Source organism: Arachis hypogaea, chromosome 16 (assembly GCF_003086295.3).
Source record: "Arachis hypogaea cultivar Tifrunner chromosome 16, arahy.Tifrunner.gnm2.J5K5, whole genome shotgun sequence".
Classification (NCBI taxonomy): Eukaryota; Viridiplantae; Streptophyta; class Magnoliopsida; order Fabales; family Fabaceae; genus Arachis; species Arachis hypogaea.
The window spans coordinates 32,254,839-32,326,927 of NC_092051.1; the positions used below are offsets into that span (position 1 = coordinate 32,254,839).

The 72,089-nt window shown below is 31.8% G+C and overlaps 3 protein-coding genes and 1 long non-coding RNA gene across 6 annotated transcripts; 2 read left to right on the plus strand and 2 right to left on the minus strand.

The window, feature by feature from the left end:
- Positions 1-23,254: 23,254 nt before the first annotated feature.
- LOC112758920 (WAT1-related protein At2g37460) lies at positions 23,255-27,151 on the plus strand. 2 transcript variants are annotated; one of them, XM_025807712.3, is made up of 7 exons: positions 23,255-23,790; positions 24,099-24,161; positions 24,277-24,393; positions 25,465-25,699; positions 25,991-26,152; positions 26,258-26,409; positions 26,793-27,151. In XM_025807712.3, the coding sequence occupies exons 1-7, from the start codon at positions 23,594-23,596 to the stop codon at positions 26,965-26,967; spliced, it is 1,101 nt and encodes a 366-aa protein (XP_025663497.1). In that variant the 5' UTR covers positions 23,255-23,593; the 3' UTR covers positions 26,968-27,151. The 2 variants fall into 2 exon arrangements, with proteins under 2 accessions (XP_025663497.1, XP_072076292.1); XM_072220191.1 differs by lacking the exon at positions 24,099-24,161 and having other exon boundaries at positions 23,394-23,790.
- A 6,540-nt stretch (positions 27,152-33,691) lies between these two features.
- On the minus strand, positions 33,692-39,119 carry LOC112758919 (type I inositol polyphosphate 5-phosphatase 8). Of its 2 annotated transcripts, XM_025807710.3 has the most exons (11): positions 38,677-39,119; positions 37,732-37,789; positions 37,530-37,614; positions 37,374-37,439; positions 37,063-37,156; positions 36,791-36,901; positions 35,790-36,069; positions 35,524-35,702; positions 35,323-35,431; positions 35,082-35,230; positions 33,692-34,308 (listed from the first exon to the last, which is right to left on the minus strand). In XM_025807710.3, the coding sequence occupies exons 2-11, from the start codon at positions 37,759-37,761 to the stop codon at positions 34,005-34,007; spliced, it is 1,407 nt and encodes a 468-aa protein (XP_025663495.1). In that variant the 5' UTR covers positions 37,762-37,789; positions 38,677-39,119; the 3' UTR covers positions 33,692-34,004. The 2 variants fall into 2 exon arrangements, with proteins under 2 accessions (XP_025663495.1, XP_072076291.1); XM_072220190.1 differs by lacking the exon at positions 38,677-39,119 and having other exon boundaries at positions 37,732-38,475.
- A 13,181-nt stretch (positions 39,120-52,300) lies between these two features.
- On the minus strand, positions 52,301-53,353 carry LOC112756950 (uncharacterized). The gene is made up of 2 exons (XM_025805553.1): positions 53,349-53,353; positions 52,301-53,222 (listed from the first exon to the last, which is right to left on the minus strand). Exons 1-2 carry the CDS (start codon positions 53,351-53,353, stop codon positions 52,301-52,303), a joined length of 927 nt encoding a protein of 308 aa, XP_025661338.1.
- A 15,491-nt stretch (positions 53,354-68,844) lies between these two features.
- On the plus strand, positions 68,845-69,914 carry LOC112756477 (uncharacterized). The gene is made up of 3 exons (XR_003179360.3): positions 68,845-69,263; positions 69,342-69,478; positions 69,872-69,914. It is a non-coding gene; the product is annotated as an uncharacterized lncRNA (long non-coding RNA).
- The last annotated feature ends 2,175 nt before the right edge of the window (positions 69,915-72,089 follow it).

The following is a 72,089-nucleotide window of genomic DNA, read 5'->3' on the forward strand; positions in this document are numbered from 1 at the left end:
TCCTAACACGCGAGTCTTGAGGGTCTCCTTGTCATGTTCTATCATTTGGAAGCGGTCATCCATAGAGAATAGAACATTCTCCAACATAGAAAGTCTCACTTCTAAGAAATTAGAGTCCTTACCTCTAGGCTCACTCGAAGAACAGGCCTTCTTGCCTCCCCATTGAGAAGGAACAACATCCCTTCTCCTTTGAGACTCAACATGCTCCATGGTTACACTAGAAGTCATACCCAGAAACCACTTATGCTTCCTCTCGAACCAGGCTCTGATGCCAAATTGTCACGTTCTTTGACACACTCCAACGCTACCGTGTCGGCACTCGGACTTACTCAACCTCTTGAGTTAAGACCAAGTCAGCCTAACCCTCAGTATTTAACAAGAAAGCTAAGAACACAAGAGAAACAAAGTTTTGGTGGAAAAAATACTTTATTACTCAAGTGTTTGTTACAAATGACTCACACTCCCAAACTTTAACTCTCACTCTTATTTATAGCCATCCACCTCCTCAATAGATGGTTATGATTAAATCTAATCAATAGTCTAGATTGATCATCTGGAATATTCACTATAAATATCTATCCTATCACATTTCTTTAAATATTTCTAAATTATTCTATACTACTATTTATACTTGTATATACATCCACACTTTTTTATATTACTCTATGACTTTTTAGAATATTCTAAAATCTTTTAGGATATTCCAAGACTTTCTAAAATATTCTAGAATATTCTAAAACTATCTAAAATATTTTTAAACACTCCAAAAAATTATACAAATAACATTAAATGTAACTTTCTAAAAATTATCGTGACAAAATACGTGCACCCTAACTGACGTTGCCACGTTGACACTTTGCCTTGAACTTAGGTGGATATATGAAATAATGTATTTTTTCCTACGAGGAAGCACATGTTACGATGCCAGTATACATTGACCTCCATTGAACTTCTCTCCATACAATATTTCAAGCTTTAAGCATCTACTTTTGAATGTTGCACAATCGCTGCTGACACGTTTTCTATTCTCCTAATCTTTCATTCTCATCATCTTTATATCTAATGGCAATAATAATAGCTTTCTATTACACCAATTCCAGAACGTAACCATCATTGGGCGCTTAAAAGTATGGTGCAACAGATCAGACAATTTAATTTCTACCAATTGGATTCATACTATACTATCTACTATATATATATATATATATATATATATATATATATATATATATATATATCATCATGCACAAACCTTCACTTTAAAGCATATCGGATCCAAGACAAGGACATGTCAAATGATGGACATTGGTTTTGTATTGCCTACCGATAAGATTAAAATGAGTATACCCAAATTATTATTATTCAACAATTTTTTATTTCGAATAAATTAGTCTTTAACAAAACAATTACAAAGTTAGTCCTAAAAATTTTTCATCTTATTTTAAGGATTAATTTGTTAATTTTTTGAATCAATTTGTTAATTTCTTTTATCAAAAGCTAATTTATTCGAAACAAAAATGATCAATATCCATAAAAATGAAACATTATTATCAAAAGCGCGGATAAACCGTGTCAGGGCCATCCAAGTTGCGATCACGACATTATTGATACATTACATGCATGCATGAATATAATAATATATTCATGAGTGGGAATTTCACATTCACAGTTACGATACACAACAACAAACATCAATAAAGCTTTATTCCACTAAGTGGGTCAATTATATAAATCAAACAATATTATTACACTTTATTATGTATTATATTTAGAGGTAAATCGTTTATATATATATAGATCTTTTCTGATGATCTCATATATAATTTTCTAGAGTCTTTCATTAGTTATCTTCTATGTGATTTACCATTCTAATAAGATATTTTGTCGATCTTCTCGTATGTACAAATCACTGGAAATAAAATTCTCACATTTTTTTAATAATAGGATTACTCAAACTTTCTTTCCGATATTCATATTCTTTATTCTATCTATACTATTTGGTTCGCTCATCCATCTAAGGGAATTTCATTGTACGTAATACTAGTAAATTTTGTTTGTATTTGTATTTTTGTTTGACAATAGATTAATAAATCATGTGCTAAATTTAAAATTTTAATTATTTATTAGTAATGCAATAAATATTTATATATTGTTCTTCACTATTTAAAAATAGAATAAAATTCTACATCACACACTTCCTTCTCCTTCTTTTTCTTCTTTTTCATTTTTTTCTCTTTTTCCTTCTCTATTTCTTATTTCTTCTTCTTCTCCTCGTCTTCTTCTAAATTAGCGCACGTAGGTTATTCTTCTTCCCTTTTTCTCCTCCTCCTCTTCTTCCTCCTCCTCCTCCATCTTCTTCAGTATTGCGTCTTCTTTTTATTTTTTAAGTAATTTTTTAACTACTTATTCAAATTTGAATTAAATTCGGTTCATTTGTTAATTGAGTTAGGTTCACTTGATACTACTTTTAAGTATTCACCAAATATGTTATTTCTTAAGAAATTTGGTTCATCTCTTAGTTTAATTGAGTTCATTTGCATGCAAAAATGAATTGAAAAGTGTTTTTCTTGCTGATTGAATGTTTATCACTTTTTGTTCAAATTTGAACCGAATTCAGTTCATTTGTGAATTGAGTTAGGTTCACTTGATTCTACTTTTAAATATTCACCAAATCTGTTATTCCTTAAGAAATTTGGTTCATCTCTTAGTTTAATTGAGTTCATTTGCATGCAGAAATGAATTGAAATATGGTTTTATCGTTAATTGAATGTTTATCACTTTTTGTTCAAATCTGAACTGAACTCGGTTCATTTGTGAATTGAGTTAGGTTCACTTGGTACTACTGTTAAGTATTCACTAAATCTAAACCCAATTCAGTTCATTTTGGATCCAAATAAACCTTAATTAAAAGGAGAAAAAGAAAAAGCGCAGCAACAACAGCAACAATAAAAGAATGACGATTGAGAGAAAACACGCGAAGAAGAAGAAGGAACGCGAAAAAGAAGAAAGAGTAAGGCGAAGAAGAAGAAGGAAGAACGCGAGGAAAAAAAAGAAGGAATGCGAAGACGAGGAATGAGGAAAGCAAAGAAGAAGAAGGAAGAATACGAAGACAAAGACGAAAAAGCGATATTGAAACGCGCGTTTATACACGCTGGTGTAAGAAAGTGATTTTGTTGAGTTTGGGTCTACTTGGTTGGATTTTGACACAAAAATGCTTAGATGTGTAGCTGAGCTGTTAAAAATATAGCCCTATTAAATAACCATTAAGGAGTGCATCTAGCTGTAGTCAACTAGCAATTTATTTTTAATATTTTTTTGGAGAATACGTCAATTCAAATTATAATGAAAAACATACAAATCCTAACTAAAAAAATCCGAAATATAAAAAAATTTAAAATTAAATAATAACAAACATCTAAAATCATTTAAAAAAATATTTTAAATTTTCAAAATCATTTTAAAATTTCAAAATTCATTTAAAAATTCTAAAATTATTTGAAAATTTTCTAATAAAAAGAAATATCCAAAACGTAATAAGACCTAATAAAAAACGAGATATCTGAAAATCTTTTAAAAATTTTTTGGAGAGAACATCAATTCAAATTATTAGGGAAAACATCCAATACCTAATGAAAAAATATTTAAAACCAAATAATAAAAAACATCCAAAAATATTGTAAACTCATTTTAAAAACTCACTTTAAAAATTCTAAAAATTTATTTAAAAAATTATTTAAAAATTTTTTAATAAGAAGAAACATCTAAAACATAACAAAAAGAAACATTCAAAACCTAAAAAAAACGATATTCAAAATTATTTTAAAACTTTCAAAATCTAATAAAATGAACATCCAAAAAACATGAAAAAAGAACGTCAGAAAACAAAGCAACAAACATCTAAAACTATTAAAAAAATAGAAAGTATAGAAAAACAATAACAAATTTGAACAATGTAAATAATGAAATAAAAAAGAAAATAAATTTTAATTAAAAATCAGATTGTTAATTAATTTTGTAATTTTAGATTTTGAAATTTGAAAAATTAGGATTAACAATTAAATTCATTCGCAATATGGATGGTTACTCCTATTCTCATCATATCGTCCCAATCTCTGGTCCCTTCTCGCTGCCGCAGCCACACCCACGCCGTTGCAACCGCCCCCGGCCGACCGTGCCGACACCGCTGCGGGCTCCCGCATATGCCACCGAAAGCTCAACAACCTTTCCTTCCTCAAGCTCTGTCTTCACTCTCGTCACTTATTCTTAGTTTTTGATTCTCCAATAGTCTCCACCGTCTCTCCTCAAATTCCATCTTTCCTTCTTTCTCTTCCATCTCACGCACGATGATGGAAAATAACAACGGCGACTCACAGGATGCGGTGAAGTACAAGGCGGACATCCTAGGACACCCACTATACGAGCAGTTGCTGTCGGCGCATGTGTCGTGTCTGAGGATCGTGACACCCGTTGACCAGCTACCGAGAATCAACTCTTTGTCGCAGCAGTCACAGTGTGTGGTGGAGAAGTACTCTGTTATCCTTACTTTGCCTACCGAGACAACCTTACCTCTGTGAACCTTGACTATGCTCTTCTCGATAACGCTTCCAGTATTCACGATCCAAAAGGCTACGTCTACAGCAATATGATAGACGAGTAGATTGATGTTGTAAGAAGGTATGCACTGGAAGTTTTAGATACACATAAAGTTGTTTATTTTTCATGCAAATGAGATGTTTATTCTTAATGTAAATGGAATGTTTGTTCTTCGTATAAATGAGAGGTTTGTTCTTAATGCAAATTGAATGTTATTTTTCATGCAAATGATGAGATTTTTTTGTTCTTAATACGACACTCGAAGTTGGTGATGGTGGGAGATGGTGACACTAGGGAGGGGGTTTGTATTACAAGGGAGTGTAATTAGGGTTAAAAGGAATGGATGGTTAAAATTTTAACTAGTAGTATTAAAAGCGCTTTTTTTTAACTTGAGTTGGGGTGGTTTTTTTTTTTTTAATCCTCAGTGGGCTAAAAAATCAGTCCATTGTTCACATTGTTCAGATATCTCATTGTCTACCTAACAAAATTGTTAAAAAATCATCGAAAACTAAAAAAAAAAATTCAAAACATAAAAAAATTCCAAAACTTATAGAAAAAATATCCAAAAAGAAGATGGTGGTTGACGGCGGACGAGCAACGACTCTCCCTCATCTGTTCGTCAAGCAGCACAGGGCACTTCTGCTGTGGTGGAGGAGGGAGGGCTCTACACGTCGCGACGATGGGAGATGCAGGGTTCCGTGAGACTACGCGACGTGAGGAAGGAGCCACGGTGGTTAGTTGGGTTGCGCGACACAAGGGAGGGAGCCGCAATGGTTGGAGGCATTGCACGTCGCGACGGAAGGAGCTGCGGCATTTGGCGGGGCTGCACAACGCGAGGAGGGAGCCTTGGTGATCAGAGGCGCTGCATGTCGCGATTGGGGGAGGCGCGATGGCAGGAGATGTTACGTATCGTGACAGAGGAAGCAGACGTACATATTTTTCATTAATTTTAATATTTTTGACATAAAAATAACTTAATTACAAAATTAAAAGTAGTGTAGAGATTTAATTAAAATATATATATATATATATATATATATATATATATATATATAAACCTAATTATAAATTTGATAAAATTAGAGAGACCGATAAAATAATTATTAAACTTAATTTTTATTTTAATTAGGGGACAAACATCATTTTAAGAGGAGGCAAATATATATTCAAATGTATATTTTTTTGGTAAATATTAAAAATACTAATGGGGCCATTTTCCCCCACAATCTACATGCATCCGTCCCTGTGACGTGGTAGATAATTTATTAACAATATTAGATTAAATAGATTTTAATATTATATTAAAAATTGAGTGAGACTAAATCATTCCAAAAATTAAATTAAAAAATAAATTATTAACTTCAATTAATTCTAAGATGTATAAGAGCTTCTATAGCCAAGAAAGATTTTGATTCTTATGATTGATCCTAAAAAATTTTAGTATAAAATAAATAAAAAATATCTACACAAAAATTTAAACCGCCACAAAAAGAGACCGTTAGATAGAGCAATTAATAAATCTTTATCCAGTGGTTTAAGGTGATTTTATGACCTACTATAATTCGAAAGTATATAATAATACCACTTATTATATGCATGCATGATGCATATGGCAGCTTATATATAGAACGTACCACACTCGGAACAACTTACATAAGGTCGTCAGGGACGGATTTAGAAAGGGGTAAGTAGTGGTCTTGGTCTCCCCAAAAATTTTAGAAACTATATTTATATATGAGATATGTATTTAAAAAAATAAAAAATATTATATAATTTAATATTTTTATATGTATTATTTTTTATTATATGATAGATTTATATCTTAATTGTTTAATTCATTAATATTTTTTATTTAACTAATTTAATATCATACTCTTAGGTCTTTGTAATTTTTAAATTAGTTTTTATATAATAATTTCTATATTTATTTAAAAAAAATCATTTATTTATTTTATATTAACATATTTAAATTTTATATTATTATATTAATAATAACTTACGTAGTTATATTTTGGTAATCACATTATGTACTTTAGATATTTTTTTCTTATAAAAAATATTTATTTTTACTCTAAATTTATGTTGTTGAAAAAAAACTTTTATAAAAATATCTTATATCTTGTATTCTATAAAAGTATTGTGTCTTTTAAATAATTAATAATTTATCATTTATTTTTAAATTTTTTAAAATTTTTTAAAAAATTAATTTTAATTAATAAGATATGTGATAATTTTTAACTAAACACGCTATAAATTATTGATACTTTATAATTTTATAATGTACTATTGATATTGTTATATTTCTTTTATATAACTATCATATTAAAAATAAAATTATAAAAAAAATTTATAATTATATATATTGATAATTTTTTTGAAAAATTAACTCTAATAATTATATGTTAATTATTTTTATAGAACAAAAACAATTTATCTAAAATTCGGCCTTTCCATATTAAACTTTCTGGATCCGTCCCTGAAGGTCATGTTGCTTTATAATGGAGAAATATAATGAAGGAAATATTTAATTTTGAAAGAAAGGAAAAGGGAAAAAAAGGAAAGGAAAAGAAGAACCACATATATGCGTTTGAAAACCTTCGATACCAGGGATAATAAACATCTCATGTTATAAAAAGTTAATTTTGAATTCACTAAAGTTCGAACTCTTGACCTTCCGGATCTGCAATTCTAATACCATATCCTAAAACCACTCATCTCAAAAGCGTAACCTAACAAGATAATGTAACACTAATAATCATATCTCTAATACTTTCTAAACCTTCATCATTGTACGCTTAGGTCATTGGCTTCCTATACTTTCTCATATATAATATTCCAAGTTCCCACCTCCACCTGCTGATGCTTTCAAGTTGATGTTGTTTCCATTTGGTCTTAAATTCTGATTTTTTTGGTCTTTTACAGCAAAAGAAAACAATTAAATCTTTCGATTGAATCTCTAAATTTTTCATCGTTTTTATTTTTCAAAATAAGGCATATACGTCTCTTAATTATTAAAAAATATTAAAAAAAGAATTGCAGTGTTTTTATTTATTTCACTACTAACAAACAACTCATTAGTTACGGATTTTTCTGCAAATTTTAGTAAAAATTAGTAAATAATTTTGTCTGTTGTGAATTTTAATTCACAATATATAAACTCGTGAATAACTGTTATTGCAAATTTTATCACAAAAAACCTTTGATATTCACAGATAATTTCATAAAATGTCAGACAATTTTATTGTTTGTTGTAAATTTAGCTACGAATTTTTCACATGTATTAAATTTGCAGTAAAATTTACAGATATATGTGGCAACAAATTCTACAAGTAATATACTTCTAGCAAAATTTGTAGCTAATTTTTGTAGTAAACTCTGTAGGTAACAAAATACGCAATAAAAAATCACAACTCACTTTTGCAAGAAATTTTGCAAATAATAAATTTACAGTAAAATTTGTAACTAATTTTTGTAGCAAACTCCGCAAGTAACAAAATTCACAACTAACTTTTGCAATGAAATTTACAACTAATTTTTGTAACAAATTTCGCAAGTAACAAAACTCGCAAGAAAAATTATAGCTAACTTTCGTAGTAAAATTTGCAGATAATTAAGCTGCAATAAAATTTGCAGCTAATATTTGCAACAAATTTCATAAATAAAAAAATCTATAATAAAATTTACAACAAATTTTTTGCAACAAATTTTGAGAATAATTAGCAACAAAATTCGCAGCTATTCTTTGCAGCTACATAATGTGTGAATAGAGCAAACTAAAATCAATAACGGTGATAAATTGGCAATGTACGGAAATTGAAGAACAATATAAATAATGTACAAATATCATTTTTAGCACATCTTATTACAACAATAAAACTTTATCTAGTAAATGAAGTTAGCTACGTAGATTAAACGATGTCATTTCGCCTTATCATATTATATTTATAGTAAAATTATGGGATAAGTACTTTTTTCGTCCCTAAGGTTTGAGGTCAAAATCAAAATCGTCCGACCTTTTTTTTCTTATTAAAAATTTAAAATCATCCCCAACATTACAAAACGTTATAAAATCATCATTTTCTACTTCAATTATGTTTTTTTACCAAATTACCCTTCATTATTAATAAAAATAGTATTAAAAAAAAAAAAGCAAAACCCCACCCCACCCACTCCCCAGCATCTCTTCGGTCTCTCCCCCCACCCCTCCCCCAATCCCCTTCCTTTTACTCTTCACCATCACCCTCTTCTTCTCACCTTCGCCACGGCAATTACCACTGTCGGAGGACACCCACCCTTCCTCCCCTTCCTCTTCTCACTCTTCCCTAATCCCCTTCCAGCTTCTCACTCTTCCCTCCTCCCCTTTCGCTTCTCACTCTTCCCCAATCTCCTTCCATCTTCTCACTCTTCTTCATTTTACCAGGCAGACAAAGCATAGCAAAAGGTAGAAATAAGAAATTAAATTAACAGCAACATAGCCATCACCTCTTCCCCTTCGCACCTCCTCACTCTCCCTTTCCTTACCACCATCACCACTGCCACCATGGCCAAATCATCATCATGCAATTACTATAATCAGAAGCAATTACTAATTTACTATAATCAGAAGCAGTATCACCAATAATAAATTAACAACAACAATTGTGAAGGGTGAATCAACAATGGTGAAGGAACAACAAGAGCAAAAATATAAGCAGAAGTAGAAGCAGAAGGCAGAAAGCAAAAGCAAGAAAGCAGAAGCAACAACAGAACTCGATGGCGACGGGACCTCACTCCAGCGGCGGCGACGGGACAGGGCTCGGTTTCTTCCTTGGGAGGCGCCGAACTCGCGGACAACTGCCACTGATGACGATGTGAGGAGCAGAGCCGCCGTCGGTGATTTCGCGGCGCGAAAGGGAGAAGTGCGTGATTAATCCACCACCACTCCTGGTGGCGGTCTTCCCTTGGAATCAAGACAGAGGACAAAGCGGCGAGGGCTTCCAGGGGCAAGTGGCGGCTTCGGAAAGAGGTAGGGAGAACTCGAACAGCGAACAGCGGAGGGTCGGGAGCTGGACGGCAGCGGCGGTGCCTCCATGCAAGCTTGCGACGGCCGGTGGCTGCGGGTTGGACGCAGGGGCGGCGGCGGGTGCACCTTTGAGGCAGCCCAAACGACGGCATGACCTCCTCCCTTCCCCTTTCCCCTTCTTTTTCCCTGCCCCCCACCCTCTGCATGATTCCCCCTTCCCATTTCCCTTTGTTTTTTTTCTTTTTTTCTTTTTTTATTTTATAATTTTTTATAATTTGTTTTAATTTTTTAATTATTTTATTATTTAATAAGGGTAATTTGGTAAAAAAATAAAATTGAAGTAGAAAAGGACGATTTTATAACGTTTTGTAACGTTGAGGATGATTTTAATAACAAAAAAAGGTCGGAGACGATTTTGATTTTGACCTCAATCCTTAGGGACGAAAAAAGTACTTATCCCTAAAATTATTTATACGTAGATATCCCTTGATCACTTTATATATGGTCTTTTTGGGTCTTCTTTTACTAATTATCCCCTGTTTACTTTCTATCTCATCTACTCTTCTAACTAGATGTTCTGGTCTTTTTTTTTATATGTCAAAATCACTTGGGAGATTCCAATATCTTCTCTATAATAGGTGAATGATTACCATGTGTTCATAACACGCAGCGGAAGAAAAATAAGGTAATCCTAGAGATCTATTTTGTGCTTAAACTTTATTCCAATAATATATAGATTAGATCTAAATACCTTTAGACGCTTTAGTAAAAACTTTATTCTTCGATTGTACGAAGACTCTATGCGTATCCACACCGAGACCAACCTTTGCTGTCAACTCCTTGACCAATAGACATCTGATCTAAATTGAGAAATCTCTTACAACACTTTGCATACCATAAAATTCTTCTCCAAGAGTTAGGTTCACATACATTTATGTGCGCAGAGGTAAAGGAATAAAACCCTTATGTTTTATTCTCGTTTCATTCTTCTACTCTTGGCATACATATATTTAGTATGAGATTTGTTACTGATTTTAAATTTGAATCTCAATTCAAATTTAAATCATATCTTAAAATTCTAAATCTGAATCCTTCAAATTTATGAATCATATCATGACTCAATTTGAAAACAGAATCAGTTAGGATCTCATCCAAGTTTAGAAATAGAATAACTAGTTATTCTCAAATCTCATTTAATATTCTCAATTATCATACTATTATTATATTCTTGGTGCTAGCAAAGAATATAATAATATTCCATTTGAATCAATATAATTATTTATTTGATCAAATCAAAATAATAATTAAATAATTCTACAGCAAAGATTAGAACACTCGTTAGTGTGTGACCCCATAGGTTCAATACTAAGCAGGTAGTAAATTAGTCATACTAAATTTACTAATCAAGGTTGGCGTCTAGCAACACTCCTCAACGACCCGATAGTATGAAGTAATATATTTTTACTAAGAACCTTAGAAGAACAAAGTAATTCCTTCCATCTTTCCAACTCTTGGTTAACCCTTAGAGTATGGTTTAATTATCAAACTCTAACTTGTTACCATTATTATAATGAACTGTGAATGACCTAAGAAACTCATTTCTTCATTCATTCAATACCCTTGGCCAAGGTTTTATTCATCTCAGTCACTATAATCATAGAGCTCAAACTCTTTACCAAGAGTTGACGGATTCCTTATTGACTAATCATTAATTCTACAAGTATTTAAATCATACCCAATATCCATTCAACTAGCACCCTAGGGTATTAGGTGTCCGGAATCAAAGTATAATAAATACATTGTTAATTACTATGATAGTCGCAGGTCAAAGGAAACTCTATTACTATGTTCATCTTGAGAATATCCTATTGACAAATATGTGGTAATTATAACCATTAGGAATTCTCAAAGTGAGTCAGTTCAATGGTCATATCTCTATATGCACTATCTATATATATAATTTAATAAATGAGATCTATTAATCTTCATCTAATGAAGACCATTATATATATATATATTGATCTTTCCGGATTATTAATGTCCTTTTTAATAATCCTACGACCAAGAACAATTTAGATTAAATTATAAAAGATTTATCTCTCAATATTATGATCACTATCACAATGATATATCTCTAAACTTAATCAAGGACCTTATTATATTAACATTTTAATATAATAACAATAACAAATTATTTGACACGTGATTGATTGGATTGTGGTCATACTCCTTATTCCCAACAATAGGCGCTACGTACTCCAATTTTCTCTCTTATAATTTTGTTTTTTATTTTGTCCATACGTGTGTGGTAGCTTATCCCAGCATCTTTATTTCTGTCACACTTAAATTATGTTCATTGTTACTCTTTGCCACCTGTAACACCCTAGCACATAAAGCCTTAAGCTATAGTCGTAAATCAGAGGTAGTGAGGCATTACGTCGTCTAAAAATAAACTATACATACATATATTCAAAGAATATCATAACTAGGAGCCCGTGAAGAAAAGATAAACAAAAGAGATAACCGTCATCACACTCGCAACATATGAGATAAAAAAACATCGATATACAAAAACAAAAGAGATATATATAAGATCCAGAAATAATATACATAAAGTATTAGTCTCGACCCGGCTAATACGACCTAAAGTATACAAAATAGAATCTGTTTTTTCAAAATAAAAATCTCTAAGAGGATTATACAATACAATATTCAAAAGCGGAGAAATGATACTACATAAAGCAAAATAAACCCCAAAAGATATCTTCTTCGCTTCATTAAGAGTCCAACACACTCAGCGAGGTGCATCACGTCCTATATCTGAAAATCAACAAGTCCACAACTGGTGAAAATCTGAAGGTTTCCAGTAGGGTAATAATTCCAAATAGAAACCATATAAAACTACATGAACCTGCTAGGCAATTCTAATCTTCAATGCCACAGGAATACAAGCCTAGGATCTTAATCTAATCCGAAAAGGATAAATTCGTCTAAGTTAATTGTACTCTTTTTATTACTAGTTCAGTCAGCACTAAACAGCCATCCGTATCAATGTTTTCAGTCTCATAAGTCTTACTAATCTCAGTAAATCTCAATAGTTTCAATAGTCTCAAAGAATTATCTACAGCCTCATTAGTTTCAAATTCAGAACATGACAACAAGTCAATCACAACAGAGTACAATTAGTTCAAGTAGTACAAGTAGCAGATAAGTGAACAAGTAGGCAAACCAAACAAATATGCGCACCCAAACAATTGCAAACAAATGTACATGATGCATGCCTGTCCTACTGGCCATGAGCTCATTCGTCGGTTATAATGCAAAATCCGGCACACACCCAGTAGCTAACTCGAATATGGAACACCACAACACGGAGCAAGTGGGACCAAACCATAATCCTTGTATCTTACCGCTTGACCCGGAGTAAGTGAGACAAACCTCAACCCTTGCGTCTTACCCAAGCGGGTGTTTACAATTCTCAATCCGGAGCAAGTGGAACAAACCACAACCATTACATCTTACTCAGGTGTTTTAAGTCTCAACTTGGAGCAAGTGGGACAAACCACCACCCTTGCGTCTTACCCAGGCAGGTGTTTAACCGCTTAACCTGGAGCAAGTGGGATAAACCATAACCCTTGTATCTTACCCAGGTATCTCAAGTCTCAACCCGGAGCAAGTAGGACAAACCTCAACTCTTGCATCTTACTCAGGTGTTTCAAATCAATAATCATTAAATTTAATCAATTTCACGCCTTATTAGATTCATTAACCTTGTTCATTCATTACCAATCAACCTCATTATTTCATGAGCGGAATAAAACCACCATCCTCACCGCAGGCGGGACAAAACCACATCCCTGCAACAAGTTCCTCTAGTTAACTAAGTGTTTATCCAGGAATTAATCAATTTAATTCATTGGACTTAGCCACACTCTATCCAGAGTTTAAAAATAAGTTATCAAACATCATACGGGTTTACAAGCTTGCCAGAAAAGCCAAACAACCATAAAAATAGAATTTTTCCAGAAAACAGGGTGTGTGCGCACTCACACACCTGTGCCTATGCACAAATCAAACTGCCCTTCCCGACAGGTGCGTACGCACCACCTTATGCGTGCGCACAGGCTTGTAAACTCAGTCTGATGGGTGCGTATGCACAAGCTTGTGCCTACACACAGAACAATCAAATTTTCTTATTTTCTGCAAAATCTGAAATTTCAGTTTTCGACACCAGTTTTTAAACGTTGATAACTTTTGTTACAAAATTTCATTTTCCTTCATTCTTATACGGTTTTAAAGCTTCATCTCATCATGATCCTTAATTTAAAATAAATTTCATCGAATTCCAAATTCCGAGCGCCAAATTATGACCCTTCGATGTTGGACAAAATTAATTAATTTACCCAAAAATCTGCATAATACACTTTTACAATGTTTCAATTTATTTCATTCAATACTACCCCAAACCCATTTCTTGGAACCTCGTTTACACAATTATCAATATCAATCCATTCCCTAGCCAATTAAAGCCCGACAACCAATTCCATTCCATCAAGAACCTAATCAACCAATTTTAATCATACAACATAACTCATTACAATTTTCGGTTAATACTCAAAATCGTCCCCAAAAGATCATGCATTCTTCATTTTCGTCCCTGAATGATTTTTTTAATCAAATTAGTCCTTGAAAAATTTAAATTTGTCCTTCCGTCAATTAGTTAACCGTTTCTGTTAATGTTTTCTACGTAAATCGTTAAGTGACACAGTACATATCAAAACTACACCATTTCTCTCATCTCTCCCCATTTGAAGCTTTCACCATGCATTATCCAGACACTCTTTCTTCCTTCTTCACACGAAACACAAAATATCAAACACCCAGAGAGAGAAAAGATGACAGAGCTCTAATCAAAGAGAAGAACATGGTGCTTTGATCAAAGGGTATGATTTTACAATTCTACCTCTCCTTTGTGTTGCGGTTCTACACTTCGATTGCTTCTGTAAGCGTTCTGTCAAGTTTTGGGGGTTAGAGTAGATTCAGGGTGTGTCTATAATTTAACTTTAAGTGCATGACAGAGTTGATTCAGTGTGTGGGGGCATAATTGAACTTTTAAGTACATGACATATTCTGTTGTTGAATTCAATTTGGTATAGTATTAAAACCCACTTTCTCTAATACACACAACACACACACACAAGGCTCTATTCTTTCTCAAATCAAGGTGACATTCGAGTAATCAAAATTATGGCAACAGGTATATGATAGGGGTACCACATTTGGGCTTAAAACAGGAGGCAAAATAGAGAGTATTCTCATCGATTATGGCTTCTTTATCCCTTCTAATGATCCAAGCTCCGTCGCGTTCTCTCTAACTATTGTGATGTTTCATGCGTTTTGAGCGAGAGGAAAAGAGAAACGGCGCCGTTTTGACACAATATGCCCTAATACCAAAAGACGATGTCGTTTTATCATTGTTGATTTGTCATTTAACGATACATGTGGAAAACGTTAACGAAAACAGTTAACTAATTGACGGAAGGACAAACGCGATTGATTTTAAATCTTTCAAGAACTAATTTGATTAAAAAAATCATTCGGGGACGAAAATGAAGAATGCGTGATCTTTCAGGGACGATTTTGAGTATTAACCCTTACAATTTTTCATTCATTACCACAACCACAACACATCAAATGTCCAACAAATTCTCATTATTTCCACAATAAATCACAATATGGCACTTACACACTTACCCTAACTCATCAAGTAAGAGATATCTCACCCTATTACGGCCTTCGGTCCAATTTTCATATCAAACCTTAATAGGCAATCAAATCACAAATATATAGGGATATTTAACCTAGATTTTTACATAACTTTACATGATGCCTACCCGAATCCAAAATCCGTACCTTAATGACGGTAGTTTTTCAACTCTTTGATTTTCTCTCCGGACGGGTCCAAACCTCAATTTGCCAATCAACGCCTCCACTAAGCGTTCGACAAGCATTCAGTTCCGCAACAATCCCATGCCAAGCACTCAATCCACTCTAATAAATCCAATTTCACCAAAATCTTAACCTAGAGCTCGTATGAAATGGAGTTTTAGAGAAGAAAATGCTCACCTTACCTTATTCCATTCGAAACTTCGATGAAATCCAACTATAATCCATACTAGAGCTCCCCTATTGCATCAAAATCACAAAATCTCAACACACACATACTTAAAATCTGAATTGCGAGAAAAACTTAAAAATGGCTCAAAGTTCTAGGAAGTACTCACCTTTAAATGGTATAGAATCGAAGATCATGACGAGGTGGTCGTGTGGCCACAAACGAGTCTTCGATTGAAGCTACGATTTGAAAATTATGTGAATTTGAATGTGGTGATCGATGAATAGTAAAAGTTAGGACATCTCACTCTCCTTCTCTTCTCTCCACCGTGGCTCTCTCTCACAAATGAGGGTTGAGTGTGCTTAAATGTGGACTGTAAATGGCTTATATAAACTTTGGAATTGGCCTAACATATGTTCGTTTGTGATTTTTGGTTCGTTGGTCCTATCTTAAACCAAAATCTTTAGAATAAGTGTCCGATTTTTTTTTTATTCTAAATCCTTTTAATTTTTCATCATATATACTGTTTTAGTTTTTTCACATATAGTATCGGTCAAATTTAAACCGATATAGTTAAAGTTAACGCCGGTATACATTTTTTTATAATTAATTATTTACTATTTATTTGGGTTTTATCACCACCTAACACTCTATTTTCATATTCTTTAAGTTTCAAAAGTACTTTTTCAGCACATCTTATTAGTATAAAAATAAATTATCCTTTTCTTTACTATTTTTGTTTTCATTTTATCTATCCATCCACACTTAGTATTCAGAGACGGACCACATACAAAGTTGTGGGGCCATCTGCCCCCATTAAATTATAGAAAAAATAATAAAAAATATATCTAGAAGTATATAATGTCCATTGTATCATTGTATTTGTAGCATGCTTAAATTTTTTATTTATATATGATAAAAATTTATGTTCTTAAATATCAATACAATGAAAAAATTATATATAAATTTAATCTATTAAAACTAGAAAAATTAAATTTACTTAAATTAGAAAATAAATAATAATAATAATTTAATTAGTTAATTATACAAAACTAAACTTAAAATTTTAAATATAAATAATATTATTAGTATTTAGTATTTTTTTTTAAAAATTAATTGAGATAATATTATATATTATTTATTTATTTTTATTATTTTATTTAATTTATTTTTGGCTTTATATATAATAATTTTTTTTGTCATACAAACATCTACCATAAATATGATAGAGTTTTAACTTTATACGTAGCTATTAAATTTTTTTTTTTCTATTAATCTCTCTCACACAACTACAAAAAACTTAGAAAAAATTAAAGTTGGTCCATTCAAATTATATTTCTAATATTTTTTTTTTTTATATTATTATTATTTATTCTAATAATATTTGACAAGAAATTAGTATTAGTAATAACTATATTAAAATATTTTTAAATTAATATACTTTTAGTATGTTAATTAAATTATTGAAAATTTAATTAATATATTTTAAATTTTAAATATCTATTTTTAATTATTTTTTGTATTATTTTTCTCTCTATTACTAAATATTTCTGGTCCCTCACGGTTAGTATTTTAACCGGAAGATATATATAAAGTGTGATTGAAAATAATTCTTTTATAAATTATATATGAAAGATATAGAGTGTATTTGTCCATTTGACTACTTTTGACCGGTAAATGAGTGAATCTTCCACTTCCGTCAACGAGTAAACTTAGAAACATGCATAATCTTAAAGCAAAACCAAAGTTCAATTATTGACTATTTTTAAGAATTTCAAAGGATATATAATCATACAATTTAAAGTTAGATGAAGACTAAACAAGGTATAGTAAGATATATCTTTTTCTTCTAATAAAAATCGAGCTTTCTACGCATACAACATTAACAAACAAACACAATATATAATCGAGCTTTAATTCTGCTAGCTTTTGCTTTTGGCAATAAACTTCCTATTAGGTTAGGTTTCTTCCATCGTGAGATGGTGCGTGCTCCCTCTCCTTTATTTAAATCTTTAGTACTATAAAGAAAATAATACACTAATGTATGTATGTTGACCACTTTATTGAGGAGGGGTCACTTACACTTATTGTTTATTTTTTTAAAAGTAATAAGAGACAAACTAGGATTTGAAGCAGAATTTTATGCATGGAAAAAACATCACATGCATAGATTAGTTTCAGTACATGTAGGACAGATCCAAAATCAGCACCTCAAATCTCTTAGATACCATTGCCATTTGATGGTTAAAAACGATTATAAATATAATTATTTATGTGTCTTTTTTTATCAGTTTAAATTTAAAAAAAAAAATAACATTATAATATAATAAAATTTTAAGAGAAGTGATTTCGTAACCTAAAAAAAATAATATTTTCTTTTAAGTTAAGAGTGAGACTCAAATCAGCAATCTTTAGGTGAGTATAAAAAAAATTATGTCATTTAAATTATAATTTATTGACAATATTTTATTCTCTTACATACAAATAATTAATTATTCTTATATCACTATGTATTTCATTAAAAACAATGGTAAAAAGATAATATTCTAAAATTATATTTTTTAACTCAATATTTATAATTTTATGTTTATAATATTTAAAATTATATATTTATTACTTCTATCTAATATTATAGATTTACTTTAAAAATAATAAATAAATATAAAATAAAACAACTTTAGATTAATTTAAATTAATTTTTATTATCTCTCAAACATTTTTCCTTTCACTAATTACGTTAATGAGATGGATCTTTAGTTGTGCGTCTACCAAATAGATCGTTTAAAATAAACTAAAACCTGCGATAACAAAATCAAAAGGAATCGGAGAAATTGCATCAATTTGGATGAGTACTAATAATGCCTTAATAAGGTAGGGTCGATGATGAGTTAGATCATTCTTTTTATGTTATCCAAACTTGCTTCACACGTTCGATATGCCAAAGCAAGGCCAAACATGCATCCTTTATCGTTTTCTTGGTTTCTCCATTATTTGAATTGAGTCCACGTAATAATAATTGACCCTGGTGCTATATGTTTTATGATGACACTGGAGAGAAAATTAATCAAAATTATCTTATTCTATTTAACATTTATAATTTCATATGCGTATTTATTATATTTAATATTATCTAATTATTTTATCAATAATTAAATAATATAACTTTAATTATTTTAGATTAATTTTCTATTATTTTTCAAACATATATGAATTAATACTTAATTTAATCTCTACATTTATACGTAAATTTTAGATTAGTCCCTAAAATTTCAATTGTTTCTATTTAGTTTTTAAATTTTATAAACATTACTTACATTAGTCTCGCGAATAATTTTTGGTATACAAATATTAATAGAACGGTGATATAAATAACCAAACGCCACATTAAAACTTGTAAAACGACGTTGTTTTAGTTTTGGAGCTCAAATAGTCCAAAAACGACGTCGTATCACTTTCTTTGAGAGAAAAAGTTTAATAAATACCGATTACGATATTATTTTAGGATTATATAAGTGCAAAAACTAAAATGATATTGTTTTATAGAATCTAATGTAGTATTCAGTTATTCATATCAGCGTTTCATTAATATTTATACATTAAAAACAATTTTAAAGACTAACATAAATCATATTCATAAATTTTAAAGACTAAATACAGACAATTAAAATTTGAGATACTAAAATAAAACTCACCTACAAATTAAAAAACCAAATTAAAAGTTATCTCAATATTTTTTAATATTTTCTCATGGTGCTTCAGGATATTAGTAATAATATTTTCTGGCTACAACTTGCAATCATTTCTGTCTCTGAAATTTAAAGAGGCATTATCTATGATAACGATAATAAATATTATATTTTTATGTATATTATTTTATATTTTTTAATAAAATAATTAGTCATACTAAAATAATTAAATTTAATGTAGCTGAATAATCAATGTCTTTTTTACAATAGCATAATAAAAAAAATTAGGTTAAATTATTCTAATAATTTTTATAATTTTTTTAAATTTATAATTAAGTCTTTACAATTTAAAAGTTTTTATTTAGGTATTTAACCAATTTTAAATTTTAAGTATATTTTTTTTAACAGTAAATATTACAAAAACATTTTCATCCATCCCACACTACTAGCAAATATACTTTAGCATATTTGGATAAGTTAAATGTTTTTAGAACAACAAGAATGTGATTATAAATTTAAAACTAGTGTAGAGGAACCTAATTAAAAATTTTTAAAATATAGAGACTCTATTATAAATTTAACAAAATTATAAATACTAATAGAGTAATTTAATCAAATTTTTGTGACCACTAAATATATATTTCTATTATATAGTGAATGATTTATGACTAATTTTTAGTGTATATGTAATGTGATTGAATAATAATAATAATAATGATAATAATAATCTTAAATATTATTAAATATCAAATCTTTTGTTCAATTATCGGAAAGAAATAATGAAAAGGACCTTAATAATATTTTCCCCCTTGCTTTGGCTTTTAAAAAGCATTCATGATTTATTAGTATTTGTCTAACTATAACTGTCTTTTCCCTTTTCTCATTTTCTGGCATGCAATGCAGGGAACAAATATTAAAACCGGACCCTTTAATTTGTTGAGTAAGACTCCGTTGATGGCATTGACAAGCACATACACAAGACCATTTATTAATGCCTGAAATTGGAGGCAAATCAACACACACAAGACCAGAGCAGTATTTGTTTTTACACAATGAGTGGGGGCACAAACCCACTTACACTTAAAAAAAAATGCACAGCAAAAAAGGTTTGGTAGGTGAATGAATATATGAAAGTGGATTTGAAACTCATGAGTTTGGAAAAAAGATTTTATTATTTATTATGATGACAAATATTTAGTTGATTTATTGAGAATTAATTTTAATTTGTGATTTGATTGAATGTATTATAAAGTTTTAGGATCATTAATGATGTTAATTTGGTTATATTTAGAAAGAATCAATCAATAAGAATAAGATATGAAGAGAATATAGAAAGATTTATTGCTGTCAAATAGAAAAAGAAAAGTATCATGACATTTATGTGAATTAATGGACAACAACGGCTAGTGAATCATAGAGCTTTGGTTTTATTATAAGAAGAAGATGAGCCTTTAGGAAAATTCAAGGAGAAAATTTAGAAATGATAGACTATACATTGAGTGTCTTTCTTCTTTATTTTGATTTTTATTTGATTTATTCAGTTTTTGTTTTGAGTCTTCCTAGTGAATAGAAAAAGGTTTATGATTCTTAGAGATTATACGAAAAAGCCTATGAATGAAAATTTATAAACTAGAAAGAAAATCAACACTGTTTCAGATTTTGTCTTAGTTTTTATTTGGTTTGACAATTTAGTTTGGTCTTAGTGTTTGTTTGTGAAGCTTGAAATTACTACTTCATTTATCTTGGCATAGAATCGATTTGGTTCATTTATCTTTGTCTTTATTTTGATCTTGATATTAGTGATTGTAATCTTTAGAGTTATGAAATCAGTGTACGTTCCAAGCAAGCATCATATAGCAAACATTCTAACAAAAGCTCTTTGAGCTCTTCAGTTTCAATTTCTCATGACCAAATTAGAAACATATAATTTGAATGCTCTAATTTAAAGGAGGATGTTAGCCACCGCTATATTTTGTGATTAATTAGTTACTTTTCATTTAAGTTACTAAATTAATTAAATTAGATGTTAGTTAGTTACACTAGTTTGTTAGTTATTTTACTCACTTTTCACTAACGTAATTTGTATATAAAACCACTCACAGTGAGATTAATGAAATTAACAAATCATTTTTTTATTTTTGTTTTATTTAATATAATATCAGAATTTTTTTTTTTGAAAATTTTTTATTCTCTTTATTTCTTTCAACTCGTCTTTTTTTTTAATCTTTATTGTTTTTTTTTTTTTTCCTTCTCTCAACTCATATAATGGAGCTTGATGAGAACACGTTAACTTTATTATTTTTGACTGAAGTTACATTTCTAGTTAACAATTTTAAAGAGATGATTTTTTAAAATAAAAAATAAAAAATGCCGCAAATGGAAGGTGGAATATCCAATATATATGGCATGCTAGTGGCTGCTCACATTAAATTTTAAAGCACAAAGAAACAAGTGCTTGACAAGGCTTAAAGACACCGACTATAAAAGTGGACCTGAGTAGTGCTTACCATAATTTTGAGCCTTTGACCTGAGATCATTACCTTTGAAAAACATTATTGTGTCATGACAAAGAAAAAAAAAATGTCACTGTGAAGTGTGCAAAGCAAAATTAATTAAGAATCGCTTAAATAAAGACGTTTAAAACATTTTATTTTAAAAATATTTTTTAGTAATTAAAATTTAATATATATAATCAATTAAACTGTATTATTTTTGTCAAAATTAAGTAAAATAAATTAATTTAATTAAAAAAATAATAAATTAAATCTTAAATTGATCTAAATTAATATTATTTTTTATAAAAATTGACTATAATATTTTTATTATAGAAAATAATTAAAATATATATATAATAAAAATATTTTAGTCATTTTTTTATAATAAAAATATTATAGTTATTTTTTATAAAAAATAATATTAATTTAGACTGATTTAATATTTAATTTATTATTTTTTTTGTTAAATTAATTTATTTAATCTAATTTTAATAAAAATAACATAATTTAATCGATTATATATATTAAATTTTAATTATTAAAAAATATATTAAAAAATATTTTAAACGTTTTTATGCGAGTGGCTTCTCAACTAAATAACACAGGATATGATTACTACTATGCTTGTGCTAATCATCATCCTTCATATGTCGCCCTCAAATGATTGACTAATTAGTATTCATTCAATAATGCACCTGAATAATTCATAACCCTTTTTATCCGGATCTTTGGGATATAGTTTATCATCCTCCATTTTCTCCTAAAATAAATCAATAAAATATTATTTATCTTTGAGATTCGCCAAGATAACACTGGCTACTCCACCTTCGTTTTTATCTTACTATTGCATTCCACTTCGTTTAGGGAGCATATTTTTTTAACCCAACCATAGTTAATAATGAGCTACAACAAGATAGTTCACTACATTTAAACAACACACTTTAGTACACTTACTTTCAAATTTTAACCCGTAAATATTATTAAATTAACGACCAAAACTTAGACCAAAGAAATATTTTTAAATTAAAAATTAAAGCATAATTATATAAATGCGAAATAAGTTCATTCTAATAATTACTAAATAATTTCATCTATAATGATGTTTATGTACAAATATTTTTTATAACAAAATTTAACTAAAGTGTGACACAAGCTCAACAAAAAAATTAACTTGTACGTACATCTATTTTTCCTAAGATAAATCATGTGGCTGTGTTGACAACAAAGTCGACATATTAAAATTGATCATCTTTAATTTACATCCTATAATCAGATGCAAAAACAAATTTGTCCAAAATGAAACCTCAAAGTTGAAGTAATAATTAAATTAAAACAAATAACAAGATTCAAAACAAAAGACGATATATGATATGATATATAAAAGCTACTCCACGATGAGTAACACTCAACTATATACAAAAAAGATGGTAATAATTAAAAAGTAGACACTGACTTTTTAAAGAAATCAGAGGATATGGCCATATGGGTACGTTGATAACTGTGACTCTATCTCCAAACTCCAATTAGTTGCGTGAAATAATGTGGATCCTAATATCTACGTATAGTTATACTTATACATACACTAACATAGTATATATACGACAGCCAACTATATAAGAAGCATGAACCTTCATTGGTGAAGTGGTGTGTCATCTATTGTTTCTTGTGGCCCAAGTAATTTATCAATAGGTGGTATTGGAAGATGGATGGTCATACACAAAAATGGTTGGAAAAAGCGAAGCCATTCATAGGTGTGATTTTCTTGCAGTTTGGATTTGCCGGCATGGATGTTCTATCCAAGGCTGCACTCAACAAGGGAATGAGCAATTATGTTCTTGTTGTTTATCGCCATGTTGTTGCCTTCATTGTCATAACCCCCTTCGCATTAGTCATTGACAAGTATGTATTCTCTATTCTTTGTCAATTGAAAATGTTTAAACCACTCTTTCTTATTCTTATTTGTATACTCATCGTTTCTACGATGAGTATAGAAATAAGTATCAAAAGTGCGTTACTCCAATAAAAATATTTATATGTGAAGATAAAATCTTGAATTGTTAGATAACTTGATATATTTTACTAAGCATATTTAATTGAATCATCTAACGATCTACATGAAGATGTCTTCATAGAAATAGCCATTTTATTGACAAAACTAGTCCTGGTCGTATAACTTGAATTAATTTAGTATGTTGATGTTTTACCAGGAAAGTGAGGCCAAAGATGACATTTTCAATCTTTATGAAGATGGTGGCACTAAGCATACTAGAGTAATTTTCTGCATGGCTATCTATGATTTCTCTCATGGAAATTGAAACACTCACTTAATTAACTCTTGATATTTATTAATAATTACTATATTTTTTTTTAAATTATTATTGGCAGGCCAGTTATTGATCAGAATTTATACTTTTTGGGAATGAAATACACAACAGCAACCTTTGCCGCTGCCATGACCAATATGCTTCCTGCCATTACCTTTGTCTTGGCCTGCATTCTTAGGTAATTAATTAATGATTATTATTTCACTTCCTTTGGTGATGAAATGTTTCTTTGAAATTTGGTAAACACTTAACTACTTGTATTGGATTTGGATATATCATTCCAGAGTGAGGGGTATGGTGGTCCTTAAATTGGTCTCTATATGCAGCATCCGTAAAAAAGAAGCTTTCTCTAAAGAAAAACAACACGGAGAGAAAAAAATTTTGTTAACAAATATATTACTATAATCATAAGAATAAAATTCAATAATTAAAATAATAAAATTATGTAGTTTAATATCAAATTGGAGTAACCAATTATATAAATTTTATGTACAATAATTATTTTGGAATGTATAAATAATTAAAATAAAAATATTATAGAAATCGAGAGAAAATTATGTATGTCATAGTCAAGGTTATTATAAATGTTTTATTTTTTAAAAAAAGCATAAATATATTTGGTATAACTAGTGTCTTGGTATCGAATATTGTACTACTTTTCAAAACAATTTTGAAAAAAAAAAACTTTAATACCATTTCATGAACTATTTTTTTTTCTAAAAAAATAAGTGTTAGGTAAAAAAGCATACAAATAAATATATTTATATTGTATTAGATGCTATTTAATTTTGTATAGAGTGACATTTTTTTCCAGTAAAATGGCAGTATTTTGTTAGAATTTATTTGTTGTCAACAAATTTTAATTCATTTATTGATAGATAATTATAACTATTTTATGTATATACTGAAAATTAACTAACAAAGTAATTATTTATATAAAATATATATTAAAATATATAAAATAATATATATTTATACAAATTTATAATAATTAATATAGTGATTAAATTTTAGTATATATCTAATATTTTTGTATTATTTTTTGACTGAATCAATATGAATCCGTAGACCAAGCCCTCAGAATTTTTTAAAGGAAAGTTCTTTGGAGCCTATGATTTTTTGCCTAAATTGTCTAAACATATAAATAGAAAAAAATAAGACTCACTCTTTTATTTTTAAATTCTATGTCTAAAATTTAGGCAAAATAGAAAGCATCTTTTTTAAAAGCAAATTTGTGTACACTGTACAGGCTTGAGAAGGTGAAAATAAGAAGTGTACGGAGTCAAGCAAAGGTGGTTGGGACTCTAGCAACTGTTGCAGGTGCCATGGTTATGACACTGCTTAAAGGCCCAGAGCTCTTCGGGGCCCATGGAAGCAATACCCATAACCAGCATAATAATGGGGTAAACCTTCATGATGTCATTAAGGGTTCCATCATGATCACTGTTGGCTGCTTTAGTTGGGCTTGTTTCATGGTTCTTCAAGTGAGTCTTTCATTTCTTTATTTACAATATAAGAATTCTTTAAAATGAAAAATAAGATTTTTAACCATTAATTATAAGATTAAAAATAATATAAATTTAAGTTTTGAATTAACTAAGACATCAAATTCTTGCACACATTAATATAATGTACATTATATTATACAAAATTTTCATATAAATAATATAAATTATTATATTTGTTATTTTTTTACTGGAAAATGATTAAATGGTTAGCAGACTTGATAGTTACAGAATAATCCTTGGTCTAAAGTTATGATGTGTGGTGTGTAGTCTGTTACACTAGAAGCGTACCCTGCTGAGCTGTCACTTACATCATGGATATGCCTATTGGGAACAATTGAAGGTGGCTTAGTGGGCCTAATTATGGAAAGGGCTAATCCTTCTGCATGGACTCTACATTGGGATACAAAACTACTTGCTGCTGCCTACAGTGTGAGAGCTAATTCGTTAATTTAGTCAATTATTTAACAATTTTCATACCACATATAAATAATCAGCTTAGTTTTTGTAACACATATGCTCTTGGTTATTTTGCAGGGCATATTTTGCTCTGGACTAGCCTATTACATTCAAGGAGTAGTCATGAAAACTAGAGGTCCAGTCTTTGTAACAGCATTTAGTCCTCTCTGTATGGTCATTGTTGCTATCATGGGCTCCATTTTTCTCGCTGAGCAAATGTTCCTTGGAAGGTAAAATAATTCTATAAACACATGGAATTATTAGTGTTCTCAGAACCGGATTGGGAATCAAGAACGAGTCAAGCAATCGGTTCAATTTAGGATAAAAATTAATAGTAATAAATCAGTCAAAAAATTGGTTAACTGAGCAATTAATCGATTTAAAATAATAAAATATAAAAATTATTTATTCTAAAAAAAATATTTTATATATAAATATATAATTTTATTATATCTAATTCAATTTCGATTGAATTTCTGTTGAATTTTTAAACCTTTAAACTTCAAATTTTACCGATTTGATCACTGATTCGATTTTAAAATTTTGGGAATTATCTATTATCATGTTATTAACATTATATGAACTAAAAGAAAGAATATGAAAAATTTTACAGGGTGGTTGGTGCCATTGTGATTATTTTGGGGCTGTACATGGTGGTTTGGGGCAAAAGCAAAGACTATGACTCACCAAATCCAAGTATTGAAGATAACAGTAATGCCAAAAATCAGTATCTTACTCAAGAAGGCATGAATGGTAAGGAAAACATAGCTAGAGATGAACAAGTATGAGACAAGATACCAACTCTAACCACAACAACTTTATATAGTCTCATAGTTGTTTGGTCCTTCACACTATGATGTATGAGTTGAGGTTTAATTTTTACTGTAATAGTAAGGCTTCTTCATAAGCCAAGCGAAGTACCTACAACATGAACATGGTGCAACTTTCAATACAACATTATATTGATGCTGAGACTCCGTATTTTCTAGTATTAATTAATTCCACAATAGTAGAAAATTCGGTGTTCCCTTATTATGAGCATTGCTTCTCTTTATATTGGAAAACATGTGAGAAGGAAGAAACTGTGACTAGTCATAGGATTTTGCATTAACATGAAAAATGAACAAGTCAAACAAAGTTAATTAAATAAACCTCAATATAAGTAAATGTGGTTATTGGGGTTTTTAATCTTGCAACAAACATGTCCTTCAACTCCCATGCATTAATGATTGAACAACCATCATCAATATGTTATCTCTTGACATAGAATTTCCATCAGCCTTTCTCTAATCTTGAGCAATAGATATCAAATATTTGTGTAAAAAGACCTTATATATAATTTCTCTTGTTTCACCATATATAATTAAAACCTGATTGAGGGTCAACCCCATATAGGGTTTCATTTTATCCTTCCTTTCGACACAATTTATATATAGTTCTATACTAATTAACAGAGAGTTAATAGTCAATTTCATCCCCGAAAGTGTCCTCGATCTCCATTTTCGTCCCCAAAAGTCAAAATTAATCAAAAACGTCCTCGAAAAATACATGTGTTGATCACGTTCGTCCTTCCGTCTTCTCCGTTGATGAGATGGCAAACGGCCGCTTATGTGGCCCGTTAACTGCCAAGGTGGCAGTGAAGCAGGACGACGTCGTTTTGGTTGAGTGAGCCAATAACGTTGAAACGTCGCCGTTTTGTCTTCTGAAGAGGGATTCAAACGTTGCGATGCCTTACCCCTGTCTCCTATCAACCATCGCTCTGTCTTTCGCTCCAAAACGTGTCGTCTCCCACAAGGTATGCCCTAATCGTTTGACCGAAGCTCTGCACCACCCCGACAAGGATCGTTAGTGCTGCTAGACGATTACAGTGGAAAGGCTTTGACCGTTGAATGCAGAGTTGATGTTATACTGGAGCAGCATTGCTAGTAAAAGAAGGCATTGAGACGTTGAGAGGTAAGGATTGAACTCATAATATGATTTCTGACTTATTCTGTGATGCGGTGTATTGTTACTGTGGTGGTGTTAATGTTCGTCTGATTTAGGGTTTGGGGTGACGAAGGGTGTATTAGTGTTGTTTTAGCATTTTCATGTATGAGATTGTGTTACTTTGTATGGCTCTGTGACAGTAGTCAGTGATGTTTGAATTTAGTGATGGTTCTGTTGCATGTTTTTTTCGGGTTAAAGGTTGATTGGTACCAACTGGGTGTACTAGGTGGTGATTGATACAGAGTAGTTGTTGCTGGTCATGTTTGTTTATGATGTTTTTGTGTTTGTCATTGTAGATGGAGGGTCCTCCCATGACATTTGTTTTTCACCATGGTGAGTTGTTTAGGACGGGTGAGGATGGAGACATGGTTTATGAACCTGATAATACAGAGGTATTGATGGGTGTTGAGGGAGACACACTTGATGTGTTTTTTGTAAGGGGTTACTATAAGGAGGTGGGATACATTGAGGCTGGCAATTATTGGTGGAAAGTTCCTGGAGTTTCGATTGCATCTGGGTTGAAGAAGTTGGTGACAGATGCTGACTTGATTGCAATGTGCAAGGATTGTAGGAGGAACCAATATTTGATCAACCTATACTTTGAGGACTGCATCTCACAGCCCTGTGTAGTGAACAACATAGGGGAAGGTGTAGCTCTTCTGGAAGCAGGAAGTAGTAAGAAGAAGAAGTTCAGTTCCCAGGCCAACATGCACCACTCCCAACCTGTGAAGACTCCCACAGTGAAGCACCCTCAGCCCAAGAAACCAACCTCTGAGCCCACTAAGGCAGCCTCACAGCCCAGTAAGCCCAAAGCTCAGCCTAGTAAGCCCAATTTTCAGCCCACAAAGCCAGCCTCATAGCCCAGTAAGCCCAATAAGCCTTATTCTCAGCCCACCAAACCAACACATCAGGCCTCAAAGACCATCTCTCAGCCCATAAAGACTCCCTTGCAGTCAACAAAACTCCACCCTCAACAAACCAAAACCAACAATCAGGGGAAGATAGCCCCACATCATTCCAAAACATCCTCTCAACCAGCCAAGAACCCGAAAAGTAATAATAAGAAAGGAAATACCAGTGCATGCAGAGTAACAAGATCCGGAAGAACTGTAAGAGAAGGTCCCATCCAAGATGAAGATTCTGACTCTCATGACTCGTATGAGAGTACTGAAGATGAGTTGTACAAGCCTCCGAAAGTTCTAGGAGACAATTTATACAGCAGTGACAGTGATAGTGACAGTGAAAAAGGTTCACAAAGAAAGCAAAAGAAAGCTGAAGCGAAGGAGAAGCATAGGCCTCCTAAGTCTAGACTTGCGGATAAAGAAATTGACACTGATGACTCAAGTTATGAGGGTTTCGAAGATGAAGAAAGCTCTGAAACTGGTAAGCTCTGAATCTGGATTGCTACTATTTTAATATTTCATTTGGCCAAATTTTAATTCCATGTTATAATTTGGTAGATGCAGACGAAGATGATAATGATCTTGGAAGTTTCTCAGATTCTGACTCATGGCATTTAGAGGATTCTGGTAAGGAGTTAGACTCTGATGAGGAGACAGCTACTGTTTATCCCCAATATAATGAAAAAACCAAATTTGGAAACCTGAAGTTTGAGGTTAGTATGACATTCAAATCAAAAGCTGAATTTATACAAGCCACTAGGGATTACACTATCCAGTGGGGTAGAAATATATTATTTACCAAGAATGATAGAGTTAGGGTTAGAGCTGTTTGTAAGTCAGACGATTGTCCATGGGTGGTTTATTGTGCTTGTAACAGTAAAGACTTGTCTTGGCAAATTAAAACGCTAGTTGATAATCACACCTGCCCTAGAAAGAGGAAAAATAGGGCTGCAACCCAAACCTGGACACTTAGCAAGCTAGTACCCAAGCTTAGAAAGCACCCAACTATGAAGCATCGAGAGGTGTATGATTGGTTTGTCCGAAAGTGTAATGTGTACCTCAATAGCACATGCATCACCAGGGCACTAAAAGCTGCTAGGAAAATTGTAGAGGGTGATGAGATAGCCCAGTATGGTTTAGTGTGGGATTATGCAAACGAGTTACTTACTAGCAATCCAGGATCCAGAGTGCAAGTTGGTGTGATCCCTATGCCTGAGAGTCCTCCACTATTTGATCGGTTCTATGTGTGTCTTGATGCTTGCAAGCGGGGGGTTTAAGGCGGGTTGTAGACCTCTAATTGGACTAGATGGAGCGTTTCTAAAGACACTACACGGAGGACAAATTCTTACTGCTTGCGGACAAGATGCTAACAATCACATCTTTGTGATTGCCTATGCAATTGTCAGTGTGGAAAACAAGGATAATTGGCAATGGTTTCTTGAACTACTTCACAGTGATCTAGGTGACTACAGAGAGCACAAATGGTGCTTCATCTCAGATATGCAGAAGATAATGAATTCTGTAAGGACTAATTTGATTAACTAAATATTCTTTGAAGGACTAGTTTGATTTAATGATTTCTATGTTGAGGACTGAAATGATTTAATATCTTTTCATGTTTGGTCTTTTGGTGCAGGGTTTAATCCCTGCTGTTCAGGAAGTTTTTCCAAGAGTTCACCACTGCTTCTGCGTGTGGCATTTGTGGCGCAATTTCTCGAAACAGTGGGGTAGTTGTGAGTTAAAAGACCTTGTGTGGGAATGTGCAAGGTCAAGGACAACAGCTGAATTTGATAGAAATATGAGGAGAGTTAAGTTGATCAACGAGAAAGCTTGGCAGTATCTTGATAAATGGCCAAAAGAGGCATGGATGAAGGCGCATTTCAGTGAGGTTCCGAAAGTGGATAACATATGCAACAATGCCTGTGAGTCATTCAATGCAAAGATCAAACACGAAAGGAGTAAGCTTATCCTGACACTGGCTGAGGAAGTTAGGAGAATCATCATGAAGAGTATGGTTGATAACAGAAAGAAGTTGCAGAACTACCAAGGAATTCTCCCTCTTGTTCAGCAAAGTAGGTTGGAAGCTATGACAGTGATGTCCCACCATTGGGCTCCTCAGTGGTATGGTGATGAGAAAGAGGAGTTGTACAAAGTGCATGGCTGGCCGACCAATATGGTTGTTGACCTGGGCAAGCACACATGCACCTGCAGGTTTTGGCAACTTACAGGTAACAACTTTCTTCTCTTACTTAATTAACAATGTCTTCATTCATGATAGTATGTTTACTGTATCAATTTGTTTGGCTTGAAAGGAATGCCATGTATGCATGCAATATTGGCAATACAAGATAAGAATGACAAGAGACCTGAAGAATATTTCCATGAGTGGTTAAAGATGGAAGCATATAAGCGTACTTACTATTTTAATGTCAATCCGGTTAAGGGGCAGGATCTATGGGAAAAAATGCCACATCCAGCATCAGTCCCACCCACAGTGAAGCCTAAACCTAGGAGGCCAACAAAGAAGCGAAGAAGGGACAAAGAAGAACAACCGAGTGGGTCAAAGACAAAAATGAAAAGAAAATACAACCCAATCCGATGCATGTACTGTGGTGAGGTTGGACACAACAAAAGAGGGTGCGCAAAAAAAAAAGGCTGTGGATGCTGAGGAACATGTCAAGCAGATGCAGCTACAATTGGCAGTTGTTAGCCTTGCTCCAGAAGGTGCTGAACCCGAAGTAAATGCTGCCCCTACTGATACTGATATTGGTACAGAAGCTGAGGCACCTATGCCTTCACTTCCATCATCCACTCAGGCTGACTCAGAGAGTAACAGCAGTGACTCGGAATGCATCCCAGCAACCCAAGAGCCCCTACAGGTAGTATCATCACTCCTAACTCCTAAAAAAATTTGAATGTAGCCTAATCATGTAACAAACTCATTTGGTACTGGATCATACAGGATCAATTGATTGGTAGGCCACCTAAGTTGCAAGTGATCAAAAGAAAAGCAAGGTTAACGTACTCCCCTACGCATATTGCAACTGGATCTGTGGCTGTTTCTGCTGAGACCATTAAGGGGATAAGTTCTGGAACTGCTAAGTGGCTGGAAAAATTCATGACCTTTGTGCCTACTCCATGCTTCAAGGCTCCAAGGAAGACTGATGACAAAGTTTGATTTGTTAGGAATGTGTAGTTGTTGACTCATTTTGTGTATGACACAACATTCTGTTTGTTGCTTTTGTGTGTGGTAATTTAGTCTATGGACAATGTATTTGTCAGTTAAGAACCTTATGACTTTGTTCTACTATTTCTCTATTAAGACAATGTGACACTTAGCCGTCAATGACAAGTTACTATTAAGATTACTTACTATCTTCATTTTGTTTATGCCTCAACATAATTCATGCAAACACAGAATTAATTGCCAAATTTTATAAAATTATCCACATTTGACAGGGAGTTGCTTCCAACTTCAAATAACTACTCCCATTCAAATCAACAACTTCAATACATCATTACATGTTCATAGAGGATAACTGGTTTCATTTAGAAGTACATAAGAAACAACAAAGTATCACAACTACTACAAACAGCAAAATCATTAGTAGTTTCAAAGCTCTAACTTCAGCTTCCAAAGTGCCTAACTTCCATGCCACCTTCACCCTCCATTCATCATACTCACCTTCAACCTCCATATCAGCTCCTGCATCTTTCTTTGTACCACACACACCCACTGCTCCATTTTCATCATCATCAACTCACTTAAAATAATTGCAGTGACTGCCCTTCTGCAATTTTAGATGGGAGTAAACAAAAAAATCAGAGAACACCCAACAGCATATAATAACATGAAAAAGCTTTAACTTCCTTTACCATCACTCACCCGGTACCTTGGACATGCATGGAACAATCTATTCGGATTCTCTGCTGTCCCAGATTTCTTAATCACAGTCTTCAGCCCACAGAAACATGATCCATCATGAGCATTCACCCTCCTCCTTTGCATCGAAACACTGAATCCATGACTGTCGTGCGATGCATGTGACAAACCGCCACCACAACCACCATCTCCTCTCTCCATCCACGCAGCCAGCTAGGGATTACGCCTCCTACTTACCTCTACTGCCACCGAAAGTGATCACATCGATGTATTTATCGTTCGAATTAGGATTAGGGTTTGTAAACTCGAAGGACTAATTTGATGTCTTAAACAAAACTTATCTTGTCAGCAACAACATGCTACAGCCTGGTGTTGGCCACCTTGGCAGTTAACGGGCCACGTAAATGGCTGTTTGCCATCTCATCAACCGAGAAGACGGAAGGACGAACGTGATCAACACATGTATCTTTCGATGACGTTTTTGATTAATTTTGACTTTCGGAGACGAAAATGGAGATTAAGGACACTTTTGGGGACAAAATTGACTATTAACTTAATTAACAGAAGAACTGTTTCTGTTATCAAAATTTGTTGTACATCTTGAATCATTGGTTCAAATGATTGTTAAGTAAGAAAAAGACCAATGACATTTATATAGATGTTTCTATATAACGCTGCTAAACAAATTAAAGCAATTCCTAATCAATGAATTATGTTGATAAGAAAAAACAAAGGAACATCTATACAAAATGATATCAAATAAATATCATTCTTACTATATCACATTCCAGATTTACAAATATTTATCAACACATTTTCTCTTCCTCATCAAAATTAGCAAAGCAACACCATATCTCCTAATTTACAGAGGAGGTCGCGGTGTTTCAAGGCAGTTAAGATTCTATTCTTCCTCAACCCTCATCGAATCTAGTCTCCAAACTCGATGGCCAAAATTCCAATAAGAATCTCTTGCCATATAAAAAATTAAAAAAAGAAAAAAAAAAAAAAAAAGAATTCCATCCCTCCAAAATTCTTAGTGCCCTACATGGTGGACTCACAAACTTTGTACAGTGTCCATGCAACTCTGTGTCCTCGTTAGCATCAAGAGCTGCTCTTCTGCCTGCACTTTCGCGGCGCAAGACGATGGTAGCCCAGCGTTTACCAATGGTTTTGAGGAACATGATCGTGTAATGGTGACAGCATTAGAGGGAGGAGGAGGAGTAATGCCATTTTTGCCCCTCAAATCAACTTGAGCGAAGAACATCGAATACACTGGTCTGTGGTCAGAGAATTTGGATTCTCCACGAACATACCATAGCTGCTTCAACCTTTCCCCTTTCCACAGTATTCGATCGCACCTGTGAACAACAATTACTTGAGCCACAATAATTCAAAAATAACAGCTAGTGCATATAAATAATTATAACGTAATGTATATGTTATTCTTGCTCTAATGTGTAGCCAAAAAAATTGAATACAAGACACTGAATAAACTAAGAAGCAACTTGGCCTCGTTAACGTGAGCAAGAAGCTTATCATAAACCATGAAAGGTTGTTGGCTAGCGTGACGACTTAGTTTATTACTTATTATAATAAGCGAAAAAATAAAGGACCTTAAAAAAATTGTCATTGGTCAATAATAATACCCGTCACCTGTTTATTTATTTTTCTTCATAATTAATATATGGTTCCCTTGCCTCCATCATTAACTACATTGATTATTTATAACTAAACTAGCCATCTCTGATCGCAATAACATTCACATGATGATGATTATTTTCTGGCGGTTGACTAATTCAGGAAGCAAATAATTTATACATCACGTCACGACTTGGCCATTTTCAAATGGAATCGATTTCTAGTTACTAAACAAAAGGCAAATGGCATTTTATTAACTATGTGAATTTGTATAATAATGTTTGTTTCAAGTTGTAAACCGGGGAAAGTGTCATCTGACCAGTGGCATCACATAGCATATTATTTTTAACAAGTGGCAACAATAATGCATATGATGAGGACAAACAATTAATCATCATCTTGTTATGGTTTCATGCGACATGTATGTGCAAAACAGAAATGCTAAAAATTAGGTTAGATTAGATAAAGAAGCGAATTGAGATTGAAATGTTACCAAGCAGGAGTGCGTCTTTTTTCCTTGGACTTGGAAGTTTGGGCAACATAGTGGTCCGAATTGGCTAAGTATTTGTATGTAGGTGCAAAGTATATTCCCCCTTCATTCCAACCTTTAAATACTCTACCTGCTTTCTGCTCTATTCTTAGCTGCCAATCGCAATAAACAAAAACAAAATAAGATCATCATATGATAGTACTTAGTACATATATACTACACTTTAATTAATGAAATTAATTACCTGATCCATTTCTAGTAGTGCCTGCCAATCATTCTTCTTGAGAAGCTCATGTGTATCATCGTAGCCAGCTACAAGCCGATAATTCAAATCTCCAAGCCATATGATATTACTACAAATATAAATACATACATACATACATGGATTAAAAAGAATTCAAATATTAGGCAGTAGGACGTGGAAATATATAACATTAACACATACTGGTGTTGAAGTATGGTTTCAGGAGCCTCGAAGGAACTCGAAAACTTAGTTCGCTTCAAGATTTCCGAGACGTGCAAGTTTCTTCGCATTTCGTCGCCGTCTTTCTCTCCAGAGGCCAAGTGGGTGCAGACGAAGCAGAACGTGGTGTGGTACAGTCTCATGCTAATTGATATTGAGCCCTGTTAGTGTAACCATTTACCAAACGATAAGAAATGATAATTCATATTTCATAAGTTTGAGAGTGTGCGAAAGTGAAAGTGATGGACCTTATTGCCAAGGTAGCCCATAATGCCAGTGCCAACGCAAGAGGCCCTAATATTGGTGACGTGGCAGTAAAGATCTGCACGCACCCAAACGCACAAGAAGATTCCAACCATTTGCCTGCTTGCTGCAAGGTAATACCGTTGCTGCTGCTTAACGCCTCCTTTTTCTTCTTCAATGTTTGGGTTTAATGCGTTCCTCATAAGCCTTAGCCACTTCGCTGCTGGCCCACTGTCCTCTGGCCCAAGCACGTTCCCTGCGTTTAGCGGCACTATTTCTTGGAACCTATTCACATACACTTACACTTTTACTATTTTACCCCAAAGTAAGAAGCGCGAGGTTAAAAAGTAAAAGGTGAAAGTAACAGGTAGTTCTGAGTCTGACATGTGAGCTTTAGGGTTAAGCCGCTTATTTAAGAACAGACAGGGACTTCAAACCATCATTTCAAGGGTATTAAATTAAGTAAAAAAGTTTTTTCTTGCATTTTGAATTTCTTTTAACACTTATTTAAGAACGCTTTAAAAATATTCATAAATATTAGAACCTAATAATAATAATAATAAATTATAAATTTAAGGTTGTGAAAAATGGCCGTCAAGTTTATTTTCAATAGTTGAATTTTGAAATACAATTTATTTATTGAATTTATAAAAATAAGATAACTGAAAAAAGTTAATGAGTTATAATTTAAATGGTATAATTTCTTTATACTTATTGTAAATTTGAATTTTTCTATCTTTAATAAAAAAAATGATGACAAAAAAAAAAGCAAAGTTTTGCTAATTATTGCAACACAAATTAAGAAGATATAAATAGAAAATTTTAATCAGTCATCCAAAACATTTAATGCAAAAATTATTTTTTTTTAAAATATAATCTAAAATAAAATCTACATTTTTAAATACTCTTTAGCAAACTCCAAAAAAAAAAAAAAAAAAAAAACACTAGTAACAGAGGTAATGAAATTCAAACTATTAAGAGAAAAAAAAAAGAAAAGAAAAAATACCCAATTACATAGACATCGACATCAGCTGGTGAAGGAGACTTAAACCAATCCCTCAAGTTCAAAGCTTCATCGGGTGACTTCCCTCCAACATTCCACGTCCCCACGAACATCCTACACAAACAGCCACACCCCTCAAAAATCAAAATCACTCTTTCTTAAAAGTCAAAGAAAACGCCACAACTAATACAAATAATAATAAAAGAAAACAGCACCCCAATGAGTTTAGGTTAGCCACATAATGTTTCAACGAAAGCTATGATACAAGTGCTTACCTGAGGTCGAGAGCATCACTGAAAGGAACACAAGTTTCTTCCTTCCCAAGATCCCAACTTCTCATTCCATTTCTAGAATCCATCAACCACCCCTCTTTGAAAAAATAAATAGCCCAACATCAATCAATAAAATTCAATATTATTTCCATCACCAAAACAAACAAAAAAAAACTGCTAAATTTTGTAGGCAGGGCAGCCCCTGTTTCCCGGAAAATCCGGCCATCCACGTGGCAATCAAATTGGGATGGAATCAAATTGGGACCCAATCCAATTAATCTGAGGGCTACCAATAAACACTGTTCCTAATTTACCTGAGAAATTATCTGGGACGACGGCGTAACAATCTTTGTCCGAACAACTCTTCCTCCTTTCTGCTCCTGATTCCAAATTAATTAATCAATTTATGAAATTAAACCTAATTGACGAAAAACATGAAGAACGGATCGATCTAAGTTTTATTTACTTACCTGTGAAACAATAATCTGAGTGAAACTTATCAGCACTAGTCTTTATGTTAAGCCACTTTTTCACGGCTTGTTTTGGCCACGAAGACTACAATAATCACAAAATTAACCGAAAATTAATTAGAAGACTACAACAAGGAGAAATTAGTACTAAATTAAATTAAATACGAGAGATCAATTATGTGAGTGCATGCATATAATATACCTTGGATATTTTGTTGGACTCTGTTCTCATTGCTCTTCCACCTTCGAATCGCTCAAAACTGAAGCAAAAACAAGATATGAATTAGGATCTTTTGGCATGAGAACAAGTGCAGACGGCTAAGGTTTAATATATAGTGGCAATAATATATGGAGATGCAGATTATCCAAATCCGAAGCGAGGAATTTTTAATAACAAAATTCGAGAGGGAGATTGATTTTGTAGCATTAATTGGAGGAAGTCACACACATGGAAAAATTAAAGTAATTAAAAATAAAATAGTAATTAACAATGGTATAGATATTTGTTTTGTTTAATCTTATTGGTACGAAAATGATTAAAAATGTTAAACGGTTTTCAACGGCAAATATAAAAGAGACTAGTTGCAGGGAGAAGCGGAGACAGCACACATGAGTCTTAAACAAACGAAAAAAATGAAAAATGAAAATGAAAATGAGAATATAGTATAGTTGTGGCTTCTATTGTGAGGTAGATAAAGAAAAGGCCGGGTTCATCGTTTTCTTTGGAGGAATCTTTCTTTTGAAGCTCCCGTTTGGCGCTTTACAGATCAAAGAACCATGAAAAAAGCCTAAGCCTTTCTTTATTCGGACAAAACATTCAAAAGCAAAGATTGAGATCTCACTAGCATCCATTCAAAAGGTGAACCTTTTCCTTTTCTTTTTTCTTTTCTCTGTTGCCAGAGAGAACACCACCACCTTATTGAAATCCAAGCAGAAAAGAAACACCATATTGTAACTGAAAAGAGACACTATGTATCATCATCCTAGTAAGTTGTTTAATTGCACACGCAAAAGGAAACAGAGAAAGCAGACGTGAGTTATGATTGGAACGTGAGTCAACGGCATTGCTAAATCGAGAGCGATGCCTGATAATGGAGGAGCAATTATTACTCGTACTAAAACATAAATGGCAAAGAAGAAGAAGTACCAGATCAGATCAAGAAGAAGAACACTTTCAGCTTCAGCTTCAGCTTCAGCTTCAGAGAGAATGATCAGAATAAAAGAGTGAAGAAGACAAGACTGTTAACGATCTCAGCTTTCATTTTTTTTTTCTTTTTTATGCTTTATGGTGTTGTGTAATGTAAGAGGGAAGCACGGAAAAGAGAATATCTGAATATGGGTGTGTGACAGAGTCCTATAGTAGCAGCTTGTTCCCTTCTTTGTTTCTTTGTTTGGTTACCCTTTTCGGATGCACAGAGAGAAGAGAAGAAGGTTTGGGTTTCGGTGCTATTTTTTCGGGGGTCTCCTCGGTAAAGCAAAAAGGTTTCTCTGATTTATATCATATGAGACTTGAGTCTGAGGGAGGAAGAGAGAGAGAAATACTAAATAGAATTAGAAGGTACCAAAAAAGAAGCTCCAGATTTTTGAAACGGGGTTGCAGGGGTATATTCGTCTTTTCATTATATGTTTCGGTGGTTAAGGTCACTGAACTGCTAATCTTTGCCGTACACCTTTTAAGCCTGCCTTAATGTACCACTTCCAACGGCTGGCGAAATTTTTATCCTAAAATGCACATAATTATTTAAGATTTAATTTACATTTTCTAATAACATATATATTTTATTCGAAAATCCTATTTGAGTTTTGAACACTAATAAGTATTTTATTTCTTCTCTTTGATTCTCTTTTTCTTACAAAAATTAAAGTTGGAAACTTTAAAAGAATAAAAAGAAAAACAAGTTTCAAAATTGAAATGAAAAAGGTATGTTGAGAAATTTAATTTTGATTGGATGTTAACTTGAATTTTAAATTTAAGTGATTATATAGTAATAGAGGATTCCAATTTCATTAACCAAATCATATTAACACAAAAAATCAATCATTAGTTAGTTACTGTATAAAAATATATATTTATTATTCGTGAATAAACTTGATCATACTGCTATATATAAAGAAATTTGATTATTATGTTATAATATGTTTAATTATTCTATTATGAAATATTTAATCAATTCTAATGACTGATTAATTTGTTAAGAAATTATATAAAATAATATGTATAAATAAGTGGTTGATACTATTGTTTAATGTTTATAGATACCTTTTGAATTTATTTAATTTGTGTTACTAGCTATATCAATAAAATCATTTTACTTAATGATTATTATTATCTTAAGAATTATACAAATACAAACATCTAATTAAACAACAACATTAAATTTTTAGCCGATGAATTATACCTCAAATGACATAATCTCCTCATACCCACCTAAGAGGTCGCGAGTTCGAATCTCCCTTCTTTAGTGTAATAAAAAAAAATAACATTAAACTTTTGTGTAACTAAATCAATAGCTTAATAGTCTATATGTCTTATTTAAATTTGATATCTTATATTTAACTTTCATTTCCTTATTCAAATATACTCTTCAATTCTTAATTTATATTAATGTATAAAAATTAAGTTCAAATTCTTTAAATTAACAATAGCTCAATTATATTTTGAGAAAGTACGAGGAATTAATATAATTAGTATATAATATGTACTATGAGAATATTTTTTAAATTAATATTAAATGATAATTAAATTAATTAATTATAAAATTATTTATAATTTTAAATATAAAACAAACAACAATTTCAAATACAAAATAAATAAAGATTCCAAATAGTCACAAACACCACTAACCAGTCTTTCTCTCCCTCTTTCTCCCTTTCCATCTTCTCTCATTTCCGCCACAGAGGCCAGCCGTCGTAGCTCTCAACATCCACCGCCGCAGCGCGTGACCTGAAGCCTTTATTAGCGCCGATCAGAACTGCAGCACCCAACCTCCTTCATGCGCGTCTTTCCCGCTGGCAGCAGCTGCTTCGGTCGGCCCCAGTCCTGCACCGCTCACCCATTGCGTCGTCGTCTTCTCCTCATCTGTTCAAACTTTTTTCTTTTTTTTTTTCATTTTTTTATCTTATGTTATATCAAATTATAAGACTCATGTGTCAAATTATACATTTTTTTCTTTTTTTAATAAAAATTAAATTGTTGGATGATCATAGTTGCTTCTTCTGTTTATTCATCTACTTCTTTTATTTTAATGGTCAATTTAAGATAGTCATTTTAGTAGGTATGCGGATGGTTATTTTAAATTTTATGTAGATGATTATTTTGACTGGATTTGGTTTAGTTATATACAATTAAAATATGTTGGATGTTCAATTTATTAGGTAAGGAGATGATTATTTTTTTTTAAGTGGATGGTTATTTTTACTAAGAGTGAGTGACGTGTGACAAGTCAAGTAGCGAAGGTGAAGTGGGATGATTATTTATGAAGGTGGGAGTGGCCGTCAGTTGAAAAAGAAGAGAATATTAGAGTGAAATATTTTGGTAAATTAAAATTTTGGATAGTTATTTTTTTGAAATAATTAATTAAATTTTTTAAAAATTTGAAATTTAAAATTTGAAATTTGAAATGAAATAATTGAATGAGAGTTTTTAAATTTAGAATAGTGAAAAATTTTTTATTATTTATCTTTATTAGACTAAATAATTAGCTCATTATAGATATTGTGAGGATTTTTCATCGTGTCCTTTTTATTAAATAAGCGATTGTACAATATTCTAATAATCACATTAATTATACTGCATCGCACAACATGATTATTAATCAGCCGGCCATAATTAAATTATTAATTGCTAACCTTTTCAGGTCTTTCAGTTTTTTTTTGTTTAGATAAAAAAATTATATTTTTCAATTTAAGTAATAGTAGAAGTAATTATATTTTTGGACACTGTCAACGAAATTAAAATAGAGAATGTACATTTTTAGTTTCACTCACATTGTGCTTGTTTGGGCGCCATTATTCTGTTGAAAAAAGATCTTTTTTTATTTTTTAGCATGTTTGGTAAATTTCTAGTAGTAAAAGTAAAAACACTAGAAAAATAAAAGAAAATTTTTTTGAGAAGCTGTAATTTACATCTTTTTTTAAAAGATCTTTTTTCTTTAAAAAAAGATGTTTTTCATATAATAAATAAACAAAAAAGTACTTTTATATTGTTATACCCAAACATAATTGTTAGATAAAAAGATCTTTTTGTATGAGATATCCAAACATAAAATTACTTTTACTTTTCTATAAGATTTTTAAAAAAAATAACTAAAAAAATTTTTTTTTTAAAAAACTCACCCAAACAAAGTCATTGTCACCTTAAGATGTAATAAATACAAGCATAACTCTATCTATTATTATTATTTAAAACGAAAAATATAAAAATCTTTATTTAAAAAAAAAAAAAAAAGAAACAGTCTTTCAGAGGCTCTCATTTTCTTCTTGGTGCAAGTGTATTAACTTTTTCTTTCCCTGTTTTGCATTCTGCATCATTTATTGTATTGGTCTTTGATATAAAAAAATTGCATAAATATCGATAATCTGATAATTAGACATGGATTCATCTCTCTTATTTTGATAGTGTTACTTTTTTTTTTATAAAATCATACAAAATATAATACAAAAAACTTAAGTATGAAGTAATATTATCAAAAATAGAAATGATATTACCATTTTCCTTAGACAAGAAGTAGATTTACAAATCAATCATGTTAATTCGGAAAGTAATTAAAACGAACTTTGTTTAAAAAAAATGGATTTGACATATGTTTTTGAATAAATGATCGATACTTCTTTTCGATTAGGGGTGGCAATGGGTAGAGTAGGATAGGGTTTGAAGCCAATCCTAATCCTATTCGCAGGTTGAAATTTTTATATAAATTCAACCCTATCCGACTCGCGGGTTGAAAATATCCCAACTTTAACCCTACCCGTTCTCAACCCGCAGATACTCGATCCTATCCGCGGATTACAAAAAAAAAATGTAAAATTATTATATAACTTCGTGATAATTTAAAATAGAACTGACTTTTATGTAAAAAAAATATTAAATTATCAATTAATGATCTTCTTTTAGTGGCTAAGGATCTTTTACATTTAGCGAGAGGTCTTTGATTCAATATCCACTTAAAACAAATTTTTATATAAATATATAACATATACATATATAGAGTGCGTGTTGGTCGAATAGGGTCGAGACTCAACCTGTACCCTACTCGACCCGCATGAGAACTCAACCCGCACCCTACCCTATTTGCTGCGGATCGGATTGACAATTCTACTCGATCATGTGGGATCAAATTAAGTACCCACAGATAAAATACATATTGTCACCCCTACTTTCGATCTTATGTGAAATGTTTAAATACCACTTCATTCTTTTATATTTATAAGATTTGCATTTTGCTCCACTATAAAATTAAAATAATAATATACACGTCCATTTCATCAAAATGTACTTAATCAACAAATCATTAAATTATATATATAAAAGTTACACTCACCCTCCTTGCAAAATTAAAATAACATATTATTCTTTTGTTCACTTGATCCAAATATCCTTTAATAATCATTATAACTATAAATAAATCAATAATAATTGTTTGGTTGATAATAATAATAATAATAATAATAATAATAATAATAATAATAATAATAATAATAATATATATCATATATATTTATTATTAATGTAATACATTTTATCTACCTTTAATATTTTATCATTATCAATGAAATATATATAAAAACTTTATTGTTTTTAAATTAAATATGTTTGTAACAAGTTAACATATTTTTTTTATCATCTGATAAAATATTGTAAATAAATAAGCTTGTTGCAATTATAATAAATAGAATTTTATTTTGATATACTTATAAACAGGAACAAATCCAGGTAGTGAAACAGGGGGTATTTGCCCCCACTCTTATATATATATATATATATATATATATATATATATATATATCCATTTTAAATTTTAAATTTTAAATGATTCCATTATAAATAAATTTAGTCCAATTATTTAAAGTCTTAAATCCATTTTATCTTTCTATCATTTTGACTATTAGTTAACCTAATCAAATTTAGTCTTCTCTCATTTTTAAATCTCAGCCGTCATTACTCCTTTATTCTCTTAAATCCTTTTCTTAGTTTCAATCTTCTTTTTCTATTCCTTTTCTAGTGGTCATCTTTTTTTCATCAAAATGTAAATTTTAAGTTTTCTATTTTTTAATATAACTCTTTATGACTCTATGTATCTTTCAATTTCATTGTTTCTCTTTTTGATATTTTTAATTACAAATTATAATTCAAGCAATTATAATTTAGGTATTAATCTAATTTTTTATTCTCTTTATAAATTTATATATTTTATTTTATTCTCAATTTAGTGATCCTTATTATTTATTTGTTTATCTTTCGTTCTATTTTATTATATGTAATTATGTTGTATATAAATTTTTAAAGTCAATTGATCAATTTACTAATTTAGAATATATATTTTTTATTTATAGAAATAATAATGAAAAAATATTTTAAAAAATATCTTTCGTTCTATTTTATTATATGTAATTTTTATTTTTTTATTCGAATAATTGATGTGCACTTTTATTTTTTTGAATTTAGATTAATATATCTTTTGATAGTAATGTATATTATTTTTGTCCCCTCAAAATAAATTTTCTGGGTTCGTCATTGCTTATAAAGAATTTTATATAATAATCTAATCAAAATGATATATTTAGATGATTTTTTTTACGTAATAGGACTAAAAATGAGTTATTTTTGATAAACTAAAATCACAATTAAACGTCTAATATAAAATTCTTTTACATTATTAATGTATAAAAAATAAATTTTAATAAATATGTATTTTATATATTATTATTTAAATTAATCAAATAATTATTTCTAATTTATATATATAATTATAGTAACCATTACAAGATATTTTGATCAAATAAATTAAAAAATACGTTATCTTAATTTTATAAAAAAAAAGTATCATTTAAATATTTTATAAGAAATGAGGGTAAGTTTTCTCAAACGTATTTTTGTAAGCATTACTGCATTAGTCATAAAAAAAATTTAAACCAAAAAAATTATAAAATAATAAAATAAAATATTGATCATTATTAAATTTATAACTGTTGTCCTGTTTCCTGTATTAAACTCCAAAGTTTAGGAAGTATAGGCGTAGAGAGGTAAGGTGATATATTTGGGGATGGGTGTGGCTGCTACGTCAATTCTGTGTAGTGACTAGTAGCTAGTGTGGTACTGTTTAGTTGAATGTCAAATCAATGCATCAAAGAACGAGGCTCATCTCTCCTAAATAAACACCTATCTGCGCATTCATGCAACACACCAGAAAATGTATAATCTTGGCCTCTCACTTTTGTTTTTATTTGTTTATATTTTACAAAATTAATTAAAAATTAAGAAAATTGTTTTGCGATATAACGAAACCCCACCGAAGTCGGAACCAAACTAAAGCCTCATCCTCCACAATTGTATTAGGGTATCTATATATATATATGAAACCCAGTTGGCACTTGGCACTGTATCTGTACGTGTTGTTCCTCTTAGTCTTACGGGACCACGCATGCGTGCTCTCTGCTCACATCATTATAGGTACCAAAATGGCTTCCCTGCCTAATATGTGCCTCCCCCTACTATTTCATTCATTCTAATTACATTCATACATACATATATTCCCTTGCCTTCAATTTGTTTGTAAAAAAAAAAAATCATATGTGTCCTTATTTAAAAAATTAAATTATTAGAAAAAAGTACACGAGTAATTATTCTAATTCTGGTATAAAAATTCTAATACTATATCACAAAATTATTTATGTTAAAATTTAAATTATTAGTTTACGATAAAGAGACACACAAATAATTATATACAACAATTTATTAAAACATCTACCTAACTAACAATATTTATTTGATATTCAATAAAAATTAATAAAAAAGATAAAATATTAAATTATTATATTAGTCCTGTAATTTTACTATATAAATTTATAATTAAGTGTTTATAATTTAAAATCTTTCAATTAAGTTCATATATCGTTTTGAATTTTGTAATTAAATATTTACCATACTAAAAATGTTAGAATTAATAAGATATTTTTAAAATAAGAGGACGTGCAGATATAGAGATTTAGCTTTTACGTGTATCTTTAATTTAAAAAAAAAATATTCTATTAACTTCAAAACGGTGTTGTAATATAATTATTCAAAATTTTTTAAACTATAAAAATTTAATTATAATTAAATTTGATAAAATTATAGAGACTCGTAGAATAATTTAACTAAGACAAAAATCTAAAAATAATAATAGAATAGGTGTTTATATGGCATTTAAATTTTGTATGAATAATATTTTTCTATATGGTTAAATACTAAAATGAAACCTAAAAAATTTTAGTCCTAATAAAAATATCTCAAAATAAAAGACAAAAAGATTTACATTAAATATAGAATGTTTTGTTAAAATAATTCAATTATAAAAAAAGTTAAATTGGTTATTCAATAACAATTTATAATTTATCATAGTGAAACCATGCATTTTGATAAAAGGTAATATTAGGTGTTCCGAGGATTACCTAAAACGGAATTATTTTTGGGCCTGAATGTGAGCTCCATACTCTTTTTAGGGCAGCGTCCGACTTCTGCTGATGCCGAGGTGCCGTCGTCCGAGTTTCTCGTGAGCAGGTAGGGGTAGTACCTGCAAGAGATTTCGATGCTTAAGTTAGCAAGGGTTCAAAGTAGATTTTAAGTAGATTGGGGTCTAAATATATCTGAGGGTATTAGTGTATTTATAGTAGAATAAATAATCACCTTTTAGAGTAGTTCCACCTTTGATGGTAGATGGTCGTTCACTTTTCCTAGGAAAGTTGTTGACATCTCCCTTCTAGATGAGTAGGAGATATCTTAGGAGTCGGTTACTTATTTGGATAAGTAGGAGTACTGGGTAGACTTTTGTTGCTGTGTCCAACCTCTATGAGGTCGGGTAGGTGTAGTAGCTAGATCTCTTGAGTGAGTTTCTATTCATTTTAGGCCTGGCTATAATTTTGGGCCATGGTATAAACAGCGCCCCTACTTGAGTCTGAGCTTTTTAAGGTCGGACTCGAACATTTGTAGGTTAGACTTGATCTCTGGCGGATTAAAACATCAATCCGGGCGAACTGTCTTTCTTGAGACTAGGTCGGACACTCGACGTGTTTTAAAATTCGAGACATTACATCTTTTCGTAGCTTTGTGCACGTTACTCTACGGTCACCTTGGTAACCATGCGCAATAAATGGAGGGTTGCAAAATTACTCTTTTACCCTCGGTGTCTTATAAATACCAAATTCATTTCTCTTTCTTCTTTTTTGCTTTTCTTCTGAAACGTTTGCACTCAATATTTTTTTTCTCTTTTAGTCCACCATTCTTGTGTTCAAGATTTCTTTATCTTGGGACTTCAGAAGGCTTTGCTTACGCTAGAGGAACGTTCGCGTTTTGTTGTTTGTGTGTTCTTCGCTTCATTTTTCAATCAAGGTCGGTCTTCGCCTTTTTCTTTATTTTCTGTACCCTTGTTCTTGGCTGGATAATGTATATTTCTGATTTTAAATTCGTTTTTGTTGTTTTGGCGATGATTCTTTGTTTACTTGATGGTTCTGTGTCGTATTCATTTGAAAATTTGTTTCTTTTCTTGAACTTTTATTGTTGCCAGTAAGAAACTGAGTGGGGTTTTACGTTATGTTGCCCCCAAATGGTTTCATGTTTTTCCTTGACGATGGGACCATTTTCATATCTGTGTGCATACGAAGGGTTGTAAGAACTGTAACGTTCTTAGTTGATGACGACCCGACCTCTTTTGATTTTGTGTAAATATTTATATTGTTGTGCCTGGCCTGCCGACTTGTAGTGATAATCTTCTTTTATTATATTGTAGGTATAGCTCTTATGTCTCGGTCAATAATTCACAACATGTCCTCTAAAGTCCCATACGACTTGACTTGGGTAGATATATCTGTTCTTACTCCTATTCCTGTTATTGATAATGAGTCCGCTGAAACCTTTCATAGACACCATAGGTTATGCTTGATCGGGAGGATGAGAGAAGATACGAGATTGTGGTTGCCGACCCTGAGGAGAGGGTTTGTTTTTAGCGTCATTTCATCCATGTGTATGATTGTTTTTTCACCAAATTAGAAGTTAGCCTTCCATTTTTCGACTTTAAATGTGAGGTCCTTAAGGTTTGTAATATTGCCCCTACACAACTGCATCCTAATTCTTGGGGTTTCTTAAAAATATACCAACTTCTTTGTTGAAAACTTGACGTCCTTCCTTCTGTTAAGGTCTTCTTTTATCTTTTTGTCCTCATTAAGCCTTTCAACTACAAGAAGCAGGGCTGGATTTCCTTCCGAGTTGTCCAGGGGAGGAAAGTCTTTGCCATTTTTGATGATTCTGTTCATGAATTTAAAAATTACTTCTTTAAGATCCGTTCTATTGAGGGTGTCCGACCTTTCTTTCTGGGTGAGGGAGATGAGCCTCTTTTTCCTTTGTACTGGGAAGAACATCTCATAATAGTTAAGTATAATTTGGATGACTTAGATGAGGTCGAGGAGAGCGTAGTTGGTTTGTTCTAAGAGTGTTGGGGCCGAGCTCCTTATCTGGATACCAAGAAGTTTTTAGAAAATCCAAGCCAACTTCAATCCGAACTAGGTAGTCTTCTTTTCATTTTGTAGATGTAATTTTGTTGACTTTGTTTTCATGGCTAACATTATCCCACCTTTATGTCATGCAGAGAAGATGCTTCCCAAGTCGGCTGCTATAAAAACTCTTCGGTTTGCTAGGAAGAATGTTATTGTCTGAACTTTTCAATTAAAATAAGTCGGTGAATCTGACAACCTCTCCTCTCTTTCTAAATCGGACTCAGGTGCATTAGCCTTGATAAAAGTTATTGCTGACCTGACTCCTCACCCTACTCCCCCTTCTAGATTGGGGAAGCAAACAATTCCTGTTCCACCTCGTAATCCCGAGTCAAACCCTAAAAAATGTAAGACTACAAAATCGATAGGTATTTATGAGCAAGGTTTTGATGCAATAGCTTGGAGCAAGAAACACATCCTTCTAAATAGCTTTATCGGCATGGATGATGTTTCTATTAAAAGCCATCTTCAAGTATTCTCCTAGGGTGGAGTTCAGACGGCCAGGATATATGCAGCTTTGCTGAGGGAATTAGAGAAGACTCTCCTTGGCATCACCCAAAATACTTCGACTAATCTATAGGTTGAGGTGGTGTCTTTAAGGGAATCAAGAAAAGAGTTGGAGGGTGAGAAGGAGTCACTTATGTTCGACCTCGGCAAGGCTCGGGAGAGGGTAAAGCAATCTAAGGCCGCCTTAGCTATAGTGGAGGGCTTAAAGGAATAAGATGAAGAGAGTTATATTAGGGTCTTTGGGAAAAAAACTTGACTTGGTGGACGAGGTTACCAAGTCAAAGGAGAAATATGCGGAGTTAGAGGAGACTATAGCTTAGGGAATGGACGAGCTAGTTGAAAATCTGAAGGCTCAAATCCGAGTTGTAGCTTCCGAGGCTGACTTCTCTCTTATCAGTCCTGACAATATTATGGCTGATGGGAAGATTGTTCCTACGCCAGAAGATGAGGAGGACACTCCTATGCTTGACCCGAAGACTCTTGAAGTCCGAGCTAAGGGAGCTCTTCGGGTGGACGATGAGCCTGCTCCATCTCAGCCAGAAAATTTTCCGACCTCCTTCGCACAACCCGAAGACATGATTTCCAGCGAACATATCCCTCCTCCTTAGCTTTTTAATGTCTAAGTATTTGTATGGCTCGACTTATGGGTGCACTTATGGAAGCTCGTTCCCCTTCAGGTTAGACACTTTATAGTAACCCTTACTAGAACCTCATCGATCTTTGATAAACCACTATTTTATGGTATATTTTGGATTGAATTGGGTAGATTTTGTCAACTATTCTCACACTTATTCAGGAAAATTGCATGTTTTTAAGTTTCCTTCCCAATTTTGTACTATGATTGAAAAATGCTCCTAAAGCCTTTAAATCACTAATTTTTAATCCTCTGTTATTATCATTCGATGCCGTGATATGCGCGTTAAATGATTACAGAATTTATAGAGCATGAATGGCATAGAGGATGAAGAGGAAGCATGCTAAAGTGGAAGGAACACAAGAATTTGAAGATGTAAGAAGCTGGAAGCGACGCGCGCGCATGGCTGAAGCGTACGCGTAATCAAACCAGTTTCGAAGCGATGCGTATGCATGACTGATGCGTACGCGTAACTAGGAGCGTCGACCACTGACGCATATGCGTGACTGATGCGTACGCGTGACCTTGTGCAGAGCCCACTGACGAGTATGCGTGGCTGACACTTACACGTGATGAGCGTCACGTGCTGCAATTAAAGAAATACGCTGGGGGCAATTTTTGGGCTAATTTTGGCTCAGTTTCAAGCCCAAAAATGCAGACTAGAGGCTGGGATAGAGCTGAGACTGAACACACTTCACACTTTAGCTTATTTTTTGAGTTTTGAATTCTAATGAGAGAAACTCCCACTTCTCTCTAGGGTTTTTGGTATTCTTAGTTTTACTTTCACTTGGATCTTGAGAGAAGCTGTGGTTACCTTCATTTGGAGTCATTTTTCTTATAGTTTTCTTCTCTAATTCTCTTATTACTCTTTACTATTTGGTTACATGAATTCATGTTTGGATCTTGTTACTATTGAATTTTGTTAATGCATTGAGTTATTTCTATATTTATTGTTATTGCTTATTTTGTTCTTGTTAATTGTTTTCAGTGGTAATTTGAATTGAATTATTTTCCTATTTATTATCATGTCTTTTATCTTTGCTCACCAAGTGTTTGAGAAAATGTCATCCAATATCATGGAGTAAATTTCTTTGCTTGGTTTGGGATTGAGTAATTGGAGCCACTTGAATTGTTATATTCAAGTATTAATTGGTAATTGAACATTGCTATTTAGCTTGAAACTCACCAACTCTAGTTCTTCTCTATGAAGTGACTAGGACTTGTGAGTTAAAGTTAATTATTTCACTTGACTTTCCTTCACTTGTTAGAGGATAACTAAGTGAGAGCAATGAGTTTTTACCATCATGCTTGGAAAAGACAATGAGGATAGAAATTCCAATTCTCAACCCTAACCAAGTCCTTTTATATTGATTATTTTACCACTCTTGCTAGTTATCCATTGCTTTAATTTCTAGTTATTTATTTTTCTTGTTCTCAAGCTCAAAAAATCTCCAGGAAAATCACAACCAATAATTTGCATCTTGTGTCAACTCCTAGGGAAATGGCTTGGGATTCTACTCTCGGTTATTGAATTTAATTGTGACACACTTTTTAACTTTGATTAGCAGAAATATCGTCGGTTAAGACTATACTTGCGACTTTGATTTTGAAAAATATTTTTGGTAATCTTGACCGACATTTATCCGCTCGTCATGTTTTGGCGCCATTTTCGGGGATTTGCATATGTGTGCTAAGTTATTGGTTGGTGTAAATATATTCATATTTGCATAATGGCATCTTTTATTTGTGTGCTTTTTTATTATTAGTAGTAGTTATTAGTTATTTTGCTAGAAACACCCTTTGGAGGCAGTACAAGCACAGACAGGAAAGCACAAACTCAAAAGATCAAAAAATCAAATACCCTAACCATTCAGAAGCAGCAGAAAAAGATAAAAACTTTAAAGGAAATAACAAATGTGCAACATCACCAGAGGCAAACACGGAAACAGGGGAGAAGAATCGCAATCGCCATCAAACAAGAGAAGCACAAACAAAGAAAGCAAGTACCAACCTGAAAAGAAGAAGCGGAAACGGTGACGAGCAAGTGGCAAAATCACGAACGATCCCCACCGAAAAAAACGATGAAAGCCTTGAAAACTCGAAGAAAAGGAAACTGGGGCAGCCAAAGAACGAGGGAAAGAAAGCCTCTTTCTCCAGAAACAAAATGAAACAGACAGAAGCAAAAAGGGAAAATGAGATAAGTCTCTCTGATTTTAAACAAGGCAAAGAGAGGGAAAATGAAATGGCAAAAGGAATAAAAGCCCAATTAATGAGCCTTAAAAGCACTCGTGTATATCCAAGAAACTATGGCGCTCGTAACTGGTGCAGCATTTAAAACAAACGCCTTGCATTTTGAAAGGGAATTAAAGACGCAGAATTACCCGAGAAGGATAAAAACACCCGGGGCACAACCAACTGGAAGATGCTTGAGCACGACCTCTCAAAATGAGATCGAATCTCAAGCAGGGGTACTGTTCATACCCTGATCTGAGCTTTAAGGGTCGGGTCGTCAGAAGTCAGGAGGACCGACTTCATGAAGTGATCCCTTGAGTCTGACCTCTCCATAGAAGAGCTTGGAATAATGCCTGGAGTCCCAGAAAGGGGCCAGAGAGGCCCAAAACAGCAAGGCCACCGCTACTCAAGAGACGGACGCCAAAAGATAAGATAAGATAAGAATCTTATCCTGAAGAAGATCACCAAACACTACTATAAATACACTGGAGCCCCCAGGTATAACGCATACTCCAATTTCTACTAAAACCTGTTAAAAGCCCATGCTAACTTAAGCATCGGAGTCTCTTGCAGGTACCACCACCGCTCTTCCCAAGGAATCAAGGACCGGTGGCACTTCAGCTCCAACAAGTCGGACACGGCTGACTCAACCAAATCAGGAAACCTCGTCCGAGATCGACCTCAACGTCTTAGGTAACCCTTGGAAAACTAGCTGATTTAAAATTGTTTGACCTATTAAGGCATTGTAGGTTGATGCTACACTTAAGGTTCTTGATTTCATGCCTTTACCAAAAGTGGTATGCAACAAGATGAAACCAAGGGGTCGGATGGGCGTATCGCCTAACCCGAAGAGGTTACCTGGATAAGCTCTCAGCTCCTTTTCTTCTAACCCGAGTTTATCAAATGCGTGCTTGAATAATATGTCAGCTGAGCTTCCCATATCTACCAGAGTTCTATGGAGATTTGCATTGGCGAGGATCATCGTAATTACAATGGGGTCGTCGTGACCAGGCGTCACTCCTTGGGAATCTTCTTTGGTGAATGAAATTATGGATAAATCGGGAACATTGCTATCTTCACTGACCTGGTATACTTCCTTAAGATGCCTTTTGCGAGAGGACTTAATTACTCCCCCTCCTGCAAATCCTCCATTTATCATGTGTACATGCCTATCAGGGGTTTGTGGTGGCCGATCTCGTCGACCTCTGTCTTCAGCACCTGTCTTCCTTTTTCCTGGATCGTCGGACCTATCCACGAGGTATCTTTCTAGCCGACCTTGTCTGACTAGCTTTTCTATGACATTTTTTAGATCATAGCAATCATTGGTAGAATGCCCATATAACTTGTGATACTCGTAATATTTCGTCTGACTTTCATCTTTCTTGTGCTTAATAGAACGAGGAGGTAGAAATTTTTCAGTGTGGCAGATTTTTCTGTAGATGTCGACAAGGAAAACTCGGAGTGGGGTGTAGTTATGGTATATTCGAGGTTTTTCCAAGTTGTATTCCTCTTTTTTCTTTGCTTCCTTGTCTTTATCCCAAGCTTGATAGGGAGGGTTTTGCCTTGGAACTGGCTCTCTAAGTCAGAAATTTTTCTCCATGTTGATTTACTTCTCCGTCTACTCCTGTACTTCATACAGGAAAGTCGGGTGTCGTTTTGATATGGATTGAGAAAATGACCATTTTCTGAGACCATTAACTAACCCCATTATTACTAGGGGTGTTCATGGTCTGGTTAATCTAAAAACCAAACCAGTTTTTTGGTTAACCAAAAATATAGTATTGGTTAATTAACCAAATTGATTTTACATGATAAAACCGGTTATTAACCGGTTAGTGAAATTCAAAACCGGTTTTTAACCGGTTATTAAAGCAAAAATCAGTTTTTAAAAAATAACTGGTTTTTATATTAAAAAATTAATTTTTATACCATAAAATTGGTTTTTACATATAAAAATAGATTTTTACACAAAATAATATTTTTACAAACAAAAACCCAAATTTTTAAAGCTTTTTTTAATTGAATTTTTTTAATCTAAAATTTTTTTTCTTTCTAAATGATACGAATAACATTTGTAAATAATGAAATCCCTTCGATTGCTTTCGTTTCTTTTTCTTTCTTATCTCTTTTTAGCATTTTCTATAAATAATTTTTTCTAATATAAATAATTTTCTTTCTAAATGATACGAGTAACTTTTTCTTATCTCCTTCTTTCCATCTCTCTCCTTTTCTCTCCCCCTCCTCTTCTCTCTTCCTTCTCTCTCTTTCTCCCCCTCCCCTCTCTTTATCTTCCTCCCTCTCTCTCCTCTTTTCCATTTTTCTCTCTCTCCTCCCTCCCCTCTCTCTCCCCTTCTCTTCTTTCTCTCTCTCTCTCTCTCTCTCTCTCTCTCTCTCTCCCATTTTTCTCCCTCCTCCTCTCCTTCTTTCCCCCTCCCCTCTATCTATCTATCTCTCTCTCCTTCCCCTCTCTCTCTCCTTCCCCTTTCTTTCTCTCTATCCTTCTCTTCCTCTCTCTCCCCTTCCCTCTTTCTCTCTCCCCTCCTCTCCCTCTCTCTCCCCTCCTCTCTTTTCTCTCTCTCCTTATCTTTTTTTGTCGCTCTCTCCTTCTCTCTTCCCATCCTCTCTCTCTCCCCTATCTCTTTCTCTATGATTGTCCTATTTCTCTTCCTCTTTCTCTCTTCTATCCTTCTTCTCTCTTCTTATCTCTCTCTTTTTTCTTTCTTCTCCTCTATCTTCTCTTCCTCTCTCTCTTCTCTCTCGCTTTAGAAAGAAAAGGAGAAAAGAGATAGAAGAGGGATAGAGATTGAGAGAAGGTTGAGAGTGAAAGAGAAAAGAGAGAGTAAGAAAAGAAAGACGAGGAGAGAAAAGGAAGAGAGAAAGAGGAGAAGAGAGAGAAAATGGGAGAGAAAGAAAGAAGAAAAGGAAAGAGAGAGGAGCAAGAGAGAGAGAAAGAGAGAAAAGAAAAAAAAGAGAGAGAGAAAGAGAGGGGAGGGAAAGGAGAGAGAGAGAGAGTAAGGAGAGGGGAGAGAGAGAGAGAGAGAAAGAAAGAGAAAAAAGGGAAAAGAGAGGAGAAATGAGAGAGATATGCGAGAGAGAGAGAGAGAGAGAGAGAGAAGGAAAGGAGAGAGAGATGGAGGGGAGAGAGAAAAGAGGAGGAGAGATAGAAAAAGGGGAGAGATGATTAGAGAGAGGAATGGGAGGAGAGAGAGAAAGAGAGAGAATGGAGGGAGAGAAAGAGGGCAAGGAGAGAGAGAAAGAGAGAAAATGGAGGGGGAGAAAGAGGGCAAGGAGAGAGAGAGAGAGAGGAAGTGAGAGAGCGGAGAGAAGGAGAGAGAGAGAGATAGAGAGAGAGAGAGAATGATAGAGAGACAAGGGAGAGAGAAAGAAAGACGAGGTGGAGAAAGAGGGAGAGAGAGAGAGAGAAAGAGAGGGAGAGAAAGAGAGAGGGAAAGATAGAGATAGAGGAGAGAGAGGAGGAGAGAAAGAGGGAAAAAGGAGAGAGAGAGAGAGAGAGAGAGAGAGAGAAGGGGGAGAAAGAGAAGCAGAGAGAAGGAAAGGAGAGAGAGAAGGGGAGAGGAGATAAAGAGAAAAATGAGTGAGAGAGAAGGGAGAGAGAGAGTGGGGGAAGGAAGGGGGAGAGAGAGGGAAAGGGGAGAGAAAAAAAGGGAAAAGAAGAGAGAGAATGGGAGAGAGAGGAGGGAGAGAGAGGAGGAGGGGGAGAGAGAAAAGGAAAGGACAAAAAGGAGGAGGAGAAAGAGAAAAATGTGAGAGAGAGAGAGAGAGAAAGAGAGAGAGAGGAGGAGGAAAAGATGGGAAAAAGAGAGATAGGAGGAGGGAGAAAGAGAGAGAGAGAGAGAGAGAGAAGAAGAGAAAGAAGGGAGGGAGAGAGAAAGAGAGAGGAAGGGGGAGAAGGAGGGAGAGAGAGAGAAGAATGGGGAGAAGGAGGGAGAGAGAGAGAGAGAAAGAGAGAGAGAGAGAAAGAGAGAGAGAGAGTATGTAATTTGGTTTTGAAATTAGGTTTTGATTTTAATTTGGTTTTGGTTAACCAATTCTAAAAATATGGATATGATTTTTAAAATTATTTTATTAAACTGGTTAACCAAAATGTGGTTATGGTTTTTTAACCGATTAACCATATTTTAGTTTTTTTTATGAACACCCCTAATTATTACTACTTCTGGAGGTAAGTTTTGTATTTCTTAGCAAGCTTTGTTGAATCTTTCCATATAATCTCGAAGAGTTTCTCCGACTTCTTGTTTAACCTCTAAGAGACTTGGAGCATGCTTGACTTTGTCCTTCTAAATTGAAAACTGGGTAAGAAACTTCCTTGTCAGATCGTCAAAGTAGGTCACCGACCTCGGTGGAAGGCTATCGAGATACTTCATCGCCACTTTAGTTGACATTATCAGAAAAGCTTTGCAGCGAGTTGCATCAGACGCGTCAGCTAGGTACATCTGACTTTTAAAATTGCTAAGATGGTGCCTTGGGTCGGTCGTTCTATTATAGAGAACTATGTAGGGGATTTTACAGGTCATAGGAACCCTAGCTCGCATGATCTCTTTAATGAACGGATCCTCTCCTCCCAGAGGGCTTTCCTCCCAATCAGTTCGAGTACTCCGACTTCTAAGGTTGGCCTCCAATTTTCAGAGCTTTTCTTTCAGCTTTCTGCATCATCATACCTCTTTTCACAAATCTCTTTTCGCTTCTCTTTGTCACTCAATCTCCTACTCAAGTTGCTCTAATCGACCATGGCGCCCGTGACAAGTCCCATGATTTCTGTTGGATGAGGGGGCTCCTCATCCTCGAGTGGATGAACTTCTGAATGGATTCACCACGGTGAAAAATTTTTTGATGTACCTTTCCCGTGGGGGCCACTCGCTCTTTCATGTCGTGGAGGTATCACGAGTGCTCGGTCGTCGTTATGAGGTTTTGATTCTAATTCAGATGCCGTATGTTTGGGTGTAGACTTCCAAGTCCCCGTCAATGGCACCAATGTTCCAAAGGTTACTTGAAATGGAATTGCTTTTGGGCCTGAACGTGAGGTCCAGACTCCTTTTAGGGCAGCATCTGACTTCTGCTGACGCCGAGGTGCCGCTTTCTGAGTTCCTCGTGAGGGGGTAAGGGGTAGTACGTGCAAGGGATTCTGATACTTAAGTTAGCACGGGTTCAAAGCAGGTTTTTAGTAGATTGGGGTTTGAATATACCTGAGGGTGTCAGTATATTTATAGTAGAATAGATAACTACTTTTTAGAGTAGTTTCACCTTTGATAATGGATGCCGTTCCCTTTTTCTAGAGAAGTTGTTGAGATCTTCCTTTTTAGATAAGTAGAAAATATTTTAGGAGTCGCTTACTTATTTGAATATATAGGGTCAGACTTTTATCGCTATGTCCGACCTCTATATATGAGGCTGGATAGGGATTGTAGCTGGATCTCTTGAATAAATTTTTATTTATTTTGGGTCTAATTATATTTTTGAGTCAAGATATAAATATTAGAGATATAATAACTCAATTATATTACCCAACTTAATATCTATCTATCCATCTATTATAGAAATAATTAAAAATATAAAATAAAATAAGTAATAATTAAAAAATATAAATAAATTTATTTTAAATTATTTTTATTGTCTTCTAAATATTTTTGCTTGATACCATCTTAATGTCACAACCAGACATGCAAAAAAGAAGTGAAGCTCCTAATGATGTGTTTATGCCGAATATTTTGAATTGTCTCATCACATAAATGATATGTATAACAAAAATATCGTGTGTATATTAAAATTAATTATTAAATTAATTATTATATATTTGTATATGTATAAATATATGTATTGTCATTTTTAAGGTGTATTAATTAATATTTTAATATATATTTTATATGAATAATTTATTAAGTGACTAATTTTTTATATATACATAGAAAACATATTTGCAACTATATTCATGTCGATCAGTTAATATCTTTTATTTTTTTATTGTTAAAAATATAATTGTTTATATATTTTTTACTAATTTAAAATTTTAAAATAATAAATTTTACAACAAAAAAAGTCACATAAAACAAAAAAAAATTTACACAAAATTTACACAAATTTAAAAGAATCTTTTACATAAAAAATATTAGAGATATAACTATTTCTCTCATTTTTTTTAATTCACTTAAAATTTTGGGCACTTAATTTGATGATACGTTCAATTTTTTTCACAATATAATCAAAATCAGCAGGGGGCGGAGCTATGTAGTAAGAAAGGGAGCAATAGTCCCTCTAATTTTAATTTTTTACATGTAAATTATATGTAAATTTTAGTTTAACTTCTTTTAAAATTTTATTTTAATTTTATTTTATTGTATAAATATTTTTTGTTTCCTTCTAATATTTCATCTAGTTCCGCCCTGAAATTAGCTTATATATGTGGACACTAATATTAGAAAGAGAAGAAGAAGAAAAATAATTAAGAAAGAGAAACCCAAAATTTTTACTTAAAAAGAAGTAGAGTTACATTAGTAATGTAGTTGGGTAGACATTAATATAATTTTGAGAACGGGCTAAATAAAATTTTTGTAAAATAAATTTAATTTGTAGAAGTATAATAAAAAAAATGGTCGAATCATACAAAAATGAATGAATAAAAATAATTCCAAAGGGAGAAAATTTTTAAGGATGAGTTTATAGTTACAATTTTTAGATTTATTGCTAGTTCATTAAAGTCTTAAACCTTTTGAGGATATAAACATAATAACTTTTACAAGTATATTTTAGCAATTATACTCTGATCTACATTATTATTATTATTTTAAATAATAATGAGAGAGATGAAAAATGTTTTTCTGATGAATATTTTGTAAAATAGTTTTACGTTATATTTATATATAATAATACACTTTAAGATACTAATTATTGGATGTTATAAGAAGCTTATAAAATTTTAATTGTTATGCAATTATTGGATGCTATAAGTAACTACGTTTTAATTATTTATTAATTACTTACAAATTATTTTTTTCGATAGACTAAAAATAAATTTGTTGTGGATCCGTTAATAAGTTACTAATATAAGATCAAATTTAAATTTTTAATATTTCTTTAATTAGATAGATGATGTAATTTTTTTATTAACTTAAATTGTTTATTTTTATAATTTTATATATATAATAAGAGTATTAATACGCTTTAATAAAATAAATAAAAATCTCTAAATTATTTTATTTTTAAATGCCGATATTTCGTGTCAATCGAACAGATACATTGAAGCTATAAATCTGGCTTAGTAGAAATGGAGCATAGAATCCATCTTGTAGCATTGACTCTTGTTACATACAGATATGTTTACCACGTGGTTTGGATCGATTTTAAGTTAAAAAATATTTGATTTGAATATTAATTTTATTTATAATACAATTTAGTTTGGATGATTTATTTAGAGAATTCGATCCAATTCGATTTAATTTTCATTAAACGGTTTGAATTAAATTTAACTTACAATTTTATAAATTAAAAAAAAATAAATTTACATAACAAGTATCAACATTAAATTTTAAATAACCAAATAACCAATAATGATTAATAAATTTAACAATATTTTAAAAATAGTAATGCTAGGGATTAACACATTTTGTGATTTGTAACTATCAATTAGTCATCATTAATATTGTTAAGAGAAAATTTCACTTTTCTCCTTTACGAGATACTAAAATGACATTCTCCTCCTCTCTATTTATAAAATATACATTCCCTTTTCCTTATAACTTTTAAAAAACCTCCTCTTTAATCTATTTTAAATTTTTTGTGTTAACTAATATTAACTTTATCTATTTAAAAAAAAAAATTATTTTTTACAAAAATATCCTTTAACAAAAATTTTATTTTTTATCATTAAATTTTACTTACCAAAATACCATTTAATAAATTATTTTTTATTTATTAAATTGTATTTTTATCAAAATATTTTTTTAAAAATTTAATAATTAAATTATTTTTTTCTAAGATATCCTTCAATAATTTTTTAATTATTAAATTATAATTTTACCAAAATTTTTGTTAATAATTTTTTATATTTTACTATTAATTTTTCGATATCAATGTATATTATTTTAACATTAAATAAAAAAGTCTTACCATTGTTAATATCTATAACAATTAATATATATTGATATTGAAAAATAATTTTACTAGGATTTTTTTAATATTAAAATAATATATATTGTATCGAAAAACTAATAGTAAAATATAAAAAAGTTGCTAACAAAAATTTTGGTAAAATTATAATTAATAATTAAAAAATTATTGAAGGGTATCTTAGAAAAAATAATTTAATTATTAAATTTTTTAAAAAATATTTTGATAAAAATACAATTTAATTAATAAAAAAATAATTTATTAAAGAGTGTTTTGGTAAGTAAAATTAATGACAAAAAATAAAATTTTTGTTAAAGGGTATTTTTGTAAAAAGATCATTTATTTTTTCTTGAAAAATGGATAAAGTTAAAATTAGTTAACACAAAAGAATTAAAATAGATTAAAGAGAAGGTTTTTTAAAAGTTATAAGGTAGGGGAATGTACATTTTATAAATAGAGGGGAGGACAGTGTCATTTTAGCATCTCGCAGGGGGTCAGGGGAGGGGAGTGAAATTTTCTCTATTTTTAATGGTGTGAAATTACATCTAATGGTGTGAAATTACACATTTTTTTTAATAATTAAATACTGATTAAATTTTAATAAAAATACCGATCCTTAAATTTTTTTTTTAAAAATCCAATAATAACATAACATTAAAAATAAAATTATAAATTAATTAAAATAAATAAATAAATCTCATTTTTTGAATATAAAATATTTACTAAATAATAATAATATATAAATAATAATATTTAACACATTATGCGGTTTAAATTATTGGATTAATTTTAAGAAATAAATCTAAAATTCGATCTAATTTATACAATTTATTAAAAATAAAATTTAATCAATTCAAATTAAATTAATCCAGTTTTAATTAGTTTTCCGTTTGAGTTAGATTAAATAAGCATTTTAATTTGGAAGGATTTTGCTATCTTATACCAACGAAAATATTTACGTTTCTACAAAATACGCATACGTGTATAATTATCACAACGTTTGTATTATAAAATTGACTTCATTACTATGTCACTTACGCATATATATAACTGCCATATAAACTTTGGATTCAACACGTGCTAAGTCTTATTGCGAAGGTCAAAGATTATAGCTGATGGCAAATATGATGAAATGGAAACTACCACAAAGTAATCAATCGAATCCATATAAAATCAGAGATCCAAGGCTAAGTGCCCTAATTATGCACCCTATTAGTTGAACAAAGTTAAGATAAGTTTTAAAAATGGGTTATTAGTTATTAATATATAGAGGGTTTGGAACATATGAGTTGGACCAATGATTATGAAGTGAGTGTCATGTTCAAGTGTGTAATTCTTCATATACGCGTGTCAAGTTATTGGGGATTAAGAAGATTACATAGATCATGCCTATAACCTAATCCATCAAAGTGACATGTTATTAGTTAATATATTCATTAAACAAGTCGAAAAATGATATAAAGCAAAAAGGTTAAGTTAATTAAATATAGTTATATTCTTGCCAGGTTAGAAAGCATATAGGGCAGACAAAGAGGGTGAACCGCACTCACAAAATGAGAGAGTTGTACTTCAATCTTACGGATTCAGCTAGGTTACTTCAGGTTTGGCAAAGAAATCCTTATAAGGAAAATATTAGAGAATTAATATTTTGAGTATACAAAATAAAAAGAATGTTAGAAATAGTGTAAAAAAAAAATAGAGTTAACTAATGTTAGTTCATATACAAGAGAAAAACTAGTATGATATAGTATATCAAACGAATAAAAATAACATTAAAAATAAAAAGATAATATGCAAATATGTAACGTAGTTTTTTATTGACATAAAGATTTTATATATAAAATTAATAGAGAATACTGATCTTACTAATAAAAATATATAATTTTCAAAGAGTGCCAGAGTAGTTTAATGAAATTATTTGCATTTTATTCTGAACAATTATAAGTCTATTAAAACTTTTTTCTACATTCAAAAATCTGTGTGTGGCAGTTGCATATATGAAACCCCTAAAATAAAATAGAGTTGGATTATAATCATTTCTGACAAACAAACTTGTGTATTTCTGATTTCTTTGATGATAATTTCCATTAATGGATTATTATTTATAGTGAGCGATTATTTAAATTTATAAATACATACCTTGTAACACGGATTACCAAATACGTTGTTTAACTTAATCAAATAAGGCATGCATTCATGGACACGCAAACTAATAGTCCTAGTTGTTTTTGGGGACTTTTGTTGACAGAAGCATAAAGAATTTTAACTTTTTGACTCGGAAGATCCAAAGAAACATAAAAATACATCGATTGCAATATCTTGGCCGGTTCAGTAACGTAGATGGATTTTATTGAATTTGTTATTCTAACAATAATAAGTGACTAATAAAGAGACAAATTCTTAGCACTAGTCTAAATATTAAAACTAAAAAATCGGATTTGAAATTAACATGATGTTAATCTTCTCTAAATAAATAATTGTCTAACAATTTGGATACACAATGTCACGAAATCTAAGTAAATTAATTTAAGTACGTAGTTGTCTCTAACTAGGATGAACTCCATGATGTCAATTATTATTATTATTATTATTATTATTATTATTATTTATGAAAAATGTTAGGACCAATACCGTATTTTATATTATTAGAATTATTTAAGGTTTAGAATTTATTATTCAGGATTTAAAATGTTAGTCAACCGTGGCAAAAAAATGATAAATTTTATTAGTGATATAACGTTACTTTTTATTTATACTATTGTTAATATGTAAAATAGTAATTAATATTAAATTAATCAAAATAACAAATTCTTTAATCTTGGAGTTAATATATAGTACTAGGTAAAAATAAAAAGAAATTAAATGAGAAACCAAAGAAATTAATTTTCTCATTTTCTTTCTTATTTAATTTTCTTTTGTTTCTCCCACTTAAAATTAAAGAACCAGAAAAGGAGAAAAAAAAAAGAAGACGACTTTTTTTTTTATGTTTTTTTAGCAAAACTTTTAGTATTTTCATTCTTTTAACTTTAGGAACAAATTTTTTTGTAATAAACATTAAAAAAAACATAAACTTTTGAAAATATACATAAAATTTCGTGGATGAAAACATAAAAATCTTGTATCTTTTTGTTTCTCCTCTTTGGAGATACACATAAACATTTTTAAATGTAAATGTAAAATTTCTGTCTTTGTTTTTTCTCATTCTCTTTCTCTATTCTTTTGTATCAACTATTTTAAAAAATGCATAATTTTGTAACCGAAAATATAAAATTTTACATTTTTCAAACAATAAAAATTTTGTATTTTTGTAGTTTTTGTTTTTTCTTCAACGATAATTACAGAAATTTTTTAAAAAATCATATTATGATGTCATTTTTTTCAAAAAGTTAAGCTGATAGAAGGAGATAACATGAAAATAATTATATATATATAACGTCTACTTAAGTAAGGGCTATTTTTTACTTTGTTTGATTTTTTGGATAAACTTTCTTTTTTTATTTTATTTGTTATATGTTATTTTTTTTTATTTTTAAAGTTTTTCAAAAATCAAACTCTAAATCTTTTGAACACAAATTCTGATACCATAATGGGAATGTGAAATTGGTAGCTTGAAGAAAAAAAAAATCTATTTTTTGAAGAATGCAAAAATCAAAACAGAAGGAGAGAAGAAAATGAAAACTATTATTACTGAACTAAGAATACAGAATACAAAGGTTTAGTTGTAACATTAGATTGAAGTCCTATTTATATAAGGAAGGTAGAGCTAGACACTATGCAACCATCTAACCAATTTGTTGAGATTAGAAAATAATAATCATATTTTTGATGATGATAAATACATTGTATTTAGTTAAGTTAAAAATCCAAAATTATTTAAACTATCTTTTATTTACGTAGGCCCAAGTTTATTTGTGTAGTCTAAATAAAAACAATGTGTCTATAAATTGCTATTTGAACAAAATCAATAAAACTGTTGATAAACCATAATCCAGTCTATTGGCTTTATAAAAGAAAAGACAATGGTGCTGCTGCTGGTGTACAATTCGGGTAAAAGTTAATAACAAAAAAAAAGTGATTCATTTTTTTATTAAACGCCAAAGTGGGAAGAAGAAAAAAAAGCAAAAATTGGAGGCTAAATCAAATTAATGAAGTCAAAATCAAATTTTTAAATTAAGGATATTCAGAAAAAAAAAGTAAAATAAATTTATTATTTTTATACACACATAATAGCTTGTTGAAATTACTTTATAGAGTAATTACATTTTGTATAAGAAGAAGAAAATAGAGGTTGCTTTCTCTGATTCACATCCAAGAGTTAAAAATGAAACTTAGGGACAAAATATAATATTAAGGGTATAGATTTGATAAACACATTAAAGACTTCATAACATTAATACTGTTCTTGTTGTTGTCCATCTCTTTAGTGTTTTTGCGTCATTTAATTCTAATTTTTAACCCTAATTTTTTATTTTAATTTTTTGGAGGAAGAAAAAGAACTCAGTTGGTTTAATACTCAAGGTATTGACTCTTATCTCTAATCAAATTTTGGAAGTATTACTTCATACATAAAAGGATTAATTAACCAAAAATTAAAGTAAGGAAAGAGAACCCATAAATTTGTGCACCCTCATCACTCAAGTCTAAAATTTTGGAATCAATAATGCATCTACGCTAAAGGAAGAATTTCGCCAAGATAAAAAATAACATTAGAGTGTTTTAAAATCGGATTATATATGCTTATAACTTTCAAGTTGTTTTATTCTTCTCTTACATAATTTTTTTTATTGAATATTCTATTTTCTTTAGTTTTATTTTTTTTGTTTCATTCAATAAAAAAAGGGACATAATTTGAGAATTTAGAAAAAGCTATTGAGAAAAAAGGAAAAAAAGAGTTAGTTTGGAAAAAAGTCAAATGATTATGTCAATCTTTTTTATAATCTGTTTCAATTTTACTTCTTATAACTAAGAAATATTCCTTACTAAATTAGATGAGTGTTGAGAGTCTAGAGAGTGGATCTAGTCAAACCAAGCTTAGTTAAAAGCTTGGTTTGTCCCGAATAGAAGTACGAAAAATCCTAAAAAATTGGTAAATGTAAATCTTTAAAAAGATAATGAAAATTATACCATAATTATAGTGGAGACAACATTATATAAGATGGTTGAATAAGGATATATAATTGTATACTTTAATTTTCTCTTTTATGTTCTGTTTCTGGTTTGTTGATTATAAAACAAAAATAAATTGTCTCCTATATAATCAATTTCGCAAACACAATATAATTTATTTTTGGTAATAAAATTTTAAAAAAATTAAAAACAGCCCAAATTTAACCTCCTTTTAGGCCATCGAAAATTTTTATAATTATAACTAACACTAACAGACTCAAGCAATAGAATCTGTTTTTTTTTTAAAAATATTTTCACAATCTTAATTTTTTATAATCTTAAAGAAAAACAGAAATTTTAATTTCTCCTCCTCATTTTTTTTCTATATTTCTCTTTTTTTTTATTTCTTAAAAAAGATTAAGAATAAGAATAAGAAGAGGAGAAAAAATAAAGAAAAAGATAAAAAATGTGAAAGAAAAAGAATTAGATACAGAAACTAAAAAGAAACAAAAATAAACGTAACAATAATATGTAGCAGAAGAAAAATAATGTATAATTCACCTAATAAATAATTTTTATTAAACTAATAAATTATTTAACTAATTTGATTAAACTTAACTAACGAAAAAAGACTTATTAAAACCTAGCACTATTAAGATATATTAAGCGTCTTCATGCTATATATGTTTTGGCTTCATCATGAAATTCACATAAAATAAAATAAAAAATTGCTTTCATTATGAATAGAGTTTTAAGAAGATTGCTAGCTACTTCACTAGTGATATATGGAGTTCAATTGATGACATAATCATTTTGGCTAGACACAAATGTATATACGTACATCTAATAGTCTATCATCATGATATGTCATCGGCAAAAGTGACTATACATGTGGCAAGATCTTAATTGGTTCAATTGCATATTGTTGATTGCGTATAGTGAATGAATATACAATATGGAAATGTAGTTATATATATTGACTTTAACAGATGAAGGCCAGGTTAAAATTTTCAATGGAGGCTGATCCGCATGATATATATGATGATTAATTTTAGTGGTAGGTTGAAGTGAATAATACTATAAATGATGAAATGTGACTAGAATAAACAATGCTTATTTATAATGGCATATAGATCAAATTCTGGTACTTCCACTTTAATTAGTTTAGATACAAAACTAATCGAGAAAATACTTAATTTAGCTTCTGTTTATTCACACAAAAGACAGTGTTATTTTCTTTTTAAAATACGACCTTAGCTTTATTATTTTGAGATAATACATTCTTTCATTAATTAGGTCATTATTAAGTGTTAACAAAAATTAGTTTAATGACAATTATTTCTCTCCCTCCCCGCGGTAAAGTTTCATAAACAGAAAGCAAATGACGAATCTAAAACAATTTTAACAGTGGAATAAAGTATATATAATTAACATAATAATGAAATCATTTTTATAATAATTTAATATAACAAAATTAAATTTAATAATATAACTAAGGAAAATAATATTATTATTATATACTACTTATAAATAAATTTCCATTGCCAATTTAATAGATGGTCACAAAATGATGCGAATAATAATTTATTTTAACAGCCAAAAAAAGAAGATATTAAACGATGCTTTTGAACCCTAAAATTATGTAGTCTATTTTTCCATCCATCTACATGTTCAAGGGGAAGATAAAGTGGACATGAACAGAGTATAAGCTAAGTACAACGCTAGTACCGTAAATTTTACGGCGTAAATAATGCATGGTCTCGCCGTCATTATACTGACTAATATTTCTTGAGATTATAAGAGACCTGTTAAGCTACTTCCTCCTGCTCATCTTTGTTAGATTCTTACACTACAAAAAAATAAGTTTAAAATGGTATTTATATTATGGCGGTTCTTTAAAATCGGCGGTTCTTTAAAATCGCCGTAATATTCGGATATTATAGCAATTTGGATAGCTGCCGATATTAAATTTGAATTTGGTGACAGTTTTGGTCATTATGGCGATTTTGAACCCCCGTTAACACTTGTATATAAAATGACAAATTAGAAATTCCTAGTTTCAGAAACACTTGGTTCAGTACTTCAGTTGGTTGAAAGTTGAAGCTCGTATACAGCGCTATTGCAGTGACCTCTCCCTCTTGCGTTCTCTGACGATCTCCTCCAACGACGATCTTCTTCGATGACATCTCCTCTCGCGACAGCTTCTCTAGCGGCGATCTCCTCTGATGACGGCCCCTCCAGCTTCCTCTCCTTGCCGTTCCCTGTGTCTTCTCCGCCAAAATCTCAGCACTTCCCTTTCGTTCTGGATCAGTAAGGTCGGCTTGCCTCTTTTAGGTCGTATGCAAGGATTCATCGCGAGTGATTCCACTGTTTGCGTAGCAAGATCAACAGCAACAGCAAGAATAAGAAGAGGTGCGGTTGAATCTGGTTTATATTTTATTGTAAACTTGTAACTGCTGTTTTTGATTGCTATTGATGTGATTATGATTATGATTATGATTGAGTTACTGTTATTGCAATTGAAATAGGAACCCTAGGTTTTTTGGCAAGCATTTGCACCTAATTGTGACTAGAATAAAAAATAGGAAACTGTTCCTCTTCACTCTTGAGATCAACATTCCAAACAAACTCATTTTTCATCTCATCCAGGCCAGCGCTGGATTTTGAATCGTAGTGGAGTAGTAGTGGCGAGTGTACTTCTCCACAGTCCACATCCGCTATGGCCGAGCATTGACGCTTTGATTTTGGTGAAGAGGAAAGCTCTGGATTGTACGGACACTCAGAACCATTATCCATATAATATGCCCATATGATTGAGATGAATTGTTTCTAAGCCATAGAGGAATTATCTAAAAGAACAATGGCATTACTTGACTGTTTTTGAAATGATTTCTCTAGTAATCTTTCTCATCAGTTGAGTTTAAACATGTTTCATGCAATTTTTTGTCCATAAGGTGTTTGTGTTATTGTCTTTGAGTCTAATATTTTCTTTGAGGAGCTTATGCTTTATGTATTTCTTGTGCTAGGTCATCAATCATTCTCCTTTGCTTTGTTGATATAATTGAGATGAATTGTTTCTAAGCCATAGGTCCTTATCTATTATAGCATTTTCCAAATCGGTATAAGAACTAGAAAATTTTCATCAATAGAATGTGATTTTAGCCAATATTATCATTTAGTTATACTTAGTTATGGTAATAACTCAAAATAGCCTTCTTATAAAAAGATTCATCAGCACTAGAAATTTTTTGATTGATTCTGTTTTTATTCATGTTCAAAGATATATGCTGCAACTTGTATTATATATCATTTCTGCGTTGGTTATAAGTGAGGAAAGATTTGTGATGGAGAAAATTAGAAACTGTTCACCAATGGATTCTCTTTTGAGCTCATACCTAGGGCCAAATTTTAGATTTTGAAATTTGTACTTATAAATCTTTCACTGACTTACTAGTCTGACTTGACAGTGTGAAAGAATGAGTGAATTTAATGTTCCTCTGATGTCTTTCTTTTTACTTCCTCCATCTTATTTGGGTATATGTCTACTAAATTTTCTGTCTTTACATTCACAGGTGGCTGCTCTTGTTCCTGAAGGGTAGCAACTTAGCCAATACAGAACTATTCCCATTTAGATATTCTGATAAAAGCAATAAGGTTACTGGTACATTTAGATGTTCTGTTGAGACTTGAATCCCCATCTGATGGTGCATGTTCTAGTTCTCATCCTAGAGCTAGTTCATCTTCTCAGGAAAATGATTTTGGATGCTTATGAGTTTACTTTCCTACTTTCTTTTGAAGGTATACTTCTAACTAGGTCTTTCATATTCCCCCCTCATTTTGTATTTGGATTTGTATTATTCTTTCACTACCTTCGATCATTTGTCTGCTTAGTTCCAGCAGGGCAGGGACTAAAGAAAAAGACCTTTGTGAGTTGTGTGTGTGTGTGTTTTATTTTATTTTATTTTTTTAAAAATGATTATTGACTAATTAGAAAGAACTTAAATGTTAGTTCTCCATTTCAGATGTAACTTTCATGTTTTAACCCTGAAATATAAAGCTTTGTAATTTTTCATGGTTACTAATTTTTCTGCATGTGTCTCTTAGATTTAATGTTTGAGGGTTTTCTTTTCTGGAGCTATACATTAATCACCATTAGATGTCAGTATGTCAGGTTAATAATGAAAAGTTAAACCATTAGTGTGCACTTTGCCTTGTGTCTAGACTGTGAAATCTCATGTTAGAGTTAATGGTTTTTCCTGTCTTTCTGTTTCAGATTTAGTTTTGTTACTGAGCGTTTTTTCATGGAACTTAATACCCGTCGAATTGACACCAGTGCAGCAAGAAGTGAAAGCCTCAGTATCATTAATGGCATGCGATACCTGAAGCTTGGGGTATGTTTTGGAATTAGTTTTTTTTCCTGCAAGGTATTGCATGATATGTTGTTGTTATAATTATGATGTTCTTCTTAGGTGAAAACTGAGGGTGCATTGAACAACAGGTGAATGATTTTGTATATATTTGGGGACCCTCCTTCCACTTGCAGGGTCAGTTTAAGACAACTGAGAGAGACATAAGAAATTGGAGGCCTTCTTAAGCAGATGTAAAGGTGTTCTGCACTCCTGTCATTCTTTTGCATAATTAACTGTTAGATTTTGCTAATGAGTATCTTAAAGTTTATGTTTGGAAATTGTTTCATGATAAAAATCAATTGGTAACTCCTCAATACACACTTTTTAAGAACTTCCTTGATCCAAAGACCACATCTAAGATCCATGTGAGAACAAAGATTGTATGCTAATTAATCCTCTTTAGTTTTCTCAAGGAAAGTAGGATTTAAACTGAAATTAATTCTACATTTACAGGTACTTGGCAACAAGTATCAAAGCAAATTGCTAGAAGTGATTGATGCTAGGTGAGCCATATAACTCATTATTACTTTTAATCCATTTTTAGTTTTTACACTCCACATTGTTCTTATCCATTACTTTTGCATTGATAGTGAGTTGCCAGAGTTTTTAGGAGGTACTTGTACCTGTGCTGATAATGGAGGCTGCATGCATTCTGATAAGGGTCCATGGAAGGATCCAGATATGTGTTCTCTAACCCCTTTTGGTACATGAGCTCAATCTCAACGACACTGCATTTTGTCCTTTTTGAATTGGTAGGTGAAAGGTTTGGCGTTCAATAAATACTCGTGGCTGACGACACATAATTCATATGCTGTGTCCGGCACAAAGTCGCAGATAGGATCTTCTATTATATCAACCACCAACCAGGATTACAACGTTACCCATCAACTCAATGGTAAAAACTCTGCTTCTTTGATCCTATGTGCTATGCACGCACATCATCTGGTTACACTTATATATATATTTGTGCGTGAGAGAGAGAGAGAAATTTCAATATTGAAGAGAATCTAATGCATCATTATCTTTTTTGTAATCCATTTTATATTGCCTTAAATAATAATACAGAATGGTATTTTGATGAGCGGATATTTTATACGCTTTTTGGGGTTAATTTCATGTAGTTTTTAGTATATTTTAGTTAGTTTTTAGTATATTTTCATTAGTTTCTAGGAAAAATTCATATTTCTGGACTTTACTATAAGTTTGTGTGTTTTTCTATAATTTCAGGTATTTTCTGGCTGAAATTGAGGGAGTTGAGCAAAAATCGGATTCAGGCTGAAAAAGGATTGCTGATGCTGTTGGATTCTGACCTCTCTGTACTCGGAATGGATTTTCTGGAGCTACAAGAGTCCAATTGGCGTGTTCCCAATTGCGTTGGAAAGTAGACATCCAGGGCTTTCCAGAAATATATAATAGTTCATACTTTGCGCAAGGATAGATGATGTAAACTGGCGTTCAACGCCAGTTCCATGTTGCAGTCTGGCGTTAAACGCCAGAAACAGGTTACAAGTTGGAGTTAAACGCCCAAAACAGGTTACAACCTGGCGTTTAACTCTAGAAACAGCCTAAGCACGTGTAAAGCTTAAGTCTCAGCCCCAGAACACACCAAGTGGGCCCCAGAAGTGGATTTCTGCACTATCTATCATAGTTTACTCATTCTCTGCAAACCTAGATTACTAGCTTACTATTTAAACAACTTTTAGAGGATTATTTTGTACCTCATGACATTTTAGATCCGAACTTTGTACTCTTTGACGGCATGAGTCTCTAAACTCCATTGTTGGGGGTGAGGAGCTCTGCTGTGTCTCGATGAATTAATGCAATTATTTCTGTTTTCTATTCAAACACGCTTGTTTCTATCTAAGATGTTCATTCGCACTTCAATATGATGGATGTGATGATCCGTGACACTCATCACCATTCTCAACCTATGAACGCATGCCTAACAACCACCTCCGTTCTACCTTCGATTGAATGAGTATCTCTTGGATTCCTTAATCAGAGTCTTCGTGGTATAAGCTAGAATCCATTGGCAGCATTCTTGAGAATCCGGAAAGTTTAAACCTTGTCTGTGGTATTCCGAGTAGGATTCAGGGATTGAATGACTGTGACGAGCTTCAAACTCACAAGGGTTGGGCGTAGTGACAGACGCAAAAGGATCAATGGATCCTATTCCAGCATGAGTGAGAATCGACAGATGATTAGCCGTGCGGTGACAGCGCACCTGGACCATTTTCACTGAGAGAACGGATGGTAGCCATTGACAACGGTAATCCATCAACACACAGCTTGCCATAGGAGGAACCTTGCATGCGTGAAGAAGAAGATAGGGGGAAAGTAGAGGTTCAGAAGACAAAGCATCTCCAAAACGCCAACATATTCTCCATTACTGCATAACAAGTATTTATTTCATGCTCTTTTATTTTTCGCAATTCAAACTGATAATTATAATTGATATCATGACTAAGAATTACAAAATAACCATAGATTTCTTTAAGCCAACAATCTCGTGGGATTCGACCCTTACTCACGTAAGGTATTACTTGGACGACCCAGTGCACTTGCTGGTTAGTGGTACGAGTTGTGAAAAGTGTGATTCACAATTTCGTGCACCAAGTTTTTGGCGCCGTTGCCGGGGATTGTTCGAGTTTGGACAATTGACGGTTTATTTTATTGCTTAGATTAGGAAAAATTTTTCTTTTTGGTTTAGAGTCTTCTATTATTGTTTTTGGTTGAAATTTCTTTTTTTAAATCCTTATTTTTTCTTTTTAAATTTTTCGAAAATTTTATAAACTGATAATTGAGTTT

Bases quoted from the DNA above. Each gene is read 5' to 3' on its own strand.
- LOC112758920 (XM_025807712.3), top strand. From the start codon at position 23,594: ATGGATGGTCATACACAAAAATGGTTGGAAAAAGCGAAGCCATTCATA. The intron at 24,394-25,464 runs GTAATTAATTAA...TACACTGTACAG, and splicing joins GTCTTGGCCTGCATTCTTAG to GCTTGAGAAGGTGAAAATAA. The intron at 26,153-26,257 runs GTGAGAGCTAAT...GTTATTTTGCAG, and splicing joins TACTTGCTGCTGCCTACAGT to GGCATATTTTGCTCTGGACT.
- LOC112758919 (XM_025807710.3), bottom strand. From the start codon at position 37,761: ATGAGAACAGAGTCCAACAAAATATCCAAG. The intron at 37,440-37,529 runs GTAAGTAAATAA...ATTTGGAATCAG, and splicing joins CTCAGATTATTGTTTCACAG to GAGCAGAAAGGAGGAAGAGT. The intron at 34,309-35,081 runs GTAACATTTCAA...TGTTGTTCACAG, and splicing joins AAAAGACGCACTCCTGCTTG to GTGCGATCGAATACTGTGGA.